The 71,820-nt window shown below is 42.8% G+C and overlaps 2 protein-coding genes across 5 annotated transcripts; one reads left to right on the forward strand and one right to left on the reverse strand.

Moving 5' to 3' along the window:
- The first annotated feature begins 28,979 nt into the window (after positions 1–28,979).
- Positions 28,980–44,258, forward strand: RAB4A (RAB4A, member RAS oncogene family). Of its 2 annotated transcripts, XM_028724020.2 has the most exons (8): positions 29,023–29,205; positions 34,147–34,227; positions 35,294–35,408; positions 35,774–35,836; positions 37,392–37,546; positions 38,736–38,831; positions 39,628–39,782; positions 40,327–44,258. In XM_028724020.2, the coding sequence occupies exons 1-7, from the start codon at positions 29,175–29,177 to the stop codon at positions 39,741–39,743; spliced, it is 657 nt and encodes a 218-aa protein (XP_028579853.1). In that variant the 5' UTR covers positions 29,023–29,174; the 3' UTR covers positions 39,744–39,782; positions 40,327–44,258. The 2 variants fall into 2 exon arrangements, with proteins under 2 accessions (XP_077781920.1, XP_028579853.1); XM_077925794.1 differs by lacking the exon at positions 35,294–35,408 and having other exon boundaries at positions 28,980–29,205.
- A 2,505-nt stretch (positions 44,259–46,763) lies between these two features.
- On the reverse strand, positions 46,764–60,343 carry CCSAP (centriole, cilia and spindle associated protein). Of its 3 annotated transcripts, none has more exons than XM_077925793.1 (4): positions 59,442–60,341; positions 54,898–55,184; positions 52,021–52,053; positions 46,764–51,074 (listed from the first exon to the last, which is right to left on the reverse strand). In XM_077925793.1, the coding sequence occupies exons 1-4, from the start codon at positions 59,782–59,784 to the stop codon at positions 50,901–50,903; spliced, it is 837 nt and encodes a 278-aa protein (XP_077781919.1). In that variant the 5' UTR covers positions 59,785–60,341; the 3' UTR covers positions 46,764–50,900. The 3 variants fall into 3 exon arrangements, 2 of the variants coding, with proteins under 2 accessions (XP_077781919.1, XP_028579851.2); XR_003705971.2 differs by lacking the exon at positions 52,021–52,053 and adding an exon at positions 52,528–52,659 and having other exon boundaries at positions 50,941–51,074; positions 59,442–60,343; XM_028724018.2 differs by lacking the exon at positions 52,021–52,053 and having other exon boundaries at positions 59,442–60,015.
- Positions 60,344–71,820: the final 11,477 nt, after the last annotated feature.

The following is a 71,820-nucleotide window of genomic DNA, read 5'->3' on the forward strand; positions in this document are numbered from 1 at the left end:
ATAGGCTTTCAGCCACCTGACAGCTTTATATCAATGAAGCTATTGTTTTCTACCACACTGTACAAGGCCATGAAGTCCGCCCCCCCCCCACTTTATCTCTTACAGTATTTGTTCAGTAGGTCTAAAAAAATTGTCCTCATTTATAGATGCTTTTTAAATCCATGTTGCAGATTGGGGACTATAGATCTGGGTAGGCAACCTAAGGCCCATGGGCCACAAACGGCCCATGGGGGTCGTTTAACTGGCCCCCGAGCCACCCCTGAACTGAGCTGCCCGCTTGGCGAGTCCTCAGGCGCTGCGCTAAACTGGCAAAGTGCGGCGCGGGGACTTGCTTCTGCAGTGCCGGAAATCGCGGGCGCAATCTGGCCCACGGAGGAATCTCCGCTGGAGTGAAATGGCCCAGGTGAGGTAAACCTTGCCGACTCCTGATATAGATGAGTAAACCAGGATAGAAATTAACACCTTGGGCCTCCTTGCCAGATGTGAACAGGCAAGTAAACAGACTTTCACAAAGTTCTCATGCCTTCAATAGCTACACATTTAATAGCTACAAATCAGAAATTCAAAACGTAGAGATGCACCTGTTGAATTTTTATTGCATAGTTATTGACAGTGTAAGAACCCTTCAAAAGAAGACAGGTCTTCCCCCCATTACATTTGCAAGGAAGTTTATTTGAAACTTCCGAGGCCCAAAATAAACAGTACATCATTAAAAACCATGCCAGGTTTGTTTGGGGGGAAACATAACAGCAGACATGTGGTGGATGGGTGTGATTTTAATCAGGAACATTTGTGAGGAGGGGAGGCTTAACTCCCCAGCTATGATTCTGATGAAAATTCCCTACCTCAGTACTATTAGCCTTCGAAATCTCCCACTTGTGCTAATGGGAGCTCTCCACCAACACCAGGCTAATACTAGCTACCGTATTTTTCGCTGTATAAGACGCACCCAGTTTTTAGAGGAGGAAAACAAGAAACAAGAAAGCAACGCAAAGCCACTTGAGCGAAGAGGGAGGAGCGCTCCCGCTGCGCTCAAGAGGCTTTGCGTGGCTATTGCTGAAGCCAGAAGAGCAAGAGGGATCAGTGCGCACCGATCCCTCTTGCTCTTCTGGCTTCAACGATAGCTGTGCAGCCTGCATTTGCTCCATAAGATGCACACACATTTCCCCTTACTTTTTAGGAGGGGGAAAGTGTGTCTTAAAGAGCAAAAATATGGTACTTTAATTGGAATCATGGATAAGGAGGGAGTGCTTAAAGTTTACCTTCCCACCCAATACCTGTTACTGTTTTAAAAATGTAACCTCTTACATACTTTCTAATTATGCATGTCACATCTACCATAGGTCTAAACGTAAGAAGGTAAGAATCCACGCAGCTGGCTTGGCAGAGGAAAGACCTCTGAACTAGGGAGAGAACCAAGATAAGCCATTTCCTAATATTGGTCTACTGGAGAGTTCTGAATGGGAGTTTTCTAGCAAACTCTTGGAGGAGAATGGAATAGTGCAAGCTTCCATTCATTTCAAGATGGCTCGTGCAGAAGCAACTCTCAATGGATTTATTTGAAGTTTGCACTAACGTGTAAATTACATGATGCTATTCCAAGCTGTGTTCTCCATACCCTGAGTTTAAGAATGTGATGCGGACTTGGAGTTGGAGGGAAAACTCCCCCAGAGTTCAAAGAGGGTTCATTCATGCTTATGTATAGCGTCAGGCAAAGGGAAATTGTTCATGTGCCTGATCGTTTTACATGGGCAGAAAGGGAAACTATTCATCTGTCTGATTTAACCAAGAACACACAAAGAGAACAGATATGAGAAACAGAAAGCAGTTAAACTGGTGCTTTTATTGCATATGTCAAGAAGGACATTTTACAGAAGGATTTTAATTTTTAACGTGACTTTCATTTAGCTGAATTCTTCATATGGCAGTCCACTTTGTCTTATTTGTAAGCCCCAACAGTTCAGACTTAGCTCGTCGGGTGCATGGCTTTGCAGGAAATAAAACTACAGTAACAGAATATATTAAAGTTGACACAGGGTTCAGGAGAAAGAAATGTGGTAGATATTTTCCTGTTGGGTCCTTTTTTTAATTTGGGTCATCTGACCTCAAAGGCCTCTATAATCTCAAGATTGAGGCCTTGCTTACTATGAACAGAAGCTGAAATTTTGCACGTTAGAGATCTTCCCACTATGGATGGGGATTGGTATGCGATCAGTTTTGCTCCTGGCAAATTACTTTGCTGATCCAGTTCCTTATGAGCAGACCACATTCCCTTGTATACACACACAAATGAAAGCAATTTAAGCTTCCAGTTTGGCCCCAAATGGATGCATCAGAGGGAAGGATCCAGATCATGAGTATTTAGCAGGACCACTAGTGAAAATCACTGGGTCTCATTATCATATTATCAAGCCCCATAGGTCTGTGATCTAAAGCCCCAATTTCTGTGTCAGCAAGAAAGAGCTTCATGTTGCTTCACAGTAAAGCTGGCCCCAATTAACTAGCAAAGGTGGAAGTGTACCAGTTTTGTAATCTTGGACATTTGAAATGCTGTGGTAGTGTGCTGATGATGAATCCTCTTGAGCTGGTTATTTTGCTGAGAGTAATCCAGCCCAGAAGTGGAAAGTTCACCCGAGGTCCCATAATCTCACCCTTTCATGGGGGATTCATAAATCGGCCATGTACTCCATTCTCAAGAACGGCACTCTACACATGTATCAAGCAGTGAAGCATCACAAACCACAATGAATTGCCAGATAAGGCCATGATGGCTCTTCTGAGGGCTCCCTGATTTTTCACAGGCAATTTGTAGTTAAGTATTCCAGGTAAAGTGTCAGCTTTAATTCACAACACCTTTCAAAGCTGTGCTCACAGCAAGTGTTTACCTTGAGGTCATAACTGAGGCCTCTGGCAGAGCAGTGGAATAATCATACTGACATGGCAGCTGCTGAAACCAAACCTGAGCACATGGATAAACAAGGGGATACGATCTAAGCCACCCTCTTGCACGCTATGCAGTGAATACATGCTATCGTGCTGGGAGCTGGTGCGCTATCAGAGCTAAGGGTGCCAACCAACAGTGAGCTAAAGGTTCAGTTCAGCCAAGTAGCTACTAGATAGCCCAAAGATCCAAATACGGTAGGTACGGTAAAGGTAAAGGACCCCTGGACGGTTAAGACCAGTCAAAGGCTACTATGGGGTTGCGGCACTCATCTCACTTTCAGGCCAAGGGAGCCGGTGTTTGTCGACAGACAGCTTTCCGGGTCATGTGGCCAGTATGACTAAACCTCTTCTGGTGCAGCAGAACACCGTGACGGAAACCAGAGTGCACGAAAACACCGTTTACCTTCCTGCTGGAGTGGTATCTATTTATCTACTTGCACTGGTTTGCTTTCAAACTGCTAGGTTGGCAGGAGCAGGGACTGAACAACGGGAGCTCACCCCGTCATGAGGATTCGAACTGCCAACCTTCCGATCAGCAAGCTCAAGAGGCTCAGTGGTTTAGACCACAGTGTGCCACCCACATCCCCAAATAGACAAGATGGCAGCAGACCTTGGATGTTACAATATGAGTCTTACTGAAAAGATCAAAAATCAGACCAGATCACGAAAGGAATGCCAATTTTTTATTTTGCCCAAACCTCCTCCCATGAAACTACCTGCTGCCAGGTCCATTTCTCTCTATGGGAATTATTTCTGCTCTTGGATTGCATCTTGGGAGAAAGAAACTGGGAAGGTGGGGTTGAGAAAAGCACTGGCAGGGGAGGGATTAAGAACCAGAAGAACATCACAAGAGGTTACTGGATCAGACTGGTGGCCCAACTAGCCCAGCATCCTGGTCTCACAGTGGCCAACCAGATGCCTATGGGAAGCCTTCAAGCACTTACAGAAAATACTATATGCATACGAAATAGTGTTACATCATGCACGTAATGTGGCATTTTCAGTCATATTCATGCAACACACTGTTGACCTTGAAAGCCCAGGCGACAAGTCCAACATGGAGAATCCCATGGCTTCTTGTCCAACTCGTGCACACACAGCACAAGACAGATACAGATGGGGCCTAAACATGAGTACAGTGGTACCTCAGGTTAAGAACTTAATTTGTTCCGGAGGTCCGTTCTTAACCTGAAACTGTTCTTAACCTGAAGCACCACTTTAGCTAATGGGGCCTCCTGCTGCCACCGCCGCTGGAGCACGATTTCTGTTCTCATCCTGAAGCAAAGTTCTTAACCTGAGGTATTATTTCTGGGTTAGCGGAGTCTGTAACCTGAAGCATCTGTAACCCGAGGTACCACTGTACTTTCATACAAATATAATGGAACTCAAAGGGCCACTATCTTTGGTTGATTTCTCTCTGATTCATAGCTTTTTAGTAAATCAGAAACTCTGAGTAACCAGTGCAATAACAGCTTTTTTTTTTCCAGAAGGGAAAGGAGAGAAAGAAATCCTAGCCTATTTGTAAAACTGATGCCCAAAGGAAGTGAACAGCATGAAAGTCACCAAGAAAATTGCCACTAACTAATTGGGCCCAGGGAGAATTGGGGGCCTGACATGTCTCACCATATTTCATGGGAAATAACCAAGAAGTGAATGTCGCATTAGATGCTTGTGCATTGATTTAATCATAATTGAACTCAGAATGTTTCCCAGCTTCTCAAGAATGCAAACATATTGTCGTATCATCTCATTTTCGGCTTCCTGTGTCCAGGCACCCTGTGTGTCTATAAGACAGACTTCTCCAGTCTGAAGATCTCCAGATGTTGACTGAAATTCCCACCTGCCCCAGACATCATGGTTGCCTTGGATGGGGCTGCTGGGATTTGTCATTCAAAACACCTGAAGAGTCCCAGGTTGCAGAAGGATGGGCTCTGGTTTAGCCTTCACCAGATCTAAACACAAATTTTCTCGTAAAAACCCAAAATGATTTCAACCGAGTTAGAGAGCAAACAGACTTTGGCAATACTGATAAACAACGAGCTGGAACATTTTATTTCTTGTTGCAGTGTGACAATAACTCCTTTGTTTCACAGAGAACAGCAAGGATCAGATACATGACTACAATGCTTCTAATCCCCACTGCCCACATATGGAGATTAGAGGTGCTCCAGGAATTTGATCTTTGTGGATTCTGATACAAACTGACCTGAACTGTACTTCCTGCCTAATTAGACTGGAACTCGGTTATCCACTGGCTTTTGCACTCCCCAAATGTTCTGGCGCAGTTTTCTTTTTGCTCAGATCAAATAGGTTGTAAAATGTGAATTCTGAGAGAAAATAAATTTTCGGCAAGAGAGAAAATAAAATGTCAGCAACAGCTGAAATGTTGATGTTTGAGGGCCGAGTTATCTGAAAGCATTCTGACATGTCACACCAGCCTCCACAGCAGTGCAAGAGTCCAGGCATTCACCCAGGATTCGTGTTTCCTTTTGGCAGCGCTTTTTTGGGGGGGACAGGACACAGGGGTAGGCATACCCCTGAACATTTTGCGAATCTTGGTACTTTAGTCCATTTATTGTATTTATTTTCCCCGATTTGAACTATAAAATAGTGATTTTCTTGAGTCAAAAGGAGAGTACCCCTAAACATTTTTTTAAGGAAAAAAGCACTGTCTTTTGGGAATGAGGTAGACTGGAGACTGTGGTGTCTTTATGATATATGGTTTATTTACACATGTATACAACCTGAGCCTGCCATGGAGGGGTTCAGAGCATTGTTGCCCCAAAGGAGTCTTGCTTCTCCCCTAGGCACAGTCCAGGATTCAAACAGAAATCAAACAGTCTCCAAAACATGACTCTGACCCCCTCTCCAGCTTGCTGACTTTGAGAGACTACTACATCACTGCCAAAACTCCATCCTAAACTCTCCTTTTGTCTTTCTAACTAACCTTTGAGGGAGGGGCCCCCTCCTATTTGCTCTCTGGCACAGAATCACTCCCTTTGTCCCAATTAACAACTCATATTTAGCAGGCCATTACCAGGCTGGTGTCTAGCTTGTACTTTAACTTGTTGAATTCAATGTCTGGCACCCTAGATTTAGAAGGGGAGTCCAGAGACCCCACAAACTTACGGTACATTACTTCAGTTTTAATTAATTACCCTAATACCTGATTCCCTCTGTTGTTTCTTCTTTGGTTTGAAAGAACTGCTCGCTAGTATTATTTTTTTGCTATGTGAAGGTTCATGTAGATTTTTTAAAAGTGCAATGCACTTTTTTTTAAAAAAAAGTATTCAATGCAGGAACAGAATGAACAGATATATGGATGAATACATGTGAAAGTGACACAACCCATAACCAGAATGATTCAACCATCTCTAATGGAGGAAGGCCATAGAAAGACACTTCCCTAGAATGCCTCTCCTTCAGCCCTTGGCATGCTACTGCTGAAAATGCAGCAGGGCATCCTGCCTATATTTATCCCCCTATTATCCATCAGCCTTACACTTTTTGAAATCTCTTCTCCGTTGCAGGTTTAAAGCACAATCTGAGAGTGTATCAGCCTGCTCAGCCACTTTATTTTTTTTATAAAGATGTACCTGTACTGCAGGGACGTGGGTGGCGCTGTGGGTTAAACCACAGAGCCTAGTACTTGCTGATCAGAAGGTTGGTGGTTCGAATCCCCGCGACAGGGTGAGCTCCCGTTGCTCGGTCCCTGCTCCTGCCAACCTAGCAGTTTGAAAGCACGTCAAAGTGCAAGTAGATAAATAGGTACCGCTCCGGCGGAAAGGTAAACGACGTTTCTGTGCGCTGCTCTGGTTCGCCAGAAGCGGCTTAGTCATGCTGGCCACATGACCCGGAAGCTGTCTGCGGACAAATGCCAGCTCCCTCGGCCAATAAAGCGAGATTCGCCGCAACCCCACAGTCGGTCATGACTGGACCTAATGGTCAGGGGTCCCTTTATCTTTATCTTTATATTTGTAGGGAAACAGAAACTATTTCCAAAGGAGGTAGAGATATTTTACATATTACCTTACTTTGGGTTTTGCATGTGTGTTCTTTCATTCTCCACATTCTTTCATGGCAGAACTGGACAAATTTATTATACTATTCATGAGGACTTTCAGCGATGTGGCAAAACACACCTCTGGCAGCAAGACAACTACTGTATCTGAAGAACAGCTACTAGAATACTGAAGAAGTCTATTTCTGCTTTAAGAGTAAATCTACTAATGATAAGAATGTGGTCATTGGTGGTTCATTTTAACTGACAGCCCCATACTAGCTTCCCCATAGTTTTTTGAAAACCATTGCAGAAAACAACAAACAGCTGCCCAAGTATCAGTCAGGCTGATTTAGCAGCGAGAACTGAAGTAGGTTGATGCTTGGCACCAGAGTCACGTCATTTAAGAGCATGTTAAATTTGAAATAATTATCCTAATACCTTGTTCTCTCTGTTGTGCATTCTTTCGCTTTTAAGAAACAGTTACTAATATTTTTTAAGTGTCTCTAATGAGAAGGAAAGGATTAGTGGTGCACAGAAATGCCTCAATTTGTGTCATGAACACAAATAGAGAAGTTCAAAGGCATTGGCAACAAAAAGAGACAATACAATTTATTTCAGAGGTAAGTTAGGTAATTCGGAGATTAGATTTCTGGGAAATTTTTAATTGGGCTTCCAAGAAAACATTCTATTTAAGGAATAACCAGAAAAGCAGGTAATTGGGACTTTAAAAAGGGTATAAAATATTTTAAATGCTGCCAGGGCAGATTTGGAAGAGGAAATCAAATGAATAACACCAGCTTTTGTAGCTAATGGCTAGTAATAATCAGGACAGTAAATGAAAAAGTGAGTGAACAGACACATGCACACAACATTTATGATACTATGGATCAAGCATGACATCTTTAGGATGCTGTTACATTTAATGTTTGTTTGCTTCCTGATTGGCTAGATCTGGAAATAGCAGGTTTGAGTCTACTATTACTGCTATTCCTATTTACTTAAGCAGCTTGATTATGTGCTTGTTTACTCAGAAGAGAGTTCCACGAAGTCCAACAGCACATACTCCTAAGTGAATATGCCAAGCACACTTCTGAACAACAGAGTTTTCTTTGGAATAGATAGGATTTATGCCTGAGAAAACATATTTAGGATGATGCTGTTAGTGTTAGGGTTAATTTTGAGACCAAGATTAATTTGAAATTAATTTCAATGGCCATCATGGAATAAAGCCCTGCCCTCTTCAGCTACTTGCAGTGATTCCCAAGCAGGAAAAGAGAAACCTAATGCTAACCTTAGTCATTTTGAGTATTCTGAGTGAAATATTAATGCTCTTTGTCTCTCACACATGCCAACTCCTGGAGCCAGATTCCTCTTTTCACCAATCCCATCTGTCCATGTGGCACGTTGAATCCCCAAAGAGCTCCCAAGCCCTCCCCGCCAACTCAAGATCAGCTGTTCTTCCCCACACCTCTGAGTGAGCACTGGTTTCCCAAGTCCCAACAAGATGCTAGTGTTGCTTATGTGCCCACAGATCACATCCCTGTAGAATCTAGTCCCCTAGTAAACAGCAGACTCTTCAGTGATACTGCTCACAATGCTTCCCACTTCCTTGAGTTGCAGGGATAGCGCTGGTCCAGAGTTAACTTCCTTTGGTGAGAGGGAACTAGAAACATATAGTGCTTTTGTAATACTTGTTTTATTTACAAGCATACAAGGATACCACAATGGAGAGAGACTCAGCGCTGCTGCAAAATCCTGCTTCAGATCTCTAAGGAGAGAAATTGCACCCCAACAATGCATGACTAGCAGCTCGCTCTGTTTGGAGTCAGGAAGGAGGAAAGCAGACTACTTTTCTTAGTTAGCTGGAGGAACATCCTTCTCTTTAAGCTCTGGTGGGCATTAAATTCCAAAGACTGGAAAGACACCCCCCAACTATCAAGGAATATTATTACGTTAAAACCCAACTACCCACCAACTAATATTTTAGGCAAACTATAAGAAGTGGTCCATTCACAGTAATTACAGTGGTATCTCGGGTTACAGACGCTTCAGGTTACAGACTCTGTTAATCCAGAAATAGTACCTCGGGTTAAGAACTTTGCTTCAGGATGAGAACAAAAATCGAGCGGTGGTGGCGCGGCGGCAGCGGGAGGCCCCATTAGCTAAAGTAGTACCTCAGGTTAAGAACAGTTTCAGGTTAAGAAGGGACCTCCGGAACGAATTAAGTACTTAACCTGAGGTACCACTGTACCGTGGATGGCTGAACTGGCAACAACAGAGAAAACAGAATTCTAATACTGTAAAGCAAGAAAGCTTTTTTCTGTATGGTCTGTATCACACAGGAACAAAGGAAGCTGCCATATACTGAGTGAGACCATTATCCATCTAGCTTGGCATTGTCAACACTGACTGGCAGAGTTTCCAACATGGGTCTTTCCCATTCCTACCTGTAGATGCGAGCAATTGAACCTGGGATGTTCCATGTTAAAGCAGTTGTTCTACCACTTCTCTGCCCCCCCATCAGTTTGTACAGTGGTACCTAGGGGTTACATACGCTTCAGGTTACATACTCTTCAGGTTACATACGCTTCAGGTTACAGACTCCACTCACCCAGAAATAGTACCTCAAGTTAAAAACTTTGCTTCAGGATGAGAACAGAAATCACGTGGCGCAGCGGCAGCGGGAGGCCCCATTAGCTAAAGTGGTGCTTCAGGTTAAGAACAGTTTCAGGTTAAGAACGGACCTCTGTAATGAATTAAGTACTTAACCCGAGGTACCACTGTAAAGGGATTAAGGCCCAATCATATAACTGCCTCAGCCCATAACAGTCAGTTCTCATTAAAAAAAGCATGCTGATTTTTAGCTGTGCTGTGATACAGATTCTGTGCACAGCAGGTTTTGCCTTAATCCATAACGGCCACTGTGGGGCAGTTGGTTTTAAGTACAAAACCCCCATCAGTTTGCTGGTTGGCAGTCACATTACCCTGTTAGCCCATGATGGTGTGCCTAAGAGTCAGCATGGGCCACCAGAACGTGATCCCTGAACAAAGGGGTCATGAATTAAGCCAATACAATAGTACGAAACTAAATCTATTCCTAGATGGAATGTTTTCATGTGTTTGACATGCTAGGTCAGCGAGCCTAACGCCTGCAAGCTGTATGAGGACTGTTCCAAAACCCCAAGCTGATTGTATCGAGCCCAAAATGGTACACTGAAGGCTGACGGTATATTAACATGTGTGCTGGAATTAGAGATATACCATAGCACCCGATTTGTATGAAGAAGGTCCCTGTTCAATCTCTCCCACTGGGCACCAGGTGGCCACCCTCTGCCAGAGACCCTGAAGAGTTGTTGCCAGTCAGAATGGGCAATTCCGGACTTAACCTGGACAAATTATCTGATCTGGTACAATGCACCTTCCTATATGAGTTAACTTGAAAACATGCTTTCCCCTTGGGCAGCATCTGCAGTTTCTGGAAGCCAAGAGGGACCCAGTGAGATTTTTTAGTGTACTCATCAAATCTTCAGAATCGGTGTGAATGCTGCTTTTACTTCATGTTCAGAGAATGCCTGCCCTAGTTCCCTCCCATCTTCACCCCTTCCCTCCCCCACACACAATGCTGTATGCTGAAGTCATTGCAAAGCAGAGCTTCCCACTGCCTGATACCAGCAAACACATTGCACTGTTTCAGAGAACTACCCTATTGAAAAATAATGCCCAAATTCAGCAAATGGGTGGGGGGATGGGGAGGGGAAAGGCCAGATGAGTCCATAGACAGAATAAAAGCCCCACCCCTTCTCCTGCTCTTTTCTGTTGAAATATGCTTAGGAAACCTTGCCCATGTTTTAGCTATTTCTCAGAGCACAACACTGTTGATGAATATATGCAGCAAAGGTCTCTCCTTCTCCCTGTATATGTGTGTTACAGTTGCTTTTAACAGACTGCTGATTCCCAATAACGTTAAAATGCAGGAAACAATAAAATACATTGAAAAACACACACACAAATTTACATTGCAAGAACATGAATGCACCCTCGTAGGGTGAGATTTCCATTTATGATACTCTGGAGAGCTTTTTAAGAACTCCTAAGAGCTGGGAGCTTGTTAGCTCCAACAGTTATGGTATCCCATCCTTAAATTACATGAATAAAATGTAAATGTAATAAACAAAATTTTCATCATTGGTTGAGAGGCTTATAAGAAGACTGTTCTGTAAGTCAGGCAACAACTGAAAAGCATCTTCGCATTGTTATTTATTAAATTTCTATACCGCCCTTCATCCAAGAATCATAGGGTGGTTTTCAATATAAAAACACAAAAATACATAACAAAACAAAACAAAACAAAACAAACAAACAAACAAACAAACAAACCCCAAAGGCTGTAGATTGTTTAATTAACCAAAGGCCTGGGAGAAGATCTGATAAAGCAACATATAACCACTTGCTTTGAGTAGCAAAGTGCCTTTGCAAACCCCGTAGGCCACCAGCTTGTTTGCAATCTGAAATAGCTTTAACTACAGTAGTATTCGGAGGAGCAAGGACTCTGCCTCCCAGAAAATGCATTGTGCAAAGATAACTTACAGGTATTTTTTATTTTTTTGCAAGAAAAAAAATTGTAATCTCTAACCATATGTAAACTATGTAACGTGAACAGCTTGAAAACATTTTTTGAATTCTTGTTGCCCCTCAGAAGTGATAGGGGAGAGGGGGAAAAGTGGGGAGCTGGATCCAATGGTCCCATTATACCAGATCGCTACATGTCACAGTAATGTAATCACAGTTCTGCACACCCCCAACAGCAATGTCGACAGCAAAACAATATCACTGTACAGTAAATGAGAGATAATGTAGTAGCATTGACAGGCACTTCCACAGCATCCATAGCAACACAACGGGCACCTACTATTCACAGTGTGCCTGCCAAGGACACCCTTACTACCATATCATGCATTCACAGAAGGAACCAATCATGAATGGCAATGGCAGATTAACCCCATGGCATCATCTCACCCCAACACACATGCTATGCACAATCTGGTGGTCAAAGAGGAACCACAGCAGCTACACTAGTTCATAATGTCGGGTCCCCAATACTGGCATATATCCAGGTTCCACCAGCACAAATGCATTTAGGAATAATCCTATCTTTATCCAGCAGGCATATCCTGAGGACAGGATTTCACTCTTAGCAAACAAGTAACTGCAATTATTGGATACACCGCTGTTTAGCTAAAATTCAGATTAGATGGTCCTGAACATTATTTTAACCACCTGTACAAACAATCCCACAAACTGATCAAAAGGATGGAATAGGGAAGGATGGGGTTTCTCCACTCTTTTATTGATAGCCCTGTTGGACTTTGCCACCTAGCGGCAAACACAGGGAACTTATTTCCTTTTTAGAGAATCAACCTGCCTCATCTGCATAAGCCCACCTCATCTCTGCAATTATTTTGGCACTTGGTGGGAGAATTCCCTGCTGTTCTGGCAGCTCTACAGTGGTTGCAGCTGTTGCAGAGAACTCAAGATGGCTATAGTAAAATGCCATGCTGTGACGAGGAGTGTCCCTCTACCCTAAAATATATCAGACCCACAGACCCATACATCTTTCCATAAGAGAGAAACAGGCATGGAATATGTATTGCTATGTGTTTGAATACATTGCTTTGTTATATCACTTGCTTATTCTTTGAAGCACAGAGGTGAGAAACCCTAAAGCACTGTAAATGTCTTGACCTGTTGCCACTTGCTTGGGACTTGAGGATTATTATTATTATTATTATTATTATTATTATTATTATTATTATTAACTAAATTTGTATACCAGCCCTCATCCAAGGATCACAGGATGATTCACAATGTAAAACTACAAAATGAAAACACAAAATACATAATAGAAACAAGAACAAAAAGGAAAAGGAAAACAAACCAATAACCCCCTCCCACAAACACATTAAAAAGGATATAGAATGATAATCAACCCAAGGCCTGGTTAAAGAGAAACAATTTCACCTGGCGCCACTGCAGAAAAGGTCCATTCTCATGTTGCCACCCTCCAGACTTCTTATGGAGAAGGCATATGAAGAAGGACCTCAGCTTATGATTGCAGAGCCGGTTCAAATGCGGAGAGATGGTCCTTGAGGTATTAGAGACGTGAGCTGTTCAAGGCTTCAAAGGCCAAAACCAGCACTTTGAATTAGGCCCGGAAACTAATTGGCGGACAGTGCTGCTGGGCTAGGATTGGTGAAATATGCTCAAACCGTCTTGCCCCAATGAACAACCTGTCTGCCCCTTGCCAACCAAGGTCTGTGTAGTTAAAGCTATGGTTTTCCCAGTAGTGATGTATGGAAATGAGAGCTGGACCATAAAGAAGGCTGATCGCTGAAGAATTGATGCTTTTGAATTATGGTGTTGGAGGACTGCAAGAAGATCAAACCTATCCATTCTTAAGGAAATCAGCCCTGAGTGCTCACTGGAAGGACAGATCCTGAAGCTGAGGCTCCAATACTTTGGCCACCTCATGAGAAGAGAAGACTCCCTGGAAAAGACCCTGATGTTGGGAAAGATGGAGGGCACAGGGAGAAGGGGACGACAGAGGATGAAATGGTTGGACAGTGTTCTCGAAGCTACCAGCATGAGTTTGACCAAACTGTGGGAGGCAGTGGAAGACAGGAGTGCCTGGCGTCTCTGGTCCATGGGGTCACGAAGAGTCGGACACAACTAAACGACTAAACAACAACAATAGGTTCCCCCCAACTGGACAGAGAGTTGGGAGGGAGGGAAAGAGAGAATTTTCTTCCCCTCCCCAACCCACAAGTCTGCCCTGATGCTGTACCCGGGTGGGCACCTTGCTCACTCACCTAGGTCTCAGTAATATAGGCCAGATCAGCCTCCTCATCCATAATTAGATTGTGGGTAATGGAGGTCCTACTCAGAGCCAACCTGGTATTCAGCAACAATAGCCACAGACCCAGGGACTGGCTGATAGGACAACTGGAATTCCCCAGATTGGAGAAGGGACTGGAACACGGCACCAACATTAAATGCCTGTGCCATCTGCCCCTTATCCAGCCTGCCCCACCCCCACCACACCTCCTCCTGCCCAGAACCACTGCAAATGGGCACATCCTACATCCTTAAATTTATAAACAAAGAAAAACCCTACATTTCAAAACACAGAAGCAGTTTAAAACAATTTGAAACAATCTTGAGCAGCAGGATTTTTTTACCTTCTCATAAGACTGTGCAAAATGTAAACGTTACCTAGCAGATCCAGTGTTTCTGTTGTCACCCCACAATGCCTACTGATAAAAGCTTGAGTGTTGGGCTCCCACCTCTTACTCCATGTTGCAATTCTGTGGATGTGGTGGTCTTATCTTGCCAGCAAACCAACTGAATGGTCACTACTGACAGCATGCTCGGATTCTCTCTTGTGCTAAGACAACTCAAGGAAAACACACAAGTCATTTACATCCATGTTAAACTAGAAGATAGCCAGAATCTACATGTTTGTGCAGGAATGAGACTCTTAAAAATATATCCTTTGTTCAGACACAAGGCATGTTTGAACTAATTAATTTGTATAAACAATTACAGTATCCATTCTATTTAGCAAATGGAAGATGAAAACTACATAGGTTGCTAGTTTCTGTTATGATCTCTGAATGTTCTCTGTGGCATTCTCACATTCAGTTTTGTACGATCCTTGCTAGGACATTTTATACAATAGTTGATATATTGATCAACAGAAAAAAACATTTTTTAAAAAAACAGGTAAGATGATACTATTTATTGGACCAACTAAAGTACATTACTTGAAAGGAATTTATAGAATTAGCAAAACAAATTGATGCTGTTCTTCATCTTCACCTGGGATTTATTGCCTTTTCTAACTTACCTGTTACGTCATCCATTTTTTGTTTCCATAGATGCATTATGAGCAAGCGTACCACAAAATAATTACATGTAAAAAATATGGAGCATTCTTTTTTCTGTATTAGGCTTTGCTCCAGGATTTCACCTGACAACCATTTGTTCAGCATTAATGAAAAAGTGGCCCTAGGGATGTACAGCTGCACACATATAGAGAACACATGAAGTTTCATTTCAACACCCTTTAAGTTACTGATTTCAAAATGGTCAACATGCATTTCTCTTACTGACTATGCTAAAACTGTTGCCTGCCTGATGCTTGCTTGGGTGTAATTTGCTCTCTGTTTCAAAGTGAAGCTGTTACATACTGTACTTCTTTTTCCTTTCCATCTGTGTTTCACTTTATGAACCTCTCTGCTTTGTAGCTATTCTTTTTATCACCTATGGGAAACCGCCCCCAGTATACAATTTATGCTAGATTCATTATGATGAATTAGCAGTTATTATTTTCCCTTTATATGCCAGAAAGTTCCACTGGACTTCTAAAGTGTTTTTTTAAACTCCCCCATGGATATTAACTTTGTGTGTCAGCCTTTCCATTACTAATGCTTTCTAAAAAGTTTGGAAGCATTCAATGAGTTTAATGAGACCTCCTCTTTCCAACTTTTTGCAGTTTTCATTCTTGCAGTTCCTCTTCTTAATGCCTATGGACACCACTTGATGCAGTTTCTCCAATTAGATTCTGAAAGGAAACCAACAGTAGACTCCTATGAACATTTACACAGAAGTAATTCCTACCGAGTTCAGTGGGATTATCTCCTAATTGTGCATAAATTAAGTGTGTATTCTTGATCCTCCTTGAGCAGGCACCCTGTTTTCCCCCAATGTGAACCCTGAACAAAAGCCCCAGAATACTTATGTCTAACTTATGGTAAGTCCATTGATTTCAGTGGTACATAGCTAGGGTTGACTTTTGCTGGAGTTGCACCCACAGTGTTTCTGATACAATGTTTTTGAGTCTGTCAATTGATTCTATCCTATTAAATCTTGCTTTTGCAAAGCTAGCTGATCTGAAATGTAGTTCTTTACAAACCCTAGAAAGCGTGCAAAAGAGACACTACTGTTATTTAAAAATGTGTATAAATCAGAGAGCGACATTTTTATACTGCAGGAGGTTTGGGTGTGTTCCAGAGAGACAGCAGGAAAAAACAACCAAAAGGACTTTGAAATTCAAAGTCCCTCTGATTATCATCAAAAAATTTACTCTGATTACCATCCAAAAAAAAATTTCCCAGCTGCAGACTCCACCTTGCTTCATGCCATGCCCCAAATAAAACCTCTCCTTATCATTTCTTCCAACCTTCATTCCAGCCAGGCCAGTTCTATTTCAAAGTTGAAAGCTAGTTCCTGTAGGGAAGTCTGGCTAGTTTGCAATCCAAGACAGTTAAGAGTTATATGCCTGATTTAGCATGTTTTTACTTGAAGAGGAGAACTTGCGAGCGAGTTCTATACATACCCTTGCACTGTATCACACATTGAAGAATCTATCTTTTCTACCCCCACCTTTTTTTTTTGCAACATGTTTAACCCCTGTCCTTTCATATATTCTATTACTGATTTTTATTCTGATAGCACACTTTAGTTTCTGAAGCATTGCCAGCCAATGTAAAGAGATGGCACTGACCACATTCACACCATACATTGAAAGATTTTTCTCACTCTTGTCCCTTCTGTCTGCTTCAGTAACCTGCATAGTGATGTCTAGGCCAAACCCCCACATCTCATCTAGAGTTTTGTTGTTGCCTGCCGCCCTGATCTCCGAGTTGTATGCGATTCCAGGGGTTAGAGGTGCCTACCCAAAGTTCAATTTCCTTGGAATGATGGAGGGAAAGCGGAGATTGTGGTGTTCTAGAGTCATAGAACTGTAGAGTTGGAAGGGATAAGATACAAAATTTGTTTTCAGTGGTGCTGCCACTGGTGGATGCCTCGTTGGCACTGAATTGTGATAAGGCCTAATCAGCAGCTGTTCCCTGTTTGTGGAAAACTTTGGTGTGGTTGGTTTATGTGTCTCCCTCACTACAGACTTCCATGAGAAATTTTAAAACATTCCTGTTTACCCAAGCATTTGATGTTTTTTCTTGCATCAAGAGGAAGAGTGAGATTATAAATTAAATAAATAGATAATAATGAAGCTTAAATAAAACAATTTGGCTCAAAGTAGAACAATCCAGAAGGAATGTCAGTAACCAAATAATGTTAAAATAATGTTCAGCAAATGTGGCTGAATAGCATAATAACTGATAGAACATAGTAACATAGAACATAAATTTAACTGGAAAATCAACCGTGCAAGATCTGAAGGGTGCAAAGCCCACGGGGTTTGTTCAAAATTGCATTCTCTCTCTCAAGACACAAAATGATGTTGAAGCAGACTGTCAGGATGAGATTAGGCAAGGCCAGCATGCTATTGAAAATCTACAAGCCATCTGTCTTGGCTACTGTATGCCAAAAAGGAACACTTCATAGAACTTGCCCAGTTTGCAATTCTGCACAACACCTTGACTTTCACCAGATGCACACAGTAGCACAGCTGTGACATGTTGCTAGAAAGAAGAATGGGCAATTCTAAATGAGATCAGGACATGATGTTGACTTTACTATGCCCAGGGGAGAAGGCTGAACCTCCCCACAGTATGGCATTTTAAACTGATATCATTAATTTCATTTGGATCTCATTCCCAAATGTGAAATCAGTCAGTTTCTTTCTCCATCTAGCATCCCAAGCAATCCAGGCAATTTATTCATCAGCCTATTGCAATGACAGGACATGCTTTTGTCATTATCAATTTGTTTTGTCATCATGGTTTCTCTCAAGGCCAGAAGTAGATATGAACATGGGAGATTTGGCCTATCCACACTAAGCTTTTTTCAAGTGGTATTGTCACTTATTCCCTCCTCACAATGCACATGGCGCTCACCTCTTCTTGTGTTGATACTGCTACTTCTGACTATTTATTACGGGATTTCTCAGATTAGTTTTATGTTGAGTGTTTTGAGTTTGCTTCTACTCATCTCATGTGCATCAGCTGCACGGTGTCAAAACTAGCATTGCTGGGAATGGTTTCATTCCCACACAACTGATTTGGCACTCTTTTCCTAACTTTCCTCCCCTACTTCATCTTTAGCCTTACAGTGGATCTTTGAGAAGGAAGTTTTATCCTCTATTTTATTCCCAGAGACCAAACAGTCACATTAATGATAGCCATATACTTAGTGGGGGATAATACTACTTCACAATGTGCATCTGCACAGCTCTAATAGTTTTCAATAATGTTGCTATTTGTGTAGCTTCCTTGAAAGATGCAGGATGCAACTGATAGCATAATAAACAGTAGGAGGTGGAGAATGAGTGATGGGAGGCAATATATGGAATGGCGTTTGTGAAGGTGATACCAAAAGCCTTTAATAGCCGGTTGACTTTACCTTTACTACCTGTGCACACATACTCCTCCCCAACAACTCATGACAATTTCAGTTCTGTTATGGGCACTCAGTTCTAGGAGTTCACATTGTGCACCTTGGTTAGGGACAGCACCTCAAAAACGAAAAATGCATTACCATAAAAACCCCCCAAAAATAAAACTTACTTTTGATGGTCAGCTAAAGCTTATTAATTGACTAACCTGCCCATTAAATTACACTGATTAAAGCTTAAAAAATTTAATTAAAAATAATAATAAAGGTTCACATTTACAAAATAGCAGACATCAAGACTACATTCACCTCCCAAAGCTGTTTCCCTACTCTTTATTTTGAAAAGGTTACATGAGTGCACTTGTGCCTAAGAATCACTTAACCTCTCATTTTTTTGTTTAATGGCAGAGTCAGGTTGTCCCTTGCTATTGCCCCCTACACTAACCAATATATACCCATGATGTTCACACAAACACATTCAACAAAGGCAGCACATCTGGTAGCTGAGGAAGAGTGGCATTTTCTAGCAACAACATATTGCTGGAGAAATGTGGCGTGCCTGCAACTGACGCTCCATTTACAAGGAAGGGTCACTGATTAAAAACAGCTGTATATTTATTGAGCAATAACCTGATCACCTACTGTGATACTACAGATATATGGAAAATATTTTTTTCATTTCTTTATTACTCAGCATTTGCCAAGGCTTCGGCTTTATAATCATGCTATTTGGATGCTCTCCAAGAATAGGTTTTCTAGCCTGTGCCTTATAAACCAGGTAAATAAAAATGTTAAGATCAAAAATTAGCATTGTTAACTTCAAGCTTCAAAATACCTATAGAAAAAAATGTACTAGTTACTAAATAGCTTAACGCTGGGAAGAAGAAAAAATAGAGCCTTCAGAAAAACTCCAAGAACATTGTCTGCGAGAGGAAGTGGATTAAGTGGTTTAAAGCTCCCTTAAAAAAATAACTTTTAAAGTTTGGGAAACAATGAGGAAATGCACTGGGATTAGTGAATAACGGGAAAATGCGCAAACACTCCACAAGCAAAACAGGATGACTGCTCACTTTCATATAATTGCCATGTAAACAAATCAGACCAAATCCTCGATAAAGACTAGACATAGTCTAACCAGTGCTTTTTTTCTGGGGGTATGCATATCCCTAAATATTTTGTGAATCTAAGTTTGGCCTCATTGAGGGGCAGTATTTCAATACAAGTAGGAAAATGTGAGTGTGCCCCTAAACATTTTTTTAAGATAAAAAGCACTGTTCTAACCACTGCATAAACTTTGTGCAAGCAAATCAGGGTGAATGTTTAATAAGCAGATCCCGCGGATGGGATCCTTAACCAGTTTTTTTATCCAGAAAAGCAAGTGATGATCTAGGGAGATAAATGGAAAAATTGAAAGTATGTTTTCTAAAGACCCTCTCAAACTGCCACAGAGCTCAAGAAAAGGCACTTATCACCTTGGATAAGATTCAAAATGAAGAGGAAAGAAATTTGCCTAGGAAAACAAAAATATAATTCAAGGAAATAAATGTATCAAACACTTCTGAACTTGGAATGGAACACAGCAGAGTTTGACGCAGTTAGGTAATAGACCTAAGCAGTGAATGTTCCAGGTGTGCTATTATTACACCATTGGGATCACTGAAAGAGAAGCAAGGCTACATTTTGTGACTTCTTTCAACTTACTTAGTGCCGGGTGGAAAGAAATAGGCGATGCGATAGGAAGTGTGTTGGAATCAAAAGTTTCAGGAGCAGGGGCATAGAAGACCTAGTAACTGCGTAAGAAAGCATACTTTCATTAAGTTTGAGAGGCAGCAGTAGAGCATATGCTTTACATGCACAAGGTCCCTAGTTTAAAATCCAGTCTCTCTAATGAAATGAAATTTCAGTTAGCAGGGCTGAGAAACATATTTCCTGACACCCTAAGCCCACTTTTGTTGTTGTTGTTTAGTCGTGTCTGACTCTTCGTGACCCCATGGACCAGAGCACGCCAGGCACTCCTGTCTTCCACTGCCTCCCGCAGTTTGGTGAAACTCATGCTGGTAGCTTCGAGAACACTGTCCAACTATTTCGTCCTCTGTCGTCCCCTTCTCCTTGTGCCCTCCATCTTTCCCAACATCAGGGTCTTTTCCAGGGAGTCTTCTCTTCTCATGAGGTGGCCAAAGTATTAGAGCCTCAGCTTCACGATCTGTCCTTCCAGTGAGCACTCAGGGCTGATTTCCTTCAGAATGGATAGGTTTGATCTTCTTGCAGTCCGTGGGACTCTCAAGAGTCTCCTCCAGCACCATAATTCAAAAGCATCAATTCTTCGGCGATCAGCCTTCTTTATGGTAAGCCCACTTACCTGGGAGTAACTCCCACAAGTCAATAGACTCTCTCAGTGCTTTTTTTCTAGAAAAATAGGTGTTGGTACTCACCATGAAGTTGTTACAGTAAGTGCCACACTTTTTAACAACAAAAAAAGAGTCGACATAGTAAGAATTGCACTGTATGGGTAAGGAAGCTTTGTGTGCTCAACCAGAAACCTGGTGTAGTGTAATAGTGTCAGAAATAGCTGTATTTGTATGCATGTGGCCCATAGGATGACTCGAGGAACTGCAGCTGACAACTATCACAGTATTCTGGACATGAAGGGCTTTCTGTTCCAGCTGATTCTTGCTTGGCTAACAAGATAGTAGTGGTTGGTAAGGCAATGCTGCTAACTGAATCGCCCATCACCACTGCTTCTATGGCATCCAGGAAGGGTGTAAATGCAGTGAAAGAAGTGCCACATTGGCTCCACTGGTGCTTTTGCCCTGCACCAACCTCACCGCCACCTTGCCCCTCCTGGTGCCCCTCAGTGGCAACTGTGATAGGCCAGGTGAGCAGTGTTGCTCTACCCACTGCTAGTGCAACCAGGGCTTCCTGAGCTCTGCTGGGTTTCTACACCATTATTCTTTGCTTCTGAGTTGCAATCTCCAATTGTGCCTCTTTTTTGCCCTTTAGCTCTGGCTACTGGCTTGCCCAACCGCTCCTGGTTTGTAACTCATCAGGCCTGGACTTGACAATTTAAGCTACATCATAGGCTTTATAAACAAGAAGCCCTGTATTGGGCAAACTGTTGGGGGAAATATAAATCACCCACCCATGTGGGAAAATTAATAAAGGACTTGGCTGGATCCTTACATCCAAAGCACAGGCTAAACACACTCTCCAGTAAGAGAGCCCCAGCAAGGTTTAAAAGACACAAAATATGCAGCACAGAGAAGCATGGGAATAAAAGGCTGTTAGAGTTTAGTTTGATTACACTGCTCCCGTTTCTACCCTGCTTTCAGTGAACAGACCGCACCATTAGTAAGTTTAAATGGTTTTACTTACAAACTCTAAAGATCATATTCATGTGTTATTCCATACAGCAGCAAAAAGAACACATACAGAAAATTCTTGGGTTACAAAATACAGAAAAGTACTTCTGAGCATGCAGTCTGGGCTTGAAGTGGGCAAGCCCAAATATGTGGTCTGGTTGGCTTCACATGGTGGAAGAGAATAGACAAAGAAGCTTGTCTTCCTTCTTCACCAGAGGTGAGGCGGCATGAGCTAACCGAGTCTAGCAATAGAGTTCTATGGTCTTTCATGCATTAACTAGGCCTAAGCTTGCTAGTTATATTTGACTGCAATTTCCCACACAAACCACATTCTCTTAAGTCTTCTCCACCCCACCTATGAAATGGTAATGATAATTGTGGACTGTATTATAGGTCCACTGAGATAACATGTATGAAGTATTTTTAGCACTTAAGAAAAGCATTAATTAAACACTAAACCAAAGCTTACAGAAAAGAGGCATTCAAAACAAGCCTGAAACTGACCTGCTATAAGTTTTCATTCTGAAGACGAAGTACGGTATAACTGACAGCAGCTAAAAAGCCCAACTGTAATATTGGATATGGTTACTAATTAGCTATCCAACATTTGCAGATGTTCAGATTAATTCAAATACTGTCTCTCCTTGAAACCTAATGACACCTTATTTGTTGTAAGCACAATCCTAACATTCAGATTAGGCTCCATCTTCAATAGCTAGAGCCCTCCACTCAAAGCCTCTTCAGTGGACTTAAAATTTAAATATAAATGAGGTTTGCCAAATCAATAAAAGAAATAAAAGAAATGTCATTTTTTAGTTTAAGGCAGCTAACATGAAAACTATCATATTAGCAGTCACTGGGGCCAACTTACCATGTGTTTTGTATAGCTAAAAAATGAGCAACTGGTATTTCAAATGCTACCAGGGTAGGGTGAGGAAAGGGGCAATGGGAGCTAAGGAGCCAACTGCTGTATTCTTGGGCCCACTCTTTTCTCCCATCAGTGGTCTAAAAACTCTAAATGTATTTTGCTGCACAAACTGAATGGTCAAGTTTCATAATAAAGGTAACACCATCTAGTTTTAAGGCCTTTACAGTCATGGAACTCAGGCATATTATTATATACAAATCCCAAAGAGAAATACAATAATAAATGTGGGATAAAGCTAACCATCTAAAAACTTTCCTTTCCCCCTATATGAAATGATGAAAAAACTATTCACTATATGTTGATTAAAATTTGGTGCAGCACCAAAATTCCAACAGAACTGTTTGGGTGCTGGATTTGGCCCCTGGGCCAATAACTGGCCATCCCTGACATATTCTCCCAAAGAGTTATGCTAATGTATCCATTATCACTATGAACAACTGATTACAGTGGAAATGGTTTGAATTTTCATTTATTGCCTTCACAAAATTCCTTCTGCCCAGCCTGTTTGTTTAGGTTTAGACTAAGCATGGAAGCCGGTAAATACTGGAGGATTGACAGCATGCTAAAAGCTAAACAGATGCTCTAGGGTAAAATTTGGCTCAGAATGGGGAACATACATACGTAAGGGAAAGAAAAAATAGACCTTCCAGAAGGGTATCCCCAAAAGCCACAATAAAAAAGATACTCTCCCTTCCTTCCCATAAAAGAAAGCAATAGATGACGTTTACAATGTTGATAAGAACATGCAGTCTGTCAAGGTTGAAATTTAGCCAGCAACTTGCACCCTGTTACCCTAATGTGGATTAGCTGATGTCCTGTGTAAAGGTCAACAGAACTTTTTCCCTAACCCTGAGTTACGCAACAGTGTGTCGTGGCAAAGACATTACTTCATAATGACTTCCTTTGTGTTGTTGGGTTTTTATGCTACAGCTGTGTATTCCTATCAGCCCAATCTTTTGCTTTATAAAGAATCAAAGGACATGTTACACGAGGCTCCACAGCGGCGGGGGGGGGGGGGGGTCCAATAAGCATTCTACATGGAAAATGGCTACCAGCCAAAATTCACATCTTGCCAGACATTAGGTCTAATCACTGTAATGTGTTTAGGATTGGGGGGAGGGGGCATGAATGGCAGGGGCGAGTGTAGCCAAATAATTTACTTAATAAGACAGAGGGTATTTCAAGCCAAGGGGTGTGTGTGTGGAGGGGGTATTATTGCAAATGAATCACTGGTAATAGGGGTTTTTTTTAATTACTATTTTTTTTGAGGAAAGAGTAAATCCAAGTTTGGGGTGGGTGGTGGAAATACAGGCTGGCATTTTGATACCACAATGTTGTGTGGACACTGAGAAAATATGCATGCACGAGCAGCATGACTCCTACAACAAATACCCATCTGGAAGCACCCATGTTTCTTTTGCACTTTTAAAAATAGGCAAAGTGAATACAAACTGTATCAGCTATATTTCTGATATAGATTAATTTTGTCTTATTCTGAGCTTTGCATGGAAACCAAGCCTTATGAGGAGTGGTTGAAGGAGCTGAGTATGTTTAGCCTGGAAAAGGGGAGACTGAGAGGAGATATGATAGCCATCTTCAAATATCTCAAGGGCTGTCACATCAAAGATGGAGCAAGCTTGGTTTTTTTTTTCCAGCTCTGGAGGCTAGGACCCAAACCAATGGCTTCAAGTTACAAGAAAGGAGGTTCTGACTAAAAATCAAGAAAAACTTTTTGATCTCCGCAGGACTGATCCGCCCAGGCAAGATAAACCTTGCCAACCCCTGTTCTAGGTCCACTGATTCTTCTCTGCAATTGCCCCACTGAGGCCATTTCCCCCAGCGTGGAAGCATTTGCTGGAGCACCAGCTGATGTAAGCAACTTACCCCACCCACCCACATTAGAATTACAAGTAATCCTCTTCTGTTTCCCTCATAATATCTAGTTTAGCACTCACACACATACATGAAAGTTTCATGAAAATTCCTGAGTGCCTTTCAGAAGCAGCAGTATGGTGCCACCCTCAGGATGGTCAGAGATATGGAGTAAGCTTTCTCTTAAAAAATAGCCTGTTCCCGAGGAATACTAGTAAATATGGGGTGTGCTTGGAGGCATGGAACTAAATTGTATTACTGGCAAAAACATTCACAAACTATCTCCCTGCTCCCAGTGAACACAGTTCTATTCAATAATGCATTTGTTCCAAGCTCCAGTGGTGCTGTTACATTTTTATACTCTGGACTGGGGAAAGTCCTTTTTAGATGGTAAGCTGTGGTAATACTTGCTTCAAAACAGGTAAGCCAGTCCTGCTGCATTTGGGGTCCCTCCTGCTCATTCTGCAGGCCCTGGAAATCTGGGTCAAAAGTTCTTCCCTGACAGCACCACTGACAGGCCTAACTTTTGCTGCATCCACCTCTTTACAACTTACAGCAGAGCAGGCCTCAAATGCTGATATTAAGGCTACATAGCTGGTCCCAAAGAGTTCTGGGCGATAAAAGCTAAAACTGGCATGAAAGTATAGTACATAGGAATAAAAAGTAGCAACAGTGTTGGCAAGAAGTTACAATAACCATTACAGTGTTAGCTGGAGGCAGGGCTTATTCACACTTTCTCTTCCCACTGCATTCCCCTGGGGAAAACCACACTTTAGCACTCAGCAGGAACAAATGGCAATTCAGGTTTTTCCTGGATTGGCATTTGCTCTGATGTATTGCTATTTGCTAAAGATAGGTTTTTACCTTGTAAAGGAGTGGGGCAAGGGAGAAACTTATCAGACCCATTCCTAAAAAGCATAGGTCAAGCAGAAAACCTCTGGGACACAAACAGAAGTGTGAATGAGCCCTCAGTAACAAGGAAGCTGGTGTGGAGGCAAAATCGGGAAACAAAGCAATTGTGAACAGAGCAAGAATGAGTGCTTTCAGACTGGATTTGGAGGCCAGAGCTTTGGTCTGATCCAGCAGGGCTCTTTTTATGCACTTCATGACACCTTTAAATAATACTGATCTGTCTAGTTTACTTCTCAGAAAATATCCATCCAGCCCAACGTTCTGTCCCCAGTAACCTATTGCAATATGTGATTGCAATATCACTCTTCTTAATACATTCCCCAAAAACTGGTATTCTGAGACATACTACCTCTGATACTGGAAGGAACATATAGACTTCAGTGGTACACACTACTGATAGCCTCATTCTCCATTAGCTTAATTCCCTTTTCAAGACATACAAGTCAATAGACTTCCGGGTTAGCGCGATCGGCTAATGGTGGATTCCCTCCGAGCTCCGGAGGGAATCTGCTCGACGGGGGCTGGGTCTTGCCGTGCCGGCGACACGGGGACCCTTAAAAACCACGGGCGCGAATGCCCGTGGACGTGGTGACTCGGCGGGCACCGTTAGCGCCCTCCCAACCCACGAAGGAGCCTTTTTAAAGGCTACGGAACGGGTGACGGGGAGCGGCGTGGTGCTGTGAGTCCTCTGCTTCCCTTGCTGAGTGAAGCCGCATGCCATTTGTCGGAGAGCGCTGACTTCTTCCTTTTAAAATTCGGACTTAAAATCAAGAACAACAACCCGTGAGTAATTTGGAACTGAACTTAAATCACTTCGTTTATGGATTTGGTACGAGCGGGGGAGGTGAAAAGAGGAAGTCCGTCTCCCCCCCATTGTAAACAGTCTAACAGCAAGGTTCTGCCAACTAAGGTTGTGAGAAGAGCCGTCTGTTACCTTTTGTGATTGGATAAAAGATATTAATTCCACGGATTTAAAAAGACTAAGTTATTGTGCTGGAGGGCAAGAGTTTATTTGTTTTGATCAAGTACCACTTTTCTCGAGACCGGGAGTAACCCGTGAAAAGAGCCTGTGGAGGATTTACAGGAAGCTTTTGACAGCTGTCAAATTAGCTGTCAAAGTCCGGAAAAACTGAAAGCTTTAATTTTAGTCGGTTATTTTGCTACAAAGTAATGAAAGTAAAGGAAGATTGATACAAACAACATTGACTTTTGGGTTGGAAGTGAAAGGAATACTAAGTAACTAGAATCCCTCTAGAGGGGATTCACGGACATTACAAGAATGGAAATAGGTCGGGAAATACGAGCTGAGTTGCAAGAGCTGGTCGTTCTCATGGGAAAGCTGCGAGAGATGTATGAGCAAGGTCATGTTTTGTCTACAAGCCCTACTAAGTCGAAATCAACAGAAAATATAGCCACTGAGATGGAAAAGGGCTTGATGTTCAAAACACGGGCAGCTGGACAAGAAAAGAAACCAAAGAAGGAAGAGGAGGAAAAGATACCTGTTAAACAAGGGGCGGCCGAAATGATACAGAAGACAAATGAGAGCCGAAGATCTATTAAGACGATCTTAAACCCGACCAGAGTGAAAGTTGGACTAGTTGGGATGTATGAACTTAAGAAACAGAGATGGAGCTTCACCTCTAAACAACTAGCCCTGGTTGAAAGAATCACTGCCAGTATTGAGAAAGTATCTTTTCGAGTTTGAGCATTTAATATAAAAGATTTCCAAAGAAGCCGGCTGAGAGGGACTGAAAGGGACCTGAGAGCCTCGGACGTAAGGTCACCAGGCTAAAAAGATAGACTTATGGCTTTTGGTCTGGGGTTGAAACCGGGGAGGGAAAAGGAGGGTTTGGGAGCCCGAAGGGGGCCTGATTTTCACTATGCAGTGTAAAAAAATTTTACGTCATTTATTATTACTAAAATGGGGAATTCGTGGATGGGAACTAGGGACAACCTTAGGAAAAGTACTCTTTTTTCTGTTTTCTTTTGTCTTTCTATCCCTTTTATATATGACTAAGGTATACAACTTAAATGTTATTGATTAAACTGAAGTAAATATAATAATGAAATAATGGTTAAACTGATTATAAAGAAATGGATTAACAATATATGGTTAAGACACCAAGGTTAAAAACTTGCTGAACAAAATATTGGAAGTGGAATACAAGAAGGGGAGGCGTGGGGAAGTCAAGAAAAGAAGCTACTGAAAAGGAGATTTAAAAGGTGGAATTTTCTTCTTTTTTGTTTTCTTTGGTGTTGTGTGTTTTCTATGTTTTTCTGTTTTACTCTTTGTACCTTTTAGAAATGATAATAAATATTATTATTTTTTTAAAAAATAGTCATCACATCATGTGGTGGCAAACTCCACAGTTTGATCCTTAAACAAAGAAATGCCCCCTTTTACTTGATTTTACACTTTGCATATTTTTATGGTGTTTTTAAGAAGGCTTGGGGTTCTTGTGGCGAAAAGGCAGGAAACAGATTGCTAAACAACCAACCAAGAAACAGAAAACAGTAATTAAGAGAAACCCCCACAAGTTCAGGACTTCAAAGGACTAACAGCAAATTTGTTGTTAAAAAAACATATTCAACTCAACCAAGTCTTGCAGCACCTAATGTAGGTTAATAAAGTTATTGTAACATACAGCATAATAAAGTTGAGGAATTCCTGGTTTTCCAAGGGTTAACCGAACCTGGGTAGGGTGGACAGTTGAAAATCACTGAAAAAAGGGGGAGACCAATTTGCATTTTTTAATGTAGATGCAATGTTGTTGTTGTTGTTGTTGTTTAGTCGTGTCCGACTCTTCGTGACCCCATGGACCAGAGCACGCCAGGCACTTCTGTCTTCCACTGCCTCCCGCAGTTTGGTCAGGCTCATGTTTGTAGCTTCGAGAACACTGTCTAACCATCTCGTCCTCTATCGTCCCCTTCTCCTTGTGCCCTCCATCTTTCCCAACATCAGGGTCTTTTCCAGGGAGTCTTCTCTTCTCATGAGGTGGCCAAAGTATTGGAGCCTCAACTTCATGATGCAATAATGTACTACAATAATGTAGATGCAATAATGTACTGCAATTTAAACAGAATTACAATACACCTCACCACAGTGGGGAAGACACCAGGTAACCTACAGTCTGTTGACCAGGTGCTCCTGTTGACTACAGAGCTCCTGCTCTCCCTGTGGTTCCTTATAAAACAGAGGGCACCTTATCAAACGGTCACCTGACAGCCCTTCAAAAATAAAGAGGCCTGTCCTCTACAAAGCAGACACATAGCTATATCCCAAACCTGGGGAGCCCTAAATCCCTTTCACTGTCTCTCGTTTCCAGCTACCAAGATGGAGCCAGAGGCTTCCACTCGAAAACCCAACGAAAAGCAGGCGCCCAGGCCCAACTGCGAGGCGCGAGGTCCGCCGAGACGTCGGCTTTCAAAGCCCGCCGCGCACGTGCGCTTTGTTTTGGTGAGGGAGCCGTTGGCGCGCCGGCGCGCCTGCGCACAGCTGCGGGCCGCTCCGCCGCCAAAGGGCCGGGCGAAGAAGGCGGAGCCGCCGCCTGCGCAGGCGCAGACCTCGTGAGACGCGCTCTCGAGCCGCTGGGTGGCTGGCTGAGGCGCTTTCCCCCTCCCTCTCCTAACCCCTCCCCTTTCCCCCCCGCCCGAGGGGAGGGGGAGCAGCGCCGCTGCCGCCGCCGGAGGTGTTTTGCGTTCTCAAGGCTGCGGCCTCCCTCAGGTGCCTCGAGGTCCTGCGTTGCCCCCGAGCGGCGACGGCAACGGCGGTGGCGGGCAGAGGGGCGGCCGCGTCGCTCGGAAAATGTCGCAGACAGCCATGTCGGAGACGTACGGTAGGGAGGGGCTGGGCTGGCGGGGCTGGGTGGGTGGTACTCGGGCTCTGAGGTGAAGCGGGGCTGCGGGCGGCGGCTGTGCCTGTAGAGATAGGGAAGGGAGGGGTTGTTTTCAGGGAGGTGGGCGCTCTCTTTCCGCACGCGGCGCCCGCGGGCCCGCTTCGGACCTGCGGCGTGATGCGGTGGAGACGGACATGGCACAAGCGCGCGCGGCGTTATTGCTTCTCTCGCCCCCCGTTTATGCAGAATTCATAGCATTTGTTGCCTGCCCTTCCCGTGGGGGCCCAGGGCGGGGAACGGCCGCGCAGCATTAAAAACCCGAGAAATCAATGCAAGGACAGAGCCAGTATTGCTTGTGGGTTACGCACACCTTGCACGGGGGAGGCCCTTGCAGATGTCTTCGCATTCGCCCCTTCCTCTTCCCTCCTTGCTTTCCCCTGTTTTCGGTACCCATGCGTAGACAAGGAGGAATGGAGAAACCAGGTAGTAGTGGTGTTGCACACAGGTCCTCGGCTTTTCGGCTGCATGGATCACTGGCTTTTTTCAAGAAAGGGCTGAACTACGTGTGCTTTTTAAACATATATCTTAACCTATGCAATTGTAATTGGCACATTAAAGCCCTTCGTATAGCTTTCTCTCTTCTTTATATAACACTCACAGCAGCCCTGTTCGGTAGGCTATCATTTTTATGTCTGTGCTATAGATCAGCAGTTTCTAACCATTTTCTAACCTGATACCCACATTAGGCCAAGCATGTATTTTGGAACTCATTTCTTAAATTTCTACCATACCTTTTTCAAGGGGTGCTGTCATGACTTGTATTAGGCCAGACTGTGAGGCAGTAGTGAGCCATGTATGGTGCTGTATGTAGGGCTGCTTCTGAGAGGTAATGGTTTTTGCTATGGGGAAAGTAACAGTGGGAGAATTTTCTTCTGTGTGGATAGCAACTGGAATAAATAGAAAAACTAGGAATTTCATGGGAAACATTAAGCAGTGTTGCTGAACTAATAACATCTGCTTGCACCCAGATTTTGAAAAGAGGAAGAAGGCCTATCCTATGTGACAAATCTAGATTAAATGCTCTAAAAGCAGTGTTTTTTACTTAGGGACAAAAGCTGGAGCCAAGGCTGCATATGCTCTCTATCTCAAGACTGCAGTCAGTGTACTCTGTTGGTAAATGATCACAGTTCTCAATCTTTGTCAGTGCTCAGCTTATGCTTCACTACATGCTTAAACATAGTGGAGCTCCATATTTGTTGTATGATGTATACCAGGCAAAGGCAAATCCAGCCCTCTAGATGTTTTGAGACTACAGTTCCCATTCATCCCTGACCACTGGTCCTGTTAGCTAGGGATCATGGGAGTTGTAGTCCCAAAACATCTGGAGGGCTGAGTTTGCCTATGCCTGATGCATAAAATTTCATTTACAAAGATGCTCAAGAGGTATTTTGGACTACAGCTCCCAACAACCTGAGCAGTGCTAGCTGGAGCTGGTGGGAATTTATGTGTAGAGCTCCAGATTGTAGAAGCTAGTGCATGCTATTCAGCCGGAAAAAAATGAAGAGAATTATACCAGGGCCAAGTGAATAATTGCTGCATGTTTATAAAGGAGCAAGTAATGTACATATTTCTACAAATCTGGAAAATGGGTTAAATAATGCAAAACTAGGAGAGTTAACAGCTGTAGTTTATGAGAAACTCTATGCTACAAGAATTCATACTACAGGTGTGTGATTAAGCCAGTGAGCAAGTGAAAAAACAAGGATAGGCAAAGTAATACCATTTACATCTATAAAGACACCAAGTTCAGGAAGCTCTCTTGAGTTAGCAACCACATACTGGTTGCATGCCCCTTACTGAACGCAAGCTGTAGTGTATGCTAGCAACATAGCAGCAGATGGACCTGGTCATGTTATCAAGAGCATGTATGGTTTTAGCTAGAATGCTTACTGTACTCTTCTGCTATACATCGTAGTTAAACTTCCTGATTAGCAGCACCTTTGTTTTAATTGAGGAACTTGTTTCTTTCCAGTAGCTGCTGGGACTCAGTTTGTTTGCACTTCTACAGTTGGTGCTTTTTTTCGCTTGAGTCAAACCCATTTTCTTAAAATAAAGTGAAAAATTCTGGTTGTTGTATACCAAACCATTATCTTTTGGCAGTATCCCATAAACATCATTATGTATTGAACGATGACTTGAAGAGCTTCTGGGAAGAAACTTAGGGCAGCATAAAAGAAGAGGCAGAGATGCAAGAAGAGTATACTCCATTTTGAGCCTCCATGATTTGGAATATCTCAGGCATAATATCTTGTTTTCTGGGCTTCACTATCCTGCAATTAAAAATATATTTTTACTTCCCCTTTCTTTGAGACTTTTTTTTGAGATCTTCCTGCCCTAATTTCCCTGATGAGATTACTAAATTGTTAGTTTCTTTCGTATTTTTTTCATGGTAATTGTCTTTGTTTTTCCTTTTAAAATATTCCAGGTAGAAAATATTTTTGTAGGTGCATAGGAATAAAAGCAGTAATGCATCTATGCCAAATAAAGAAAATCTGTGAAAGAATACTGCAGGAGATGAAGTACTGTACTGCATTCCTTTTTAGATGCCATTCTTGTTTGCTGATCCATAGTACATGCACAAAAGATAGATTTTTCAGTTTACATCTACCATCACATCTAGTCTAATTCTACCATTATTAGGGGAATTGTGATATTGCCCACAGAGTGGAATATTTTTGAGAATTACTAAATAGATAGACGCGGGTGGCGCTGTGGGTTAAACCACAGAGCCTAGGACTTGCCGATCAGAAGGTCGGCGGTTCGAATCCCCACAACGGGGTGAGCTCCTATTGCATGGTCCCTGCTCCTGCCAACCTAGCAGTTCTAAAGCACATCAAAGTGCAAGTAGATAAATAGGTACCGCTCTGGCGGGGAGGTAAACGGCGTTTCCGTGCACTGCTCTGGTTCGCCAGAAGCAGCTTAGTCATGCTGGCCACATGACCCAGAAGCTGTACGCCGGCTCCCTTGGCCAATAAAGTGAGATGAGCGCCGCAACCCCAGAGTCAGTCACGACTGGACCTAATGGTCAGGGGTCCCTTTACCTTTACAATATAATAGAGCCTTTGTACACTCCAAACACAACATGGAAAAGTAATGGTTGGATTTTTAATTTCTCAGAACAACTGAAGAATAAAAGCTACCCCGAATCAATAATTTTTAATGCTCATTTATTGCATCCTTAAAGCTTTGATAGTCATGGTTACCAGATATCCCTGTTTCCCGGGTACAGCCCCTGTCATAGCATTCACATTTGTGTTATGAGGTTCTTGCCTCTAGATAGCCCTTAATGTTTCAAAATTAGCTATGATGATAATAGTGACTGTGGGTCTCTTCTTGGCTGCATTTTTGTCTTCGGTCAATCCTAGTAACAACAGACTTCTCTAGGGTGAGAGGCCAGACAGCTCAACAAATCTTGGAGCTCAAAGCTTCTTTGTCAGTGAGGAAGAAAGAGAAAATCAGCCCTATAATGAAGTGCCTTTCATGGCTTTGTTTTTAGTTTTTTGTTTCATCTAGAAAAAAGAAGCTGCAAGTAAAGCTGAAGAAATAACTGGCATGTGAATTGCTTTCACTACACTGTGCCAGAAGTAAAACATGCAAACAATTTTCCCCACAGTTGTTTAGAATAACAATAGCTAACAGGTTAACATCCGATTCACATGAGCCTATGGTACTTTATAGCACTGTGCGCCCCCCCCCCCCCAGTTGTAAAAGGAATATATTATCTGCAGTGTGGGTTTGAGTATGTTGGGAAAGTTTAGAAATTGCTGCTTAGGCATTGCTGATAGTCTTTTCATATTTCCAAGAGAAACTTTACTTTGTATGTATAGAGTAAGCCAGTTTTGAATGTGACGTAATAGAGAAGTTTGGTGGTCAGATAGCTTCAGACTGTGAAACATCTGAAGATCCCATAGATCAGGGGTTGGGAACCTCAGGCTGCAGGCCCAAATGCAGCCCTCCAAACCTCTGTCCAGCCATCAAAATTCTCCCACGCTATGCTCCTCCTCAGGTCACATTCATTTTATTTACGGTACCTTGATAGAGAACCAAAAGGGGTGGGTGGGTGTGTGTGTGTAGAAACCTCTGGTTTTGGGGTACAGGAGCATTACCTACTATATAATAGTAAAAATTGCATCCCTTGTGCCTCCCAATTTTTCCTCTGGCCCCATCCACCACTGGCAGGTGGCCTCTGAATGACCTCATATGAGGGAATGCACTTCTCAGGCTGCAGAAAAGTTCCCTGCCACAGCTATAGGTGTTACTAAATGTTTGCTGTTTTAAAAGCATAAATCTCCCACTTAAAAGTGCTTCGCTTTGGCTAGTTTGTGTCCTTCCTCTCCCTGCCCTACTCTTTTTCATATTGTGCCTTGCAAAATTGAAAGGGATATTTTTTCTGCTGATTCATCCGAATTGGATTATAACTTCAGTTAGTTTTTTATCATGGCATTCAGAGATGCCAAACTTGGGTATGTATCTGAAAAATCCAGCTTGATATTATTTGTCCTTTGCTACTTATGCCTCACAGAGAACCTGTCCTGTTGTTTTTTTAATGTTTGATTCAACACTTTTAGAATCTAGATTGTTGGAATAAATCAGCTCTTGTTTTATTACCAAAATAGTACTACAAAGGCTGGGAGAAAAAATCAAATCTGAAATGCTAAATTTTGTCTTAGAGAGATTCATATGTCATGTGTAGAATACAAATAGCCATACTTATTCCTTTGTTCTGTTGCAATATCTTGCTAAGCCAGGCACTGAATAGCAAGCAGACAGTTTATCTGTTCTGTGTCCTTGTGATTTCTTTTTATGACAAAGGGAAAAAGCAGTAATAGCATGTTTCTTTTGCATTTGAAGATGCTCATTTGGTTGTGTTATCATTTTCAGATTTCCTGTTTAAGTTTTTGGTAATTGGAAATGCAGGCACTGGCAAATCCTGTTTGCTTCATCAATTTATTGAGAAGAAATGTAAGTATAATGCAGATGTTGTGGGGTTCTTAGAGTTGGAGTTTTTGTGGGGGTTGCTCAACAGAACTCTGGTCCACATTGGTCCTGGCTAACAGTATTTTTTGGACAGAAGTGATCTGGCATTTCTTAGACAGTAGTATGAATAAGTAGGGACACGTGCAATGCAATCCATGTATTTCCTTGGACGTAAATCCCATTGTACTCAGTGTAGCTTACTCCTGGGTATGTATTATCTACCCCAAATCACTTTCTATGTAGGCTTGAGAGAACATGCTATCAATATCTTCCTTAATACCATGGCTACCATGTTTTCATTGTGTGTAGGATCGAAATTTGCTATCACAGTGATACATAAATGGGGTGTGTGAACTGCCCAGGATAGCCCTAAGAGCTGACTTGATAGATTACCATTCTACATAATACCCCTTGCCAGTACAATGTCACTCCATCAAGGCAGATTCCAGGCTCTTCTGGTCAGTTCACACATTCCATTTATGTGTCACTGTGATAACAAATTTTGATCCTACACAAAATGAAAACATGGTAGTCACAACTTCAAGCATGGGTATTGATAGCATGTTCTCATAAATCTTAGTTAACAAAACTTAGGGGTGGGTGAGAAGGAGGCATTTTTTTGTCACAAAGCAACCTTTGAATAAGGAAATTTCCTTGACTGGTGCCACTAGTAAATTTTGGGAATTGTCACATTTGTGCATGCATATATGTGTATATATATATGTATATGCACATAGCCCACCATCCAATGTTGGATGAATTCACACAACTATATAATGCATTTCATTTTGACATAACTTGTCTAGCATATTCACAAAGTGTTCACAGAAGCATATTCTAATACCCCTGAATATGTGTTGAAAAGTACTGTGTGTGTGTGTGTGTGTGTGTGTGAATTTACCATAAAAATTCCCCTTGGTTAAGTTGTCAAATACACTGCTGCCTGTACAGAACAAATTATGGATAAATAATAAAAATGTCACGGTTAATATAATATCCTTGTGTACTTTAAATTGTACTTGAATACTAATAGACACCTTTTCTATTCTAGTCAAAGATGACTCAAATCATACTATAGGAGTAGAGTTTGGTTCAAAGATAATAAATGTTGGAGGCAAATATGTAAAACTACAAATATGGGATACAGCTGGACAAGAGCGATTCAGGTATATTTTCATAGCACAGAAATTTGTTGGCATGTTAGTTGAAGAAAGTGGCATGCGACTTTTTTGTTAGCAAGTTTGTTGGATACTGGCTACTGTTTCACTAGTTCTGTGACATCCAGTTGCATTGTGACTATAGGAGAACTTGTAGGCAAAAGTAAGTATTGTTAAATCATTGATTTCTTCTGGAGAGTTTTAATATATGCCCCCTCAAAGCTGATGAGGCTTAAAGCTGCTCAACTTTGGCTCAGTCATGACTGTACTGCCTTGTTAAGCGGACACAGTAGCTTTTGTGTTGTTCGTAATTGTAGCACTGTGTAGAGCATAGCTTATTGTCATCTTATAGTGGTATATGTTTTCCTTCATAGGTCTGTAACCCGAAGCTACTACAGAGGTGCAGCGGGTGCCTTACTTGTTTATGACATCACCAGGTAAAAGGAAAAACTGCTATAAATATAAGTACAGATAAACTATTCTGCTCTTCCTGTGGTTATCCTTAGGTAGACATGTAATCCTTTACAGCCAAGATAAATTAATCACATAAGAGCAATTATCATGGGACAAGTTCAGCTTTCATAGCTTCTTGAGGTTACGCACACAAAATTCACACAAGTGTGCTCCCCGCCCTATTTCATTTGAGCTGCTGTATCTTAAACAGGGGTCTAATTTTACAGTAAAGAACCCCTTTCAAACCATTCTACATATAAAAATATTATAAGTTCAATCTAGTACAAAATCTGACTTCAGTGGCTTAGGAGCCCGACTAGCCTCTTTCCTAGTTCATCTCTCTCCTCTCCATCCCCAACATGCACAAGCCATGTTTCCCTAAAATTTATTTATGCCCAAGCTTTCATATCTGGTACTAGCAGCTGATTGCAGTATATACATACAGTAGGCCATGATGCCAAACTTGGACTCTTCTGAGTCCTGTGCGGAGTCTTGCACATCAAGGACTTCTGGAGATTGTGAGAGACCATCACCATTAGCCATCTTGGGAATCAATTTTTTTCCGGATGAAGAAACACTGGGGACCATGCTTCGTTTACTCCTGAGAGAGTTTTCTGTCACCTTTCTTGGATACCAATGACTCCTTCATAGAAATGGCCCCATTACTTTCAGTTGTCTTAGAGTGCTTACCTCAGAAACAGAGTGGTGTTCCTTTAACTCAAAACTGATTTTCTTGGAGACTTAAATACACACACTGCAAAAAAAGTAAGTCTGTTGTAATGTTCCGGTCAGCTTTGGAACAACTGTATAAGGGGCAAGTTTCACTGGTTACACTTGCCCTTTCTTTCAGTGTCCACAGTGCACTGGCACAGGTCCAAATGTAGGACTAACACTGCATGCTCTGTGGACTAACGCTGCCTGCTCTGCACTCTACCACCTGTCAGGACAGCAGGTGCTCCGTATCCATTATTGCTGGGCAATAACTTCTCTGTAGTATTTTGCAATGGACAAAAGAAAGTACAGCAATGTTTTTTTGTTGATCTTCTATCAAAGTGAAAATGAACTATTGTTCTGTAAATTGTCTAGTTAGCTAGGATAATTAAAACATAGTTTTAAGGGGGAAGTATAATTATTAACGGGGACGCGGGTGGCGCTGTGGGTTAAAGCCTCAGCACCTAGGACTTGCCGATCGAAAGGTCGGTGGTTCGAATCCCCGCGGCGGGGTGCGCTCCTGTCGCTTGGTCCCAGCGCCTGCCAACCTAGCAGTTCGAAAGCACCCTCGGGTGCAAGTAGATAAATAGGGACCGCTTACTAGCGGGAAGGTAAACGGCGTTTCCGTGTGTGGTTCTGGCTCGCCAGATGCAGCTTGTCACGCTGGCCACGTGACCCGGAAGTGTCTGCGGACAGCGCTGGCTCCCAGCCTATAGAGTGAGATGAGCGCACAACCCTAGAGTCTGTCAAGACTGGCCCGTATGGGCAGGGGTACCTTTACCTTTTTATAATTATTAACATCTAATAATTTGTTCTTTTGTGATGCAGTCGAGAAACCTACAATGCGCTTACTAACTGGCTAACAGATGCGAGGATGCTAGCAAGTCAGAATATTGTTATAATACTGTGTGGGAACAAAAAGGATCTTGATGGAGATCGGGAAGTCACTTTCTTGGAAGCATCCAGGTTTGCTCAAGAAAATGGTAAGTATTTTTCATGACCTATCTGAGTTTGGTGATAGTCTGTATCAGCCTTCCCCATCCTGGTGCCCTCTAGATATTTTGGACCACAACTCCCCATCATTTGGAATTATGACCTCCCCACCCAGGTATTGGAAGCTACTAGTATGGAGGGTAAAGTCAAGTCAGAGGGAGGTCAGTGCTTCTGTCATTCTGAGTGGGTGAACATTTTTGCCCCATTCTGCAACCCCCTCAGTCTCCAAAAATGGGACGAAGAAGTTGGAAGACAACTCTTTATGAAACATCCCCCAATTTTGGTGTGGTTGCAATTGGGTAATATGTCCATTGGGCATATACCAATTATCTGAGAACTTCGCACACCTCTTTGTTGGTGTCTTGAAACCAGTTTATGACTGCATTGTTTTAGAATTGTTCAGTGCTTTGGGTATTCTTCTGGTTGAAGTTATTCTGCTACATCTTATCTGTTTACTGTTGCTTAATTTAGACTGCAATCCTATATCTAGGAGTAAGCACCATTCAACTTAACAGCACTTCCTTCTGGGCAGATACAACTAGGAATGCATTGCATATTTTTGTTTGATATAGATAATATTTTGTTTAATTGTTTTTTATCGTGGTTTGTTGTTAGCTGAAAAGTCACTCCTGTGGTTTGGGAACCCTTCTCTTGCTTGGAATAGATGCTTAGGGGAGGAGTGCAGTAGGGGACAGGTGGCAAAAACAGGGTAGAATGTGGTTATTAGCTTCAGAAGTGGAACAGGTGCTTTTTGATCATTCTTTGGACCAGCTTTCCCTGACTGTTCTTTGGGGTAGCCTTCCTCAACCCAGTGCCCTACATATATTTTGGGCTATAGCACCCTTCAGCCTTAGCCAGTAGAGCCAGTGGTTGGGAATGATGGGAGTTGTGTTCTGCTGAAACATCTGGAGGGCAGCTAATCAGGGAAGACTGAATCAGGATATCGCTTCAAACTTATTGATTGATTGATTGATTGATCGATTGATCGAGCCTATGCCCTTTTAAAATGTGTTGGCGGGGTTATTATTGGGTTGTTTTTATTTTGATTCTGTATTTTGTGGTTTTATATTCTTATTTTATCCTGTGAACCACCCTGAGACTTGTGGGTATAGGGCGGTACATAATTTCAATAAATAATAATAATGATTGCAAATATTTTTTTGTTCATATTTGTTTCAGAACTTATGTTCTTGGAAACAAGTGCATTGACAGGGGAGAATGTTGAAGAGGCCTTTGTACAGTGTGCCAGAAAAATACTTAATAAAATTGAGTCAGGTAATCACAGTTCATGTTTGTGATCTCAAAATATTTTCAGCTCTATAGTATTAGACACTTTAGAGTATGTGAAATGCTGACATGTGATAAACTGCGCTCCAACTAGATGTGCTCTTCTATTGTCATAAAGTGTCACCTAATTCTCACCTGCGTCTTAACTTGTCAAATACCTTAATGCAAGTACAAATGATCCTGAAGAACACAATCCAAATGAGGTGTAACTGGTTTTCATTCAACACCCCACTAGCACCCTTTTAACAGCAGGGGTAGACCCGTTGAAATTGATGGGCTTGAGTATATCATTGGATAATCACCCAATGGTAGGGGATGCTGTCAAAGCATTTTTTTACAGGTTGCTGTAAAAATGTAACATCTTTCTAAATATGTGATTGTTGAAAGAGATGTCTGACATTTAGATTATTAATAATATTGTAACTCTGAACTGCCTTCTTGTGTGTGAAGCCTCTCAGCCTCTGACATCTAGCTTCCAATCTGCTGTACATCTTCCAACTAGTAGGAAGGGGAGGACACAGCAGCTTGTATAATGGATAGGACCATTAAAAGTTTGCTTAACAATACTTAAAAACAGGCACCCCTCTGTAAAAGAAAAAAAGTACAAATTATATTTGTACACACATGTGTTTGTGTGTAAAGCACTCTCAACTTCTCATGACTACTGTTAGTGTTACATTCAGCAAAAGTTTAATTTTAACATTACATGTTCGTGAAGAGAACAGCCTTGAATTTAAATGTAATTACAACGTCTGTAAGAACAAATTGTGTTTTGTTTTATCAGGTGAACTGGATCCGGAAAGGATGGGCTCAGGTATTCAGTATGGAGATGCTGCCCTGAGACAGCTGAGATCTCCACGAAGAGCACAAGCTCAAAGTGTTCAAGAATGTGGCTGTTAGGAACAGACAACTGAAACATTCATTTGAGCAAGGAAAGAGGTAAGTGTTAGCAGTTGGAGATCAGCATCTTCGTTTAGACATTGATTATTAAGGGAGGGAAAATCCATACATCAGCTCCACAGGTGGGGTGGTTTTCCTCAAATTTTCTGTGTGTGTGTTTGTTGGTTCGTTTTACTGTCAGGATTTATGTTTTTGATATCCACCTTGTAAAAACAATGTAAATCTGTAACAGCATAACTGTAACCATGATTCCTACTCAGAAGTCAGTCCTGTTGCAAGTAACAATTTGCACTGAAATGAAAATTCAAATCTATCAAACCTCTTAATTTGAGAAACATTGTTTTATTTCATTTATTGCCCTCCTTTCCTGAAGAACATTTCCTTAGTGCATAACAAAAACCCACTAAGGTGGAGAATCTGTGTATGTTGTATGACCTTGTGAATGACTGCTTAATTGTGTGTCTGTCTCAAAAAACAAAATAGATTAATTCTGTGGTTTCACACTAAATTGCATGGAGTTTGTTCCTAAAGTGTGCATAGGATGCCTACATTGTTTAACATGAAATGCTGCTTATTTTTTCAGCTGTCCTTGAAAATGACGATTAATGAAACAACTGCCATGGCTTCAAGACTGCAGTTTTAGAACTGCTTTTTATTCAGTAAAGCATACCACATCTGGTATTTTTTAAAAGTACTATGAAATGGCTTCCAGAAGTGTGCACTTGGCACAGCAAGATTGCAAAAAATAAAATTTGGTAATTCAGTGGACAAGAGTAAAATATCAGTATGTAAAAAAAATTCTGTTACATATTTTTTCTCATTTCTTCCAGTTTATGACATTGCTGTATCCTGTGTATATAAAATGTGGTCATTAAATTTCCAAAGCATGATATACTGACATATTGTTGCACTAACATTTGTTTGTTTTATAAATAAGAACTGAAATGTAACTGGTAGGCTTTATCATGTTTGGTGGTTTGTTTTTATTTTGTTTTTTTGTACAATAGCTTTTATTTATGATTTGATATTGAAAGCTACTGGCATTGATTGTCAGTGTTTTATTTGCCACATTCTACAAGGTATATGATTTATTTTTTTGAAAAACAGGCCATAAGTTTACTAATATGTTGTGGGTTTTTTACTGAAGCATAACTGAACTGTTTCCTGACAATTCTTAAATGTATTTCAATCACTTTGACAACTGTAGGCTATACTTGTGATCTTAAGAGCTTACTGCTGTCTGATCTTGCCTTGGGAAATCCTTGTTTTCTACATCTGAAATTGTAACTGAAATTTTATGTTTTGGGGAAAAGATAATGCCTACTTGTTTTGCCATTCTAGAACAGTGTTTGAAGTTGTGAATCATCGTTATCTGACTTCTTTTTTAAAAAATTAAAGTAATTTCTATACCTAAGACTCTGTTCAGGTTATCCTCCTTAAAAAGAAGCAATTTGTTATGAAAAGTAGCATATGTTGTATAGACTGCTTCAAAATCTGTAATAATGCATTGCAGTCAGCTTCTTTTACTCTGTAATTTAGAAACAATACAGTAAATGGCAGCAACTAGTCAAAGGTAAACACTGCCCTCTGCCTTCATGGTATCTAACTGAGAGTTCTATAGAGACACTTGGAAATATGAAACCTTGACTTTGCCTAAGAGAGACAGGTGTGCGTATGTAAAAGCAAAATGAATTGGCCTCTTAAATGTTCTTGACACCTAAAAACTCCAGAACATGAACATTTATGACTGTTGATACACAGATAATTCTGAAATATGGAAACATTGAAGCTGTATATGGGAGGTGTAAATATAGCTATTTGAGCTAGATTGTGTTCGTTTTAACTAAGGATGTACATTGCTTAAAACTTTTTGGTTGGTCATATCTGAGGATGTTACACAGTGAGGGCAAACATTGACATTATTGTCAAATAAGTATTTGATTGAGCCTAAGTTGGCAAGACACATGAGCAGTCTCTTTCTTGAATGTTTATTTACTCAAAATGCAGGCAGCAGGAGAGACTGAATTTGATTGGAGCTGTGAGACATTTTTCTGATAAAAATCACTGCTTCCAGCTCCTCCTGTCTCAGCTAGTTTCACATCCTTGAGTAGAAACTATACAGAGCAACTAGGATCTACAAGACATGGTTTAAGCACCCATTCTAGAACATAGCTGCTCTGATGTTTTTATGCTGCTTTTCTCTCATAAATTGCATTTAAGGCAATTTAATAAGTGGTCTAGAACAACTCGAAAAAACAATTGCAATAAATACAAAATGGCAAATAAAAGTAACAAAGCTTCATTACAATGCAGGTAAAATAGTTAAAATAATGTAAATAAGACTTTAGCAGTCCTGTGCCAAGCCAAAGCTCATCACATTGAATGACAAAAACTGAACAGGTCAGCAAAGTAAACTGAATGCCATAAGCCTAGATAAACAGGTGTGGCAGGGGTGCCTAGAGCAGGGCCCATGACTACCACTCTTAACTGATGGGCAAGTTCATCCAGGAACTGGCGGTCCTCCAGCTCTGCAGGCCTCTTGCTGCATTTCAGTAAATAAATAATGGTTGGGAGACAGCTCGTGCATTTTAATCCAAGATGAAAAACACATTTTAATGTTGGCATTTGAGTACATTTTTCATCCTCCCCTCCCCTCTCTCCCCCACCATTCAGGGAAAGTAAAATGACACAGATTGCAAGCACGTTACTCATACAAAATGGACACTGTAATCCTTTGAGGTAAATGAGAACCTTTAACTTGAAGGGGTTGATTCATCAAAAAGTTAATTCCCCAAAATAAAGTAGACTGATGTAAACAAAATAACATGCTTCCATGCATTGTACTGGAAAAAAGTCAATTTGAAGTCTAGGTAAACATCCACTCAAAGTAAAGAAAGTGATTAGCATGCAGTATCTATTAACGTATTTGGTTCACAGCATGGGTATATGAGGTGCACTGCATGGATGTCTTATAATGGTTCAGAAGTACTTTCAAAGAATATTATTTGGTGTGTTTTTATTGTGTACTTTTTTCTACTGTTACATATATTAATGTCAACAATTCCAAAGAAGTTTAGTCAGTAAGTCCTAAAGTCCAACTTTTAACTTGTTCCTAGTCTTCTACATAATACTTGAAGCTCCCCTTTCTCCTCCCTCCCACCCCCTACCCAGTAACTACTGTACTGCTGCCCTCTCTCAAACTGGAGGGAATAGCAGAAAAAAGGAGGTGCCATGCTACTATTAATTGTGAACCGATTAATGATGTAGTGAAAACTCAGGTATTTACTCCATAGGTTTTTGTACATCTTCCTGTTGCATTTAGTTCTTTCCCACAATCCCTTTTCATCTTCCACACATCTTTCATTTACATGGATCGCCCTGAGCCAACCTGGTGCCTGACTGACGTTTTGGACTAGGCCTTCCATCAGCCTCAACCAGCGGGACTTGTAGTCCAAAATATGTGGAAGGTGCCAGGTTAGCGTAGACTGATGTAAATGGTTGGTAGTTAGTACTACAGCACAAAAACCGGTCTCTCCCTATCGCTAGCCTCCTTTATAGTTGGTTGGGGAACTCAAGGCCTTGTGCCTTACTGTTTGTGTTTAGGTGTTTTGGGTTGTGTATGTTCTGAGGGAGTTCTGTTTCCTCTACTTCCCTCCAGTGATCTGTTTTTTTGTTTTGTTTTTAACATCAATGCAAATGCAGGCACGATAAACTCTCTGTCTTGCTGTTTGTTTCCAGATTGAGCTAATAAATGTCAGTTCACAAACTTGCTTATCTTTGGTAAAGGGAAAGACAATTGGAACTTAAAATTTCTATGGGGCTAAAATTACCTTAGGCAGAACTGTGCTGCGGCTTCAGTTCTAAACTAATATTTGTATGCTCCTTTCCAAATTTTGTGTCTGCAAATTAGCATGAATAAGTTTTTGTTTCTGCAGAAAATTTCATGAGAGTTCATACCTCCTGTGCCCACAGATTGCCCCCAACACTTCTTCCTGGTTGTTTCCCAAAACTGGGTTTATTTAAATATTAGAGCTAGGCTTTGCAAGGAGGAAAGTTGGTTCAGGAAATGATTAGACACCCAGGTCATTGATTGTTGTCTACAAAGGCTTGCCTTCACTATATTACTGTTTCTAAGAGATACATGGAGTTTGGAACCCTGTGTTTCCCTTGCAGTGTGTAGTGTCACACTTCAAGACTCTGAAAATTGTAGCTGTACTCTTGTACACCCTTGTTAACATGAGTTGGAGGAACTGTAGTTGAAATGTGCTAGATTGCTACCTGTATTGGCTTGGTTCCACAAGTTGGAACTGCAGGAGCTTAAGGAGTATTATTACAGTTGAGCCTCAAGACAAATGCTCTTGGCATTTAATTGCTTCTAAAAATAAAAGTGCTTTTACACAGTGTTAGTATACATTAAACTTTAAATGCATGACTTCTATACTGTATAAAGAATTTACTATGCTGCTTAATGTCACCAGAGAAATGTTACTAAATAAAAGGTTTTATTTAAATGTATTTACTGTAGGTTTCTTTTCAATCATGGCAGGCTTGGGGAGGGTGTGGGTGGAAGGGGTGGAAAGCTGTGCTCCGTGGCTGATGAGCCTTTTCATGCATCCACCATTTCCTGCATTGTTAACATCTCCAATGTGCACTGTTGCATCTCTATGAAATCTCAGTCCTGCCAAGGGTAGATGTTCAGAATTTTAACAGTATCAATAATCTTATTTATCTACATGCATTCGACACCCCCATACATTAAATGCTCAGAATCTTAATCATGACTTGATAAAACAAAGTGGCATGATTGCCGTGGAAACAAGCACACAATTTTTAATGGATGGATAGATGTATGCTAGGTAGCTTATGTGATTTTAAATGGTTTCATGTGCAGTGCCTGATTTTAAGCTTTGGTCTTACTTAGGTTATTTCTGGACAGTAATAATTGGATTTTCTATGTTTCTTACTGAATAATCCAGCAACCAACTGTCCAGTGCATGTTTCCTGTTAATATTACAAAGCTGAACCAGATATATTCTATGGAGAACTGAAAAAATATCACCAGTTTCCCAAATTTTAATGTGCTCTTACCCTGCTTTTAGGTAATGAATACATTATGAGACACCCGTTTATCATCTTGGGGAGAGAAGTAACATTAAAAATAAAATATTTATCTATTTTTTAGGAAACATGAGTAGTTAAGGTGGGGAGGAAATTGTAACACTTATGTACTGTAACCCAGGTCTTTTTATTTTTTCAAAGAACTGTTGCCTCCCTCATAAAGTGCAGACCAAAAATCCGTACCATCTCAAGTTTAGGACTCAGCCACACACTTCCCTTTGACTTGTGATTTCTTCTGTTTAGCCCATGACATCCAGGCATGGATCAGAGAGGTTTTCCTTTTGTCCTGCCACTTTCCCAGGAAAAACCTGCTGTTTACTTCTCAATCGGAACAAATGCCAAGCTGCAGAAAACCCAAATGACGTTTGCTCTGATTCAGCACTAAACATCAGGTTTTGCCTGGGAAAGCAGTGGGAGAAAAGAAAAATCTCTTGGCCTAGAAGTCACGGACCAAACAGAAGGGTGAATAAGCCCTTAGTGTAAATGGTGTTCAAAGCTACTGTATCGACTTAGTAAGTTAGGATGCTAGACTTGGTGATTAATATATGGTCAGATCTTTCCACAGTATTACATCAAGATTCTCTGCTCACTTAGGGGACAAAGCCTTGGCAACCACAAGGTGGGGGGCTTAACAGCCCCTATTGGGCATGTTTATTCAGACAGCTGGTATTCTATGCCAAAATAGAAAGTAAGAGTCTACTAACTTGATCACTTGTTTGAAGCAGTACTTGGATCATTCCCCTTAGTCCAATTTATCCCTAAGATTTTCAAAACCCATAGACACGCTAAAAGCTTCTTATTTACATGTAGTAATCATTTAAGCATTTCTCAGTATGTTTGGAGTTTCTTAGCCCATCCAATCTTTTACTGTTTTGCTGACTGGAAAGGGGCCTACCACTAAAGATGAAGTGTATGAGGGAGGTGTCTAGATTTCTCGTGTCGCTCAGTTGTGCCTGAAAGCAGCTTAAAATTAGTGTCCACAGTGGGGAATATTTTTCAACCCAATGGCCACATTCCAGTTTGCGCAACCTTTAGGGCCCATGCTGCAGTGGTAGATGGAGCCAGAGGCAAAAGTGGCCAGAGTCATTGTAACCTTTGCCTTTGTACAGCAGGCTAGTTTCAACACACAAAAAACCCGTATCATCCATCCAGACAAAACAAGAGAAATTAGTGGAATTTAAGAACACATTTCAGCCACACAAAATGACTTGTGGTTCCAGTGAGGGGTCTGGCCTGAGAGGAATTCTGAATGCCAGAGGGAGAGAGGCCTGGAGGGCCACATTCAACCCACAGGCCTGAGGTAAAGCAGCCTTATTCACCACAAATTTGACTAATCTTTTAAAGCCATCCAAGGTGGTGCATTTTGTGGGAATAAATACCATAGTTTTCTAAACCTATGGTGGAAGGTTCAGGAAAGGGCAACCAAAATGATCAAGGAAGGGTGCAGCAATTCCCCTATGAAGAAACGTTTTTGTGTTCCAAAAAGCCAATTGGGAGTTTTTAGCTTGAGAAAAGGGAAAGAAGAGACATGATGAATAAAATTATGCATGGTGCAGAGAAAAAAGATTGGGAGGCGGTTAATTTCTACACATTCTTATGCATCCCTCTCTATCTTCCAGGCAACAGAGAGGGATTGTCAAAGTGGAAGGACACATTACAACCAGCCAAAAACAAGGAAGGTGCAAGCAGGTCTGGTCAGAGGCCAAATAGTGTCCTTGGGGGCTGTATTTGGGCTCTAGGTCAGAGGTTCCCTATTCCTGCTATGCTCTTTTGCAGCTACTAGCCTTAAGGTTGCAACCCACTGAGAGGACTCAGAGGCACAAGGCCCCTAAAACTTACATAAGAGTCATAAGACTTATTTCACCATTATCAAGAAAGCGCAACAACTGCTTTTTCAAAATGTTTTTCCCCCAAATTGATTTTATTCACATGTACAAAGTCATGGCAAGTACAATTAAATATAAATAACACAAGAACATTAGAAAAAAAACACACTATTTAAAAACACATTCTAAGTCACATATTGCTTCAAGCTTATTTCCCCCCAAGCTTTTATCTAAAGTGATTTCAGTGCTCACAAAAGCTAAGTGTGGCAGCTTCCCTGTACCTTTACATTATAGGAACTACATACAGGAACAGAGTCAAGAGTTTATAGCCCTCACCTGTTCAAGTATCTGGGCCTTAAACAGTCGTGCTCAAAAGACTGCCATGCTTGGTCTGGTTACTCGCGCTTTATGGCTTTAGGCTATATGTTGCTCTTTGTATTACACCAGCGTTTTGGTACTCCTAGCCTGTCACAAACCAACATATTTCAAAGAGGCAGGAGTATGCAAACATAAACTAGTAGATAGTTTATGCTTCAGGTGATGCTGCCTCTCCCATCAAGAAGGTAACTTTCTCATCTAGAAGCCATATTTAGTGCCAATCTGGTTTAGGCAGTTTTCAGTAGGCTAAAATGCGATTGGTCTCAATTGCTTATATTCCCGTCTGCCCTGGCAGCTCAAGCAGGGAAGACACATTTCAAAGGTGGGAGAAGACCCTGAGGGAAGTTGAGCCAGAGCCATTTCCCCATCAAGCAACAGGTCTAGCACTACAGCTACCATTGTGCCAACCCCAGAAGCTTCAAAAGGCAGGGAGGATGTGGGACCCTCACCAAATTTGGTCAATTCTAGGGGAAGTCTAATCTCAGGGCTGAATAAGCAGTCTGCTCCATGCTTACAGAAGACATAGCTGCCAGTAATAGTGAAGGAGGGCTCAGTACAAGCAAGATGCCTGAGGGTAAACAGTAAAAAGAAAAGAAAAAGCATAACCATGATATTTAAAAATAGAGAAGTTGCTAACAATAGCTTGTTGTTGAAGTTACTGGATAGTGATGCAAGAAACGTGGTGGTACAAATATACACAAAAGCATACCCTTTTTTGCACAATGTCACACCATAAACATGTTTCACCAAAGTAAATGTCTAATTGGAACAGTAGATACTTCTTTTTTTTACTGTGCTGAAACAATGAGTGTCATTTGTGCATTTCAGTTTCATGCATTTGGTAGTGATATTATGCCAGTTTTGTGAAGACAGATGGGCCATAAATAAGACTTTTCTCAAGTTTCAACAAGGAAACAGGGGTCTTTCTCATGACAATGTCCCTATTTTAAAATTAAAAGCAAAAGCATTATTTATACCTAGAAGACTGGAACAGCTCAGAATTTGTCATTCCACCACCACCAATTCCAGCTTTAGTAAACACATCTGTAAATAAGTTTCTTTATTTCCTAGTGAGGATGGTAGTTTTGCCATTTCCTGCCAACTTTAGCCCTCTTCAGATGGGACTATCTGAAAATATAATGCAAGAAAGGGGGGCCCTGTATGGAGGCTCCTTGAGTGATGCAGAATCTTGTTAAACCTGGATTCTAAAATGCACAGGAAATATTCACCCGTAGAAGCGGGCTCCTCGCTTTGCACATCTGCCCTTCAATTTACAGAGGGAGACAGAGACAGGTGGCACTCACATGCTATATTTGTGGATTTTTATCACAGCTGAACAGGGCTTTTGTCAGGAAATGCACCTGCAATCCTTTGCTCATTTGCCTGGAAGTGTCACTGAACTCTATGAGACTTCTGAGTAGACACGTTTAGGATTGCAATCCAAGAGACTCCATGTCTAACACCACATTAATGCCCAGTTGAGGGGGGGAGGGGAATGCTTAAAGTTAAGATAAAAACCACTCTACACAGAGAAGCAAGCAGATGCTCCATGTGCAACAGCGATATGCACACACACCCTTTGCAAATTACCAGAATTAAAAGTGACTTAAGCCACCCAACACATCCTTGTGGAAGACTGAAAACCCAGACTTTTAGTATCCTTGTTTCAACAGTGTCTTCAAAATTTCCAACGTCCATCCATGTGTCAGTTAGCTTACAAGAAGTTTAGCTGAACACATTCTGGGAAGTTAAAAGATGGCAACATGAACAGCCCTTTGAAAAGAGAATCCAAAATATTTTCAAAAAGCTGCCAGTTGTTAAAGAAAAGTGGTCTTTAGGACACAAGAAAAAAAGTCCTTCATGTATCCCTTGGAAGCAGGACGGGAGTCAATATTGTATAACAAAGATAGAGAAATGTATTATTATGTTAAAGCTATGTACAATTGAAGTCCTTTAATTTTGTAAAGTGAAGATAAGGGATTAAATTAAAAAAAAGACTGAAGGAAACACAGTTCCAACCACAGGCCTTCAGATGGAAAGAAAGCAGAACTCAACAGAGCCAAAAGCCACCTGCAGCAACCATGGAAGAGGGAACTCAAACACTGAGTAACCACAGAGTTTCTGGGGAGAGTACCTGATGTAGCCTTTGGAATGAAAGGCTACCAATAACTGTTTCCCAAAATTTGAGTTATTTAAGTCTTAATGATTGAGACTAATGCCACCTGCATAAAACCACCCCTACATGAATGGAGCCAACATAATTTGAAATACAATCAAATCTCAGTTGTCAAATGTAATCCATTCCGGAAGCCCATTTCACTTCCACACTTGCACTCAAGCGGAAGCCACGTCAGACATTTGGCTTCTGAAAAACATTCGAAAACAGGAGCATTTACTTCCGGGTTTTCGGCGTTTGGGAGCCAAAACGTTAAAAAACATGGCCGTTTGAGAACCAAGGTTTGACTTTATAAGGAGACTATTTTAAGCAGCTTATTAGCCACCAGTTCGGTGTTTGATACACAAAAATGGCAGGTAGTCTCACAATATGCGATACAAACTTTAAACTGTAACAGATTTGTTACATTCTCATAATTGCCAATGGCTTCATCCTCTGAATTACACAAATCAACTTTTTTTGGTGGTCGGGGGGGGGGGGGGGATAAGGGGCATGTCATACACTTGAGAAGTATAGCAAAATTTGCCTGAGTCCTGAACATGCCTCTGGAATGTACACTAACTTGGTCTGGTAGGTTCAATTCAAGAGTTGAAATAGTCGTAACATTTCACTTATGCAGAAGCTCACCTAACAAAACTCTTTACAAAGCATATTTAATCCACCCAAATAAAGCATTAAAAAATATCTACATCCCAGTTCACTGTCACCAAGTCCATGTTACTTACTGCAAAGTACTGATAACTAATAGTTAATGATTGTCTACACCTGCCATTTGGTACCACAGGCTCATGATAGCAAATTTAAAAAGCTAAAAACGTAAACACGTCACATTACTAATCTATTGCACCAAAATCTCCAGTTCCAGATGGTCACAAAACCTAAAACTGGAATGTAAACCTGAACAAGTCACTATATATTTACCAAAAGTTGGGGAGAGCTTTCAGAATTCTAAAAATGGAGCATTTCCAATTATACAATCTTCTACACATCTGGCTGCAAGAGCTTGCACAACTGGCCTGCACAGCAAGAAAGATAACAGTCCCCTGTTTTTGTGGTCACTGGATTGAATCCACAGAGGGCAGAAAGTCTGCATTTGGCTCGCTAGGTCTCAAGTTGTACAGGTCTGAGGAAAATCATAGCAACTTAACTAGAATCACATGAAAATACAATGGCACCTACAAATAATTTTTACAGACCTGATTTGTAAAGCCTTATGGCTCCCCTATAGGGAAAGGTTTTGAGTTCTATGCAACATCAGGGCAAGAAATTTCCCGTGGATTACGGTCCATATGTTTCAATGATTAAGGAGGGACTAAATATTTGTCAAAATAACCCTTCTGAGGTCTTTCATTTTAAAAAGTTCATTCTACAACACTCCATAGCTTTTCCGCTCAAGGCCAACAGAAAGATCTCTTAATATTCTTCTTTTTTAAAAAAAACCTGTAAAGAAGCTATACTGCTAAGCATAGTTCCCACCAGTATGGAATCAATTATTCCCTCTCCTGCAGGGATAAGTAGCCAAAATATAAACAAGTATATCAAACTGCTGGAAAAATCCTTTTGTTAAAAATCTTGCATAAGTAGTTTGGAATTCTTCACCCGTTGCTTTCATACACTATTTCTGAATTTTTAAAAAGACAGTTCCAGGCAAATCTTGAATCACCGTGCTCGTGCTGAGTAACACCTCATGTATTCCGTCATCCAGGGGTTGTCTGGTGCAGCAGATTTCGCTCTCCAGGCTTGTTCTACTTCCGCTGAATGAATCCGCCTCTGAGACAGCTTTCTTTTTTCCACTTGCCTTCTGTTCTTCGCTCTCAGTGCAGACTCGTGGATCTAACAAGAGATATTTAAGTGTTAGATGATTCTTGGTGGCCATCTAGATGCCTGTGAGAAACTTGCAAGCAGGATTTAATCTCAAGAGCAGTCTCCCCTCCTGAGGTTTCAAACAACTAGCATCCAGAATCCCAAAATGCCAGTTATAATCTTGCTACAGTCATACCTTGGTTCTCGGATTTAATAATAATAATAATAATAATAATAATAATAATAATAATAATAATAAGTTATTATTTATACCCCGCCCATCTGGCTGGGCTTCCCCAGCCACTCTGGGCGGCTTCCAAAAGAATATTAAAATACTAGAATACATCAAACATTAAAAGCTTCCCGAAACAGGGCTGCCTTCAGATGTCTTCTAAAAGCCTGGTAGTTGTTGTTCTCTTTGACATCTGGTGCGAGGGTGTTCCACAGGGAAGGCGCCACTACCGAGAAGGCCCTCTGCCTGGTTCCCTGTAACTTGGCTTCTCACAGTGAGGGAACCGCCAGAAGGCCCTCGGTGCTGGACCACAGTGTCTGGGTAGAATGATGGGGGTGGAGACGCTCCTTCAGTTTGACTCCCAAAACGGTTTGAAAACCAAGGCATGGTCAGGTTTTGGCACCAGACAAAAACCATTTAAATTTTGCCTCTTTTAACTAAACAGAGACTGATATTTACTGCTGCTTTTAAGGTTTATTGTGGCTTTTCGTATGCTATTTACCATTTCCATTTTTAAACTATTGGATAGTATCTATTCTTGCTTTCATTTGTAAGCCACTTGGGAAAAGTTCATCAAACTGAAAAGTCAGGTGCACGCTAAGTAAAATAAAAAAACATGCTAATTAGCTGTGCACATCCAATATTGAATCACCAACTTTTCAAAGGTGAGTGAATATGCATGGCATTGGGTTAGGGTATGAAGTTAGGGTATGAAGCACAAAGGCAAAAAGCTCAGCTGCTAACCTGAGAGGCTGAAGGATTTAGCCATCCACTAACCTGCAGAGGTTGTTCAAAGGCATGTTAGGCTGTGTACAGATATGTTAGCCATCCAATCATAAATATGTGTAAGCTCTACTATAAACGCCATTTCTTTTCTATTCAGTAGCAAATGCCAGTATCTGTTGGGACTTTAGTAATTCACTCTTAATGACAAATGTCCATTTAAAACAAGCTTAGATTTATTTATGTCAATGGACTAAGCTAGACTAAATCGAGATATGCAAATTTAACCAGTACGTGCTGTATTATTTTACACACACACACACACACACACACACACACACAAATAGCTGCCTTTCTTGTATTTCTTCCATACTGCTGTCAGAAGTACATTAATATGCTTTATGCTGAATCTTAACATTTCACAGATCAGCAGCACTTTTGCAAGAACTTCCAGCTTCCCAAAGTCATTCAAGTACCAGGAGCCTACCATGATGGTGTCATCAGTACTTTCAACCTTTTATGCCATACCTAAACTTGAGCTCACTCTGCCTTGGGACACTTGATGCTAACTGCCTGCTGTTTTACAAAGATTATTCTCTCTCATATCCTGACAGGGGGTAGGCAACCGTTCTAGCATCGGGAATTCCCTCCACAGCAGCACTGAAACGGCAGCCAGAAACAAACAAACAAAAGCTTTGCATTAATTAGAGTTAGCAAATAATGTTCCAATATAATCTGTAAACAAGGTGGAAGAAGATTCCACTTCATAACTACAGCATAGGATGTCAGTGACAATGTCACAGCCCATTCCCATCAACCAAGGAATATAATTGCAGAAGATCAATGGCCGAGATCCCATTCACAAGGTCCAGTAGGTGTCTCAGTACAATAGGGCAACTTACTATGGAGGAATATGAAGGTGCCTGTATGTGGCAAATGGATTCCTACAGGCTCTTCCCCCACTCATTTATCCCAAGCTTTGAACATGTTGACATCAGATACTACCCCTTTCCCTTCCATTTTGACACACCCACACTAGTAAATTGAAGCTGAAGTCATGAAAACACATAGGTTGTTTTCAGTTCTTGAGTCTGGGGAGATGGTTTCTTCTGGACAGGGCTGCACTCCCCTGAAAGGAGTAGGTCCATAGCTTAGGGATGCTCCTGGACCCAACATTGTCACTGGAGGCTCAGGTAGCCTTGGTGACTATTTTTGAAAGACTGCCTCCTTCACTGCAGACCCCCTCAGGTGTTAGGATCAGCAGAGGGGGCTCTCTGGGGATCACCACGCTGGAAGTTTAAGGTGGTGGCAGCCTAGGAGAGTGCCTCCTCTGGGGCAGCCCCTAAGCTGTGGAATTCCCTCCCCACAGAGGTGTGCCTGACACCTTCATTGTGTAATTTTTGTCATATGCTGAAGACACATCTCTTCATCCTGGCTTTTGATACCTTATATATAGAAGGACCCACCCTATACTCTTGCTTGAACAGTGATACCTCAGGTTACATACGCTTCAGGTTACAGACTCCGCTAACCCGGAAGTAGTACCTCGGGTTAAGAACTTTGCTTCAGGATGAGAACAGAAATTGGGCTCCAGCGGCATGGCAACAGTGGGAGGCCCCATTAACTAAAGTGGTGCTTCAGGTTAAGAACAGTTTCAGGTTAAGAATGGACCTCCGGAACGAATTAAGTACTTAGCCCGAGGTACCACTGTAGTGTGCTTAAACTATTTTAAATCTGTTTTTTCATTGCTGTAATCCCACCCCCCCGGGACCTCATAGTGAAGGGCAGGTAAGAAATCTAAGATGGGGTTGTAGCCAACTAATTCACTGTACATGAGGAATAGCTTCTGTGAGCACAGCTGAACATTCCGCTCCTCTCTGCCCTCAAATCTGCTCCGAATGGTTAGAGAAAAACCTAGAGCAGATTTGGAGAGCACACAGAGGGAGGGGAAGTTCCACTCTGCTTGCAGAAGTCATTCCACGCATATAATAACTTAGCTGGATACAATCCAAACCGCAATACATCCACTGGAAAACACCCAAAGCAACTGCTTCATGGCAAGGCCACTCCCATATCCAGTTCAGAGTATTGCTACTGACCATGGAAGAAACGGCCTTGGATCCAGCTATGGAAAACAACACAAAATACACAAGGAGGGCAGGCAACTAACAAAACCAAGAAAGGATGCTGCACTACTCCTTACTCTCAAGCAAGTAAGTGCATAGGCATAATAAATGGATCGGAAAACCAGGCAAGGCCAGCCAAACCACACAGGCAAACTGGGCACCCCTAAGAGTTGTTCATTTCAGCTGTGTAAGTTGCACAGAGAGAAATCCCACACTTTTGGAGGAGTTGGCACAGGGGCAGCTTCACAGCTGATGGGTTCAATAGTATTCCCTGCCTTTGGGGATGCACAGTCAAAAGTCTGCTGGCATCTGTTGGCTGCCCAGAGCACAGGCACAGTAGCAGAAGGGCAGGAAGTTAAGACAACATTAGCCCACTTAACTACAGTTGTACATCTAGTTACGAACTTAATTCGTTCCGGAGGTCCATTCTTAACCTGAAACTGTTCTTAACTAGAGGCGTGCTTTCGCTAATGGGGCCTCTTGCTGCCGGCACACGATTTCCATTCTCATCCTGGGGCAATGTTCTCAACTCGAGGTAACTCTTCCAGGTTAGAAGCGTTTGTAACTCAAGGTACCACTGTATAGCATTTTAAATGTCAGTAGTTATTTTGCCCAGCATAGGATGACAAAGAATAAGGAAACAGCAACATCCTAGTTCACTGTGGGCACCACACAAACCTGGGCTGACCTTACAAGTGTGAAGGAAGGAGTCAGGCAGGAGGGCAAGGACTTAGACAAAAAACCCATAAGTATATATTTCAAGTTGCCTTACTTCATTCACAGAAGCGGATGCACAGACATTGTGTGTCTTCTGGCTCCCGGTATCAGTCTGTTTTTCTCCCCAGCCATACAAGGCAAATGGGTGTTTCAACCCCTTTGCTGCATGTATCCTTTGAGGACTTTTCACCCGTCTTCTGTCACCCCGGCTGCCCAAAGCACCACGACTCGAAGGCTGCCCTTGGGGGCAACTTGCTGACCCGCCAGCTCCTTTGGGGGCAGACTTTTTGCCTCCACTCTCAACTTCGGTTTTCTCCTCGGCTTTCTCTTGGTCTTCATCCTCTAGGAGAAAAGAAGGAGGGTTAGGTTTAGCCTGCCCACCTCCCAGGGCCGGCCCACCCGAGAGGCACGCTAAAGCAGCTGCCATGAGCGCCCCACCCACTGCCGCCGGACAAGACAAATTAATGGAGGCAAAGGCTCTTCATGTCTACCAGTCATGACAGCTAAGTTCTACCTCCACTGTTGGGAAGCAGAACGCCTATGCATGCAAGTTGCTGGGAATACAAGCTGGGAGACCATTGTTGCACTGATTGGACACTGTGAGAGGAAGATGCTGGACTAGATGAGCCACTGGCCTAATCTAGCAGGGCTCATCATATGCAAACCAATGCAGACTGGTAGTGTGCCATAACTCCTTTGATTTATCTGCGCTGTAGGTAAAACTTCCCTACAGTGAAGTTCGCCTGGCACCTTCATGATACACCTTCAGGTGCCAGGCAAAAACATTCCTTTTTAACCAGGCCTTTGGTTGATCTGATTTACATCCTATGCCCTTTTAAAATGTGTTCTTTTGGGGAGGGGCTATGGGGTTGTTGTTTTTATTTTTATTATGTATTTTGTGGTTTTATATCTTGATTTTATTCTGTGAACCGCCATGAGACCCCCAGGTATAGGGTGGTATATAAATTCAATTAAAAAATAAATAAAAATTTTAAAAATCAACTCTTGCTGGGTGCACACAAGAGTCAGCAATGTAAAGTAGGAAAAAGAGGCCTCAATTACTAAGGTTTCCAATCAGACAGTAGATACAGCAACAGTGGACAGGTGTCAGTGATCAGAGCTGCATACTATTACCGAAAGGTGCAATGCCTTCTCCTATATAAGAGGCCGGATCAAAGGTGGCTATGGAGCCTGTGTTGTTAAAAAGCACAACTCCCATCACGCACCAGCTTGACTGGCACAGTGATGCCGTTTGTGGCTACATTACAATTCTTGCTCTTGTTAGTGCCTTATTTTTGGCTGGAGAACGAAAGCTTATGCAATTTTAAAGATGCAAGATGCCATGGCAACAACTTACATAAGCAGCTATGAATCTGTGTGAGAATCACTGACAACTAAAGAACTCTCTGCAAATGCTGAACACACCGTGCGTGCATACGCACACAGTGTTCTTGCTCATCATTACTCTTGCTTGTCAAGGCATGATACCGATTTTCGTCATACAATGGGAAGTAACAGAGGAAAAGAGATCAGTGTCAAAAATAAAAACCAACCTTCTATAGAGGAAATGTCTTTGCCCCCAAGGTACCAGTGCGTCATCAGAAGACTAGGTTATCTACGCTAGTGTCACATTTGTGACAATGCTTTTAAGTTCCAAATAAATACTGTCCAGGAAGCACAGCAGAGGGAAAACTCTGTGCTGTCATTCATATTAAGGTTTGATTATCTTAGCAAACCTGAAGTGGCATTGCAAATTTTTATAGGGGTACTTGCATGGAGTTATCCTGCCAACCATCGCTGTATCTGCTGATAGTATATTCCACATATAAGTCATGCACGTTTGTTTCAATTTGCAGGTGGTATCTGCCCACATTTGATATCCTGAGCATTTGAAATTCCATTTTAAAAATTTGATCCCAGCTGTCAGCAAGGAAACATTCCTAGACGCAACCAATGTCATAGGACACTTCACAAATTTATGTTTTCAAAGGTTCACTGGAAAGGGAAAAAAGACTATGTATGACATACCAAACTTCCGTTTGTGTATACATAAATTGTGCAGGTACAATCAAGCAGACTGCATGAGTTGCTGCTCCCCTGTTGTGAACGCACTTAATGGCCAATCTGAGTTTGCTGCTGTGTACTGTGTAAAACATCTCCTAATTAAGTGTATTCTGAGAACTAAGGCACAGTCTATATAGAGAAGCACATTAATTTCCCTGGAGGACCCTGAATGCGGTTTGTGGCAGCTGGTGAGGAGGACAGAGTTGGGAGAGGCAAGCAAATTCACCTGAATATTCCTCCCTAGTAGCCTTACCGGCTTGGAGGCCCAGGAGTTTTGTCAGGACTGGGAGAGAAACACTAGCAGGACCTTATTGCCACCCTCTTTTTCTTTTGTGCTTTTCCCCCCCAACCACTGTTGCTTCCATGGTCAAGTAGGAGGAGTTTCTCGCTGTAGATCCTTGTGGGCAACAATTCATACCACTCAGGCCCATGGGCGTAGCCAGGATTTATGTTGGGCGGGGGCAGAACCTTAATTAGTTAACTATTCTTATTGATTTACTTGATGGGGGGCAGCTCCCCCCCCCCAGCTACACCCATGCTCAGGGCAAGAGCCTGGATGAGATGGAAGCTGTTCAAAATCTACAAAGTGAGTCTGCTGGCACAGAGTGGAGCCTTCTTTGTATGAGAGACAGCGGGAAGCAAGTGGATTACCTCAGCATCTCCACCAGAAATGAAAAAATGGGGTGGGAATTGTTGGTTGTTTAATCTGTTTGAATGTCTTTTTTTTTTTTTTACCTAGGGATTTGGTTAAACTGGAAAGTTTAATGTTTGTCATTATAGCAGCGTTGCTTCCCTTATGAAAGAATTGTTAATTTGTTGTTTGTTCGACCTGTTTATATTAGTTTGTAATGGTTTTATTACTTTGATCCTTATTCTGGGATTGAAAATATTCAGTGATGAGTAGGCTATAAATACTGTAACTAAATAAAGAAGCTACTTTTACTTTCTGTTAAATCAGAAAAAACCAAAGGAATTTCAGAGTGTTTTTTAGGGTTATTCTATTCAGAATACTACTGAGTTGGGTCTATTTTCGGTACTGTGCTGGTATTTCAGTTTGGGCCTTTGAAATGCTCTTGGTGAGGTCATTCCAAAAAGCTTATAAGAGATCAAGACACTTTGGGGATGAAATCAAAGCTGCATTCACCAAAGCTGGCTCCACTGATGCCAACAGCAGCACTCAAGAAGTGTTGTCAGGTATGCAAATCTAACCCTTCACTCGTAGTAAGATCATTAAGCTTTGTTTCACTTTTTCGGAAAACAGATTCTAGAGTCTGCAAGTAAACCCAGAGGAAACAGGCTCATTTTTATCTGCTCGCCTAAGATTTCCATGGTCTTAAAGCCATCCTAATTCTGTGCAGAACAGGGCATCATGCTACTACCACCAAAGAGCGGCTGGAAGAATGGCATCATCCTTATGGCAAGTGTGGAGAACCTCCAGGTGTTGCTGAACTACAACTCCCATCAACCCATGCAAGCATAGTCAATGCCAGGGGATGAAGGACCTGCAGTTCAGGAACACCTGGAGGACCAAAGGTTCCCCCAACCTGCCTTATGGGCAGCATAATTTCTGCTCTGCACTGCTCTCTAGATACTGTTGCTGTTGGCATCCATCTGCTCTCTAGATAGATATTATTTATCATAAGGATGTGGATTTAAGTCACAAAGCAGAAGTCGAATCATCCTTAGTAAGTCCGAGATGGGGAACCTGTGGCCCCATCCTGATGCCGCTGTCCTACGACTCACATCATCCCTGTTCGCGTTGGTCCTCCATTGGCCAAAAAGCCCCAGGCCCATCTCTGGCCCTACACGAATACATTTCAAAAGAAAGCCTTAATGCAAGTGGGCATGGCCTATTTTCCTGCCAGCAAAGCTGGAGAGAAATAATCGTCCCTTTCCATTTGGTCAAACATGGGTTTCCAAAATGCCGCTGTTACGTCAGCGGAGGCTCCGGTAGCAATCTATTCGTTCGCAAGCGAGGAAAGTGCCGCCCGAGGGCGAAAGCGCTTCTCGGCAGGGACGATCCAGCCGGAGATCTCTCGTCTCCGGAAGGACCCGGGTTGGCGCCGGAGGGGCCGAGTATTGGCAGCAACCACTCGATGGCGGCAAGGCAGCGCCGCCTTCGCCCGTTCCCCAACAGACGCGTAAGGAGGAGCTGCGAAGCCACTCGGCGGCGAGAGGCCGAGGCGCCTGCACGGTCCTGGCACCCTCCATTTCCCGATGCGCGCGGAGGGAAGGGCGGCTTCAAGAGCCAAGCCGGACGCGGAGCCCCAGCTGTTAAGATTTATTTAAAACCCAGGAAAGCCGCTTTCTCCTCCGCGCGCCCCCGCCCCGTATTTACATCCAGCGGCAGCTCCATTGCAGAGCAGGGACATCCGGCCACTGCAGCTCCCTCCCTCCTTCCCCAGCGACTCATCTCTGCAGCCGCGGCTCCCAGCGCCTCCCTCCGCCCGCCTTCCCGGAGACACCGAGAGAATGGCTCAAGGTCATTCCGGCAGGCCGTCCTCTTCCTCTCCCCTCGGCGGCGGAGGAACATACCCGAGCCGCGCAAGGGCTCCTCGGGGCAGGATCTGTCGGCGTCCCCCGCTGCTGCCTCCGCCCTGCCCAGGCCAGATTCGCCAGGCGCCGCTCTTCCTTCTCCTTGCTGGCCACCCGGCGGGCTGGACGTGCCCGGGGGCGACGGGGAGCCGCCACTACCACCGCCGCTCTGGCTGCTGTCCTGCTCCCAGCCGTCCCAAAACCAGGGCCGGTGCGCCTGCTCCAAAAGGCGCCGGCTCAGGCGGTAGCGCAGCAGCTCCTGGTAGCAGGGGCCGCACGCCTCCCACTTGGGCTCCTTGAAGCGCTTCATGTACTCGCTCTTCACGCACCGAGACGGCACCATCGCGCCGCGCCGTCCAGCCGGGGGGGGGGGCGGAGGGTCGCCCTGCTCAAGCAGCGAATCGGCCGCCTGCCCGACGGAGCCCTCCTCGCCCCACCCTCCCGCTGGAACGTTCAAACACAAACAGCGACGTTCCGCAACCGCCTCCGCGCGCTTCAGCCAATCGGCGCGCGAGGAGGAGGGCGTCCTGCTGCTACGTCACGAGCGAGCCTTCGAGGCTCGGGGGAAACATTCGAAGGAGGTCCCTCTCCGGCGAGCCCGAGGGGACGTTTGGAGCTTAACGGGTGGGGAGGCTGGGGAGAAGCGCCAGGAAGCCTCGGGCTCCGGCTGTCTTTGTCCCTGGAGGCGGGAGTGGACTCGTGATTTTCTCTGAAGCTGCCCGGTTGTTGGTTTTCGTCTCTGCAGTGGTGTTAGTCACCAGGTTTTAGTCACCCACCAACGCAGCTGCTGCTATAAAAAAAAAGTACCCCAGATGGGCATCGCACGTGATCGCAGACGGTACGGGCCACCTAAGGCTCGCCTGTGCCTGACGCTTTGCTGGAGACTAGCTGTCGTTGAACCTGTCAATTTAACCAAATTCAGAGTTAACGTTGCGCAGACCTTTGAAATCTAGCTTCTTGAGAGTTTCAGGGCCCGAGAAAGTGTCGCTTTGAGGAGTTAAAGGGGGCACTCAATGGAGGTTCATTTAAGGAAGTCCGATCGGTGGGAAGGAGACGAGCCTTTTCGGTGGTGACCCCCCAATGCTGCGCCCTTTGGGGAGCTAAATAATTGCGGTGGCCTTGCCAAGATTACGGTGATTAAATATTGTGCCCTTCGAATCTGTCTTCCTAGATTTCTTAAAACAAAGCAACATCCCGAGGCATCAGCCAGAACTGAGCAAGTCTACAGTCGAATTTTTCACATTTTAGTTAACAATTTGTATACCGCTTAATCACAGTCATATCTTAGCAGTGTGCATGAAAGCAATTAAGCACATATTCAGCTAAGATTTAAAAATACTTAATTTTGGCGGGATTGTGCTCCTCAGTGTTCTCAAGGGTGACGTGAAAAGATTGTTATCTTTTTAAAGAGGGAGAGCACTCAGGTACCAAATTTAGGATTTTCATGGGCATTTGGTAGGCGACCCCTGCCAATGCAGCCGGAGAGTAAGAAGTGGCAGCAGCTTCCAACAAGATCTCACTAGATTTTTGTTTCTTTGTTTTCTTTCTTTTTATTATGTTTGCACGTTTTCTTTTTGTTACCAAATCAGGGTTGGCATACATCCGGATTTTTCCAGACATATACGGAATACCACAGTTGGCAGCAGTGTCCGGGTGGAAATCAGGAAAATGTCCTGGATAATCTGGATGTATGGCAAACAAAAAAAGGGCATTTTCCCCCTTCGATTTTGACCAATAATCTGAACAACTTTGGGCTAAATTTTAAAAAAGGCCAACCCTTAATAAATCAATAACAAATTTAAAATAAAAAACAAATAAATAAAAGAGCAAACTAAAATGAATGAAATATACTAAAATACTAGCATTCGAGGTGAACTTCATCAACAACAAATGAACAGAAACCTAACTTAAATTTGAGCATTTCATTTAGCTCAATTGGAGGGGGTTTACGTTCAGGTTTTTTAAAAAAATAAACACAAAGAATAAATAAAAATAAATAACAACCAAAATAATTGTATTATTAACCACCATCAGTATAAGGACAGAAATTTGAAAAGATCTGGACACAACCTTTTTATACTGCAAAAGAGATGATGGAAAATCATGTTTTGATGAAACGTGACTTCTTTACCCATGGGAGGTGATGAAATCTTGTCAAGTATTATTATAAGCTCTCTGGCTTTCTGTAGGCAAAAGACCCCAGAAATTTTTGTGCGGCGTTCAAGGATAGGATTCCCAGACAGAAGTGTAGGGCGAATAGAGTAGCTGTAGTCAAGTTCATTTCCAAATTTGCCCACTTGAGGTCTCCTTGAGACTTTAGTATTTATTTCCTTCCCATAATGACTTCTCTATTAAAGACAGTATAGCGTTGCTTGGTGGTTAGCATTACAAAACAACCCTGAGCTGGAGGTATCTGTTTTTTCTCTCCGCAGTTTATGAACTGACTCACTTAGCCAAAGTCAACAGTTCATCAGTTACTCAAAACATTAACTGTGCCAAGATACTTCTGTGTGAATGGCATTATGAAGCAATTAGAATATAATAAAAAACCGTGTTTGCTGAAGCAGACATTTCAGTTGTTCATTTACCAAGGGGTGCACTGTGCTACTCAACTCATTTTAAGCAGGGCTGGCTCAACTGTTACGCAGAGTGATGCAGCCACTTCAGCTGTCTTGAAAGGGCAGAAAACTATTTGCTATTTAATTTATTGCTGTTGTATTTTGACGACCAGGGGCAGTGTGTGTGTGTGTGTGGAGGGAGAAGAGCTTCTCTGTCCCAGGTGCCAGAATACATAGGAACAGAGGAAGATGTCTTCTACTGAATCAGACCGCTGGTCCATCTTGTTCATTATTGTCTACACTGACTGGCAGTGACTCTCCAGGGTTGGAGGCAGGAGTCTCTCCCAGGAGATGACAGGGATCGAACCTGGGACCTTCTGCATGCAAGACAGATGCCCTGCCACTGAGCTGTGGCCCCTCCCTGTCAAGAATAACTCGACTGGCCTTGAGAGCTATGCAGCTGAAATTGAAGTGGGTGAGGCCTCCGATTCTTGCTGTACTTTAGACAGTCAAATGGAGACTGTCCCTAGGGAACCTGTGGCCCTCCAGAATAAAACCTTGTCAATGTTTCAATACCAGGAAAATATGTTTTGTTTCCCCAGGAAATTGTGCAGCATCGGTGATATTGTTAAATCTGGTACAGTGGTACCTTGGTTCTTGAACGGCTTAGTTGTCAAACAAATCGACTCTCGAACGCCTCAACCGGAACCGGAAGTGAGTGTTCCAGTTTGCGAATGTTTTTTGGAAGCTGAACATCCGACACGGCTTCCACAGCTTCCGATTGAGTGCAGGAAGCTCCTGCAGCCAATCGGAAGCTGCACCTTGGTTTTCGAATGGGTTTTGGGAGTCAAACAGACTCCTGGAATGGATTAAGTTTGAGAACCAAAGTACCACACTATGTGCGTGTGTGTGTGTGTGTGTGTGTGTGTGTGTGTGTGTGTGTTGTGACTTAGGAGCCCTGCTGGATGAGGCCAGAGGCCCATCTAGGCCAGCACTCTGCTGTAACAGCAGCCAACCAGATACTGGTGGGAAATCTTCAAGCAGGACCTGGGCCCAGCAGCACTCCCCCCACTTGTGATTTGCAGGATACTGCTTCTGACAGTGGAGACAGAACACAACCATCATGGTCAGTAGCCATTAATAGCTTTATCCTTCATGAATTTGCCTCATCCTGTTTTAAGGTGCAGTGGGATTTAAGTTAGTGGCAGCAAAGCTGTGTCATTAACTCAAATGGGACATAGTTCTGATTAGCTTTAGCTGAATAACAACTAATGTTTAGGCACTTTTCTTAAAATCTTCACTCCCCCCCCCCCCAACTCCCCACTAGGAACCCAGTTATGAATAAATGTTGAATTATATGAGGTTTTTACAGCTTATTTAAATTCTCCTAAAGCTGAACAGCATCCATAACCAGACTTGCTGGGGCAAAATCACATTAGGGTAATATTATAGCTCGTATTAGAATAATATGCTTGAGTATGTGTCAAGGATGAGCCTTAGATAGTTGTTAGAGGTGAACCTGGGAATCACCCAGAACCTGGAAGACTTGGTTGCTGAGGCAACGTTCAAGACCAATTAGAAAGCCTTTTATAGCTCTTTCTGTCCAGGAAGGCCCAGTGGCTAGGGTCAATCCAGAGCCTGAGAATACCTGATGGCCTGGAAAATGCTTCAAGTTGCAGCTCTCATAGCTCACCACATTGGGGTAGCTGCACCTCAGACAACTCCAATATGCATTTCACTCTGTTACGGAAAATCTGGGTGCGTATTTGCCCTGCCACCCAGCTCGTCGGACAGAGTCCGCGGGTCCTTGCGGAGAAAAGGGAGCTCAGCCGGACACAGGAGCAAAATACGAAGATCCAAGTTTATTGCGCAACAGGTTCAAAACCAGATTGAACCCCGAGAATGGGGCGACATAAACTTTTAAAAGTTCCCTCCAAGTCCCAGAATACAGTGCACGAAAACGTCATGAATACATTATGGGAAGGTCGGGTTTCACGGGTTACATCATGAATATATTTCACACGTCATGAATATATTAAGGAAAGGTGGGGGTACATTAATTAACATTTGAGATAAGGGAGGGGGAATATGTAGAGCGAGAGATATACATAGATAAACATTTATTGAGTACCGGTGGTGGCAAGACAATGGGCCAGAGATATGCATCGTCTACCACCTAATATTGCCCGGAGGAAGGGTTAGGTGAAACGATCCGACAGGATTAAGAAGTTCCTGTGTACGTGTCCTGTCGCTTCGGGGATTATGGAGGTCGGGGTGACATCATGGAGTCCAGAGGGAGCTGAGTTGAATGACACCAAGAGCTAAGAAATCGGAGTTATGGTCGATTTTATATCAATTTCCAAAGGTTTTCTATGTTTTCCAACCCATCCCGTATTGGGGATCAAGAGCGGAAACAGAATGGACACATTGTAGCAAGAATGGATACATTGTAACAAGATTTTGACAGTTTTACGAGGTCTCTGGTTTCGGATCCATTGTTCTCACAGTGGGGGGCTGTCAGCAGCTTGTCAGGGGTGAAATGAGGCTGCAGTAGCTCCCTGAGCTAGCTTCTGCAGGGCGAATGCATGGCTGTGATTGGCTAAAGCGCAGCTCAGTATAGTGAATGGGGATACATTATGATGCGGTCTACTCACGTAAGAAATAGAGCGAGAGGAAGGCATAAGAAAGACGGGGCTTATTTCGCCCGTATAGAAATAGGAAAGAGAGCCTTTTATTAACAAGGCAGGGGTATAGTGTGGTGCTTGTGCAACGGTGTGGGGGCTGAGGGTTCTAGGCAGAGTTGGGCACTATCGAGGTCATCGCCTCGGGCCTCTTCAGAAAGCGATGGAGGGGAAGGTGGGTGCCCCCCCCTTCCTCCTTCCGTATCAACTCCAAATTCATGTCAACTTTCCGTTTCACAGGGTATATTCTATTGAAATCAATGAAATCTCTCCCTTACAGTGGAATTCCTGGTCAACACCAATAGCGGAATGAAATAATACAATCCTGAGGTGGTGCAATGGATGTTACCAGTGGCGTAGCGTGGGTTGTCAGCACCCGGGGCAAGACAAGTAATTTGCGCCCCCTAACCCATGGATTTTAGCACTGATTTTAGCACTGTGAGTGCGAGCGCGCGCCCCCCAGATGTTGCGCCCAGTGCAGCCGGCCCCCCCTGCACCCCCCACGCTACACCACTGGATGTTACCACTTCAGGCTGGAGGTGAGTCCCACATTTTTAAAAATTGTTCCCTACAAATGGAAGGCTTGCAAAGTTCAGATCATTCTTTTCCCCTGCTGGACTGCTTTTGTTTCTGTTTTACGGCACCCCCCACAGTCCACTCTGTTTTGAATCATGTGCAAAGTAATTGGAAGAATGATCATAGCCTCACAAAGAAGCAACAGCAAAAAGGGGAAGGCAAAGAACTCTTAGAGACACCAGTTAAGGTCCATTCCTTCCCCTCCCCAACTATGGCAGTTTGTTAGACCCATAGAGCCAAACACCCCACCTCCTAGGTGAAATCATTCTGCAGGAGAAAATAAGCGCAGAGATCGTATTTCTCAGAGTCACACATTTCTTGGAAGGCTCAGTTAGCCATGTTAAGATTATATATTTGCCTGTGCAGCCTTGCAGTCATTACCCACACTGCCTGTTTGCAATCCTCCGGGATAAGAGATGACAACAGCTGGGCTGTGTGCTGCGTCGCGTGGGAGGGAGGCGTGCAAATTTATGTGTCAGTGTGATTTTGCCAGCCGTAGGCTGCGTCTCTGCCAGCGTCAGAAAGGGAAGGATGGTTGCCCTAAAATAGGGACTGCTGAATGACCCGTTTGAAATATGTCCCAAGAGGGACAACAGATTGGCTTTATTTGGGCAATGGGGGGGGGTTACATCCAAAGGATGTTTGGTACACCCAAGTACCTTGGTTTACGAATTTAATCCGTTCCTGAAATCCATTCTTAAACTAAATCTGTTCTTAAACTGAGGCACGCTTTCCCTAATGAGGCCTCCCGCTGCCAGTGCCCTTCCACTGTTCAGCTTCCATTCATAGACAGAGGTAAACACTACTTCCGGATTTGCGGAGTTCGTAAACCGAATAGTTCGTAAACAGGACTGTTCGTAAACTGAGGTACCACTGTCCTATTAAACTTGAATGTTCAATTGATTTCAAAGAAAATATAATGTGCCGCCTGTCTAAACCGGTGCTGTTCTAAGAACAGTCCTACGCACATCCTTGAGTTCTGTCTGGATCATCTGCAGATGACCAACTGTTAGGCCCTGAAATTGTGTCCAACCCCTCTGGTGAAAATTGGAGCCCCCTCCCCTTGTATTTTTACTCTATCTACTTTGGATATCTTTTCCACAAGTAGATGATTGGGGACAGAATGCTCAATGGGCATAGAATGCTGATGGTCTGTTGCAGGGTATGCAAAGGGTTAAAAGCTGGGAGGGAGGAGATGGAATGGAAGGGGGTGGAACCTTGAACAGAAGATGCAAAACATTGTTGCAGCTCCCACTTGTACTATGACAACTAGGAATAAAAGTGTTAGTGGGGTTCATAGTTTCTGTGGCAGTCCACTCTGCATTACTGTTGTCCCTGAATTGCCCCTTGTCTCTGAATTTCCCCACTGAAATGGAGTTCAAACAATATGGAACATTTTCTCCCAGTCTATTGTTGTTTCATCATATTGCCCTTTTGGTCAGTATCAAAAACAGCTTATTTACTAGGAATCCTTCCAAATGAATATGTATTGTGGGTTCAGTACTGCTTCTGTTTTCTCCAGCATCTATGGGACTTTATTTGCATCAAAATGCTAGTAGATATATTTTTTCACCAGTTAATCAGGATTTGCCCAGTCTGTGGAAAAGACGGTAAGTTTTTGGGTTTTTTTTTTTTTTAAAGGCTGTTGCCAATGACCTGAGTATGATATCTGAATGACCTGTTGGCAGTCTTAGGCATCAGTCTGAAAGCACCCTGTCTAACGTGAATGAACTCAATAAAAACAGAGTATGGTTTCTAAATATAGCAACCATTTGTATGTATTCTTTGCTCCGAAGGAAAGAGTAATCTCCTCTTTCATCTCGCCAATTAAATTCCTGGAATGGATTATAAAAAGGCATAGAATACCTTGGTATAACAATAGCATGCAGCCTGCCAGTTGAGATTTTCCCTGCCTCTGGTGGAGATCTGCGCTTACGGATGCTTGAGATAGAAATACCAGAAGTAAACATTTCATTCCCCTCCTAGGGCAACATTTAATGAGTAACAAAGACCTCTGTCCAGCTCAGAAGGTGACACTCAATCATAACAGGGTTTATAAATGGAATAAATGGATTTACATACTTTGTTTTGTTCACCCTTGTCCTGAGTTCCATAACAACATTCCATAAGGTAATTGTTTGTAATTTCCTCAAGTTATCTGGAATTTAGGCAACTTGATTGCCCTTTGACTTGTAACAGGGGACTCCTTAAAAAAAACCCATTTATATCCCATATTTTCTCCAGGGAGGCATATTTGATTCTCTCACTATCCATTTTTTTATCCTCACAACAACTGTTTGAGGTAGCTTAGGCTGAAAGATGGTGACTACCCCAAAATCACCCAGCGAACTCCAGGGCCAAGTGCAGACCTGAACCCGAGTCTCCCAACCTAGTCCAATGACTACACCCAATTAGCATCACATCCAAGCCCTGGCTGGACAATACAAGCATTCCCCAAGTGGCCATGTTTGTAGGCGTGCCAGTGAAGAAGCATGCAGTCCAGCAGATGCAACTGAGGATCACTCAAATGGTCGCAAAGAACGCTGGGGCATAATTCTGGGATTGCGTAGCACACTGGTGTGGCCTAGCAAAGGGGCCTTAGAGTAGCTTGATGAGCAGTCCCAATCCCAGCTTCATGGCTTCACTCCCCTTGTCCTCCAACATTCTGATCACCATACCCATTTCCTTTCTGGTGACGTCAGTTGAACCCAAGGATCCTGCCACCCCTCTGCATTCCATTACAACTTGAAAGCAGAGGTTCTTATTTATTTAAGAAGGCTGGACCAGATGGGTCATTGGCCTGATGCAGCAAGCAAGCTCTTCTTATTAATGTGACTATGGCCTGTAATGTCTTCTGCCGTAAGCCAAAACTTCAAACCCTCGGAAGTGTAGAGTCAGAAAAAGCAGGCGCTGCCGCAGTTAAAAGGAACATTAATCACTCTTTTGAGTTAAGTCATCCTGTCCTTTTCCAGCACAGGCAACCTTGCAGTCTGCTTCTTTTTGGTCTGTATAACATCCAGCCATTCATCAGCGATGACCACAAATGTGGCACATCTGTTCCCTTCTGGGCTTGTGGCCTCAGTGCTCTGTAATGCTAAATGGCATCCCTCACTCGGCGTCTCTGTCTGATCAGCTGTCACGTATGGGACACCCCCCTATGAAGCTCACTCTGTATTCCCAAAATAGAAAAGCGCTAATGGTAGCTCACAGTGAAGACAGATTCCCAGTAAATGTTCCCATTGTATTCCTTCACCCGGTGTCCAGCCCCTTTCTAGCTGTGGCCACCACCCCAATTTATCTTGGAGGTGGGGCTTGATGATGATTAAAAAACACAACCTTTGCTGTTGCTAATCCAAGTGGAGTGGCTGAAATGTGGTTTTGTTAGCGGGAAGAGTGCAAACCTTTCAGCTTCATGGGTTAGGCACCTCGAACAGCAATGTACACTTTTCTGATATAACTCCGCCAGGGCTAAAACTGGTGACTGAATCAAACAAGTATACATCATCAGGCATTAGCAATGGCACATACCTGCTTGCTTGCTTGCTTCCTTGTACATGTTCAGACTCCTTGGTTCAGCCCATATAATTTTCTGCCCCAAGTAGCTGCATCAGATGAACTAACATATTGTTATAAACGGGGGGGGGGGGGGCTGTATGCCTGAACCCCCTTCAAATTCCTGGATCCAGCACAGATTCAATTCTTGGAATAGCCTGGTTAGCTTCCTGATGAGTTGATGGCCTTAGTATGGGTAACAAAGGTATCTAAGGTACCTAAGAAACAAAGGATGTAGTGAGAAGACAAATGCTCCCCTCCTCCCCCAAAACTTGCTGGTACTTAGAAAGACAAAGACAAAGGGAAGAGTTAAGGTGTGTGAGCTAGAAGCTAGAAGCAAAGCTGCAGACTGGGAAGCCAAAGAGAGAGAGAGAGAGAGGGAGAGAGAGAGAGAGCGCCATGCCTGATTTCTGCTTGAATCCAAGGTTGTGGCTATGGGAGAAGCAAGGCCATTTTGGGGTGTTAATGCCGTGAGCCCCTCCATTGTAGGCTCAGGTTGTACCGGTATATATGGGTAAATAAACCATATATCATAAAGACACCACAGTCTCCGCTGTCCCTCATTCCAAAAGAAACACAAATCCTTGGTAAGCGCCTGGAACCCTTCAAATCGTGCCCCGCTTGGAAACAGGGGTGGTGTACAACATTATCACCTGAAAGAGCAATCTACTATGAAGGCTAATGTCCTAGCATAAGGCAAATATCTTGGCTACTATATTTAAACTACTCTGAAATAAAAGGTTTGAGGCTGCCTCTATAACCAACAGAGCCTTATGGTAATCCAGTATGAACTGCAATGTTGCCAAAGGTCTTCATGTAACGGAGAACTTCTGGTAATCCTCAGGTATCTTTTTTTGTTGTTGAAAGGTTTCAAGCCACAGAAACGTTCTCAACACTCAGATTCTCATCAACACAGTAACAGCTTGGTGGTCGCCCCAGGAGGGGGAAGTGATTTTCATATAGAATTCCCTTGTGCAAAGAAGACTTGAGACCTCCAGCTAAACAGTGGCCCAGCAGAAAGTTCAGGAGCTTAGAGCCTTTGTATGTGGTAAATTCCTTTTTATTCAAGCTAATATCCCAGAAGAGCCTTAGATTTCAACTTACGACCTATTGGTTTCCATAGAGGCTGTTTCCCTATCCTGGAGACTCAGGCTGCATATACGCACTATAACTTTAAAGCACATTCAAGAAACATTCCTCCCCTGCAAAGAATTCTGGACACTGTAGCTTATCCCCCATAGAGCTACAATTCCTAGCAACCCTTAACCCTTAGCAAACCCTTAACCCATCCGTCTGTCTCGGCAAACAAGAGAGGAGTGTGCCCAGTGCCCAGAATTCTCTGAGGTGGGCAGTGTGTTTCAACTAGACTTTAAAGGTATAGGGCCAGATTCAGCTACTCAGTTCCGTTAGTGAATGTTAGCCCAAGGGCTGTTCCTAGCACAATGGAGCTTCCCCTCACTCTCCTCTCCTGGTGCAGCCGCACGCCACGCCACACCCCCCAATCTGCTCTGGAAGGTTGTGGGAACCCCCAGAACAGCGTGCAGGAGAGAGGAAAGGGGAGATAGTTTTGCTAGTCAAGCAGAATTCTTATGTTGACAGAACAATCTCCCTAGTGCTACGCTGAATTTATCCGTAGTGCGTACACTGGCTCAGCATAGGCTCTGGTTTGTTTCTAAATGGATCTTGTGACAGGCGATGCGATTTGCTCCTCCTGGTCCTGATGAAGCCAACTCTGATCATTTCAGTTGGAGGTGTCAGAAGCTGAACTCAGGGCCTTCTGAATGCAAGTAGCTCATTCCGCCACTGACCTGTGGACCCTGATCCATTGCACACAGTGGAAGCTGATCTGTTCAACCTCAGGCAACCCCAGCCCACCTGCCTTTTTACACACAACCAGTCCAAGTGGTGGCTCCTTCTTAGTCTCCAGATTTTCCTTGTAGAACACAGCAGGGAGGAGAATGGGGACACCCCCCCCAAGAACTACTTCGCTTGCCAGTCCTTGGCTCTGGCTCCAGCCACTGTTAGCCTCTCTGCCTTCCATGCTACCATCCCAATAACCATCAATGCTTTTTTCTGGGGGATGCAATACTAGCAGCTCTTTCCCCTCCCCTAGAAGCAAAGTGCTGGTTAAAAGTGTGGCACTCACTGTAACAACTTCATGGTGAGTGCCAGCACTGTTTTTTTCAAGAAGAAAAGCACTGGGCTGAAGGCACCTTCCTTCCTTCCTTCCTTTCCATATATATCCCTTCAACCAGCAATGCCCTCCAGACTCAGGAAGGGCGATAGGAATAGCAGGAAGGTTATGCAGTTCTATGGTCCACCAATAAGCACAGGTTGACTTCAAGGAAGTCTGGGGCCACAAGAAGGGGGCAAGTCAAACCGAGAGGAGCAAGCAGGGTCTGATTCTGAAGACGTTGCTCCCTGAAATAGGATGGAATTACACGTGTGCTGGATGTACGGCAGCTATCTGGATAATGTGAAGATTTGCACAATGAAATTTTGAAAGCAGGCGGCAGGCAAGCAGGAACCTCCTGGGCAGCTTTCCTTGGGAGCTGCATTTTATGGTCTGCAAGCCAGGCCTCTCTATTTTTAAAGCCCTGCTGCCTTGCTATATCTGACTTGTGAAATAAGCATTCCGCATGTTGACGGGAAGCCGGTGGCATATATTTGCAAAGCACTCTTGGAATACTTTAGAGAAGAGCCCTTCGGTCTGCATGAGGGTTTCTCCTGCGTGTTCCAAAGATCTCAGAAGCAGGGCTGCCCCTGTTCTGTGGAATAGCAGGCCTGTCAACGTACAACAGGTGCCCACTCTCTGCACATCCCCAGAAACAATTGAAAACATTTCTGTTTTTTGTTCCAAGCTGGATAAATAGGTCTTCACCAAGTTCAGCCTGTAAATTCTCTGAAGCCTAGGTAGAGGCATTTGGTGCTCCTATCAGCCCTGTGATATAGGAGAATGGGACACCCTAGTAAAACTCAGGAATAGTAGTAATAGTGACAGCAGTCATTATC

Source organism: Podarcis muralis, chromosome 3 (assembly GCF_964188315.1).
Source record: "Podarcis muralis chromosome 3, rPodMur119.hap1.1, whole genome shotgun sequence".
Taxonomy (NCBI): domain Eukaryota; kingdom Metazoa; phylum Chordata; class Lepidosauria; order Squamata; family Lacertidae; genus Podarcis; species Podarcis muralis.

Excerpts from the sequence above, each read along its gene's own strand:
- CCSAP (XM_077925793.1), bottom strand. The coding sequence starts at position 59,784 with ATGGTGCCGTCTCGGTGCGTGAAGAGCGAGTACATGAAGCGCTTCAAG. Across the intron at positions 55,185-59,441 it reads GGAGCCCTTGCGCGGCTCGG|AGGATGAAGACCAAGAGAAA; the intron begins GTATGTTCCTCC and ends CTTTTCTCCTAG. Across the intron at positions 51,075-52,020 it reads TAAATCCTTCAGCCTCTCAG|ATCCACGAGTCTGCACTGAG; the intron begins GTTAGCAGCTGA and ends ATCTCTTGTTAG.
- RAB4A (XM_028724020.2), top strand. The coding sequence starts at position 29,175 with ATGTCGCAGACAGCCATGTCGGAGACGTACG. Across the intron at positions 29,206-34,146 it reads AGCCATGTCGGAGACGTACG|ATTTCCTGTTTAAGTTTTTG; the intron begins GTAGGGAGGGGC and ends TATCATTTTCAG. Across the intron at positions 35,837-37,391 it reads CTTGTTTATGACATCACCAG|TCGAGAAACCTACAATGCGC; the intron begins GTAAAAGGAAAA and ends TTTGTGATGCAG.